Here is a 72,089-nt window from a genome sequence, read left to right as displayed (position 1 = left end):
TTTTTAGGGTCACCTTTCCCTTCATCTCTTCTCCATTTTTGTACTTTTACACAGGAACAATTCTGGGTCAGAAATTTTAACTTTGTTTTGGTAACCGCATTCCACTATCTGAAGCCCTGTCTATCTACACGTAAGGCTACTATGAACTAGTGGAGCACATGGCCCTGTGGAATGGTGGGGCATATTTTGGATATATGCCCAAATTAGTCGAACTGGTTCTTCAGGAAGAACTATTTCCAATTTTCTGAAGAATAGCCAGATTGTTTCCCATAGTGGTTGTACCAACCTGCAATCCCACCAGCAATAAGGGAGTGTTCCTCGGGTTCTACATTCTCACCAGCATGTGCTGTCACATGAGCTCTTGTTCTTTGGCATTCTGTTTGGTTTAGGGTGGAATCGCAGGGTTGTTTTGATTTGCAGTCCCATATAAATAAGAACTTTGAACATTTCTTTAAGTGCGACTTTGACCCCATTGAGAAATACATCAAGACTATCATCCATGATGATCAAGTAGGCTTCATCCCAGGGATGTGGGGATGGCTCAATATCTGAAAACCAATCAACATAATCCACCATATCAACAAATTGAAAGAAAATATTCACATGATCATCTCATAATATGATGAAAAGGCCTTCAACAAAATTCACCACCCCTTCATGTCAAAAGTTTGAGATCAGGGATATAAGGCACATACATAAACATAATCAAAGCAGTATATGGAATGCCAATGGACAACAGAAAATTAAATGTAGAGAAACTTAAAACATTTCCACTGAATTGGAGACAAGTGAATGCACCCCACTCTCTCACTATTTATTTAATATAGTATTAAACGTTCAACCCAGAGCAATAAGTTAACTGATGGAGTTCACAGAGATACAAAGTAGAAAGGAAGAGGTCAATGTATCACTATTTGCAGATAATATTATAGTAAACATAAGCAAGCTGATAAACACCTCCAGCAAAACAGCTGAATATAAAGTTATTTCGAAAATAATACATAGCCTGCCCTCCTTTGATAAATGATAAATGGGACAACAAATAAATTAGGACAATACAACTCTTTACAATAGACACGAACAATATAAAATATCTTTGTGTAACTCTAATCAAGCATGTATAAGGACTTAAATGAGAAGAACTTAAATTCTCTGAAGAAAGAAACTAATGAACATATCAGAAATGGAAAGATCTTCAATGCTCATGGGGCAGTAGGACTAACATATTGAAAATGATCATCTGACCAAGAGCAATTTATAGATTTAATGCAATCCCTATCAAAATTCTAACACAATTCTTTCCAGACATTGAAAGAACAATTCTAAGATTCATACAGATAAAAAAAAACCCAGGATAGCTAAAACAATCTTAACCAATAAAAGAACTTCTAGAGGTACCACCATACCGGTCCTTGATTTATAATACAGACAAATAATATTAAAAGCTCCATTCTATTATTATAGGAACAAACTGGTGGATCAATTAAATTGAATGGACGATCCTGACATGGCCCCACAAACCTATGGACATTTGATTTTTGACGAAGAAGATAAAACAATACATGGAAAAAGGAGGCATCTTCAACAAATATTGCTGGTCTAACTGGATGTTTGCATATAGAAGAATGCAAATAGATCCACATCTATCATGCACAAAACTGAAGTACAAATGGACCAAAGACCTCAACATTAATCAGATACACTAAATCTCATAGAAGAGATAGTAGGAAATAGGTTCAACACATTGGTACAGGAAACAAGTTCCTGAACAGAACACCAATACTTCAAGCTCTAAGATCAAGAACTGATAAATGGGACCTCATGAAACTGGAAAGCTTCTGTAAACCAAAGGACATAGCCCATAGTACAAATCAGCATCCTACACATTATGAAAATTTTTCACTTAACGGACATCCCATAGAGGACTAATGTCCAAAATTTACCAAAACCTCAAGAAGTTAACCTCCAAAAAACCAAATAACCTAGGTGAAAAATTAGGTACAGATAATTCTCAGCAGAAGAATCTTGAATGGCCAAGAAACACTTAAAGAAATGTTCAATGTGCTTTGTCATTAGGGAAATGCAAATCAAAACATCTCTGAGATTCTATCATACTATAGTCATATTGGCTAAAATCAAAAATTTAAGTGGTAATGCATGTTAGTTAGGATGTGGATCAAGGGGAACATACCTCAATTGCTGGTGGAACTGCAAACTTCTGCATCAACTTTGGAAATCTATTTGTTGTTTTTTAGAAAACTGTAAATATTCTATTTAAGTTCTATTCAAGAGCCAGCTATACCACTCCTTTGCATATACCCAAAAGATATCCCACTGTCCCGAAAAGGACACTTGCTCAACCATGTCCATAGCTTTATTCATAATAGCCAGAAACTGGAAACAGCCTAGATGTCCCTCAACTGAAAGATGGATAAAGAAAATGTGACACATCTACATAGTGGATTACTATAGAGCTATTAAAAACAAAGACATCATGGATTTTGTAGAAAAATAGATGGAATGGAGAATATCATCCTGAGCTAATTAACCCAGACCCCAAAGGACATGTATGGCATGTAGTCACTTATAAGTTGAAATTAGTCTTAAAATACAGGATAAAATTTCTGTACTCCACAGACTCAAGGAAGCTAAACTAGAAGAAAGGACAAAGTGAGGATGCTTGAATCTCACTTTAAAAAATCATGGGCAGCAGATGGGCAAAATTAAGTGAGTGAGAGAAAGAATGGGTAATGACATGGCAGTGTTCAGAATCCAGTGTGGGTAGGGGCAGGGTAGATGTCTAGAAGAGAATGAAGGGAAAACTGAAACTTGCAGGGGTATAGAGTGTAGGGGTGTGGCATGTTGAGGATGACCTGAGACCTGGGAAAGGGAAGGCACTCAAATATCAATGTGGATGATCTCAACTGCGACTTACAATATTGTGCTATGGAATCTGAATGGTCCACCTCTTGTGTCTATGTAGGAACTCCAGTGAAGCTATCGTCACACCAACACATCTTCAAACTTTGGACCTAAAATTTATTCTGTCTATGAGAAATACATTGACAAGGGATAGAAAAAACACTAATGCAATGGCAAAGCAATAACTGCCCAAACTAGTGACCTATCCCAATGGCAACAACCAATCATTGACAGCATTAATGATACAGTGATAGGACTGCAGACAGAAGCATGTTGACCTCTAGGAGGCTCTACTCAGCAGCTGACTCAGACAGACACAGACACCCACAGCCAAATATTGAATGGAGCTTGGGTCTCTTATGGTAGAGTTGGGCAGAAAATTGAGGGCCCCAAGGGGGATAAGAACTCCAAAGTAATACCAACCCAATCAAACAACTTGGATCACTGAAGCTCTCAGATACTGAACTAGCAACCAAGGAGCATACACAGGCTGAACCTGGGGCTCACACACATTTGTTGCAGAGTGCAGGTCCAACATCAGTATAGATTCCATGGTGTTTATTGCAAGTTAAATCAGTGATATCATCATAGACTCAGAGGGAAGAAGAGATCATTCAAATAAATTTCTTCTCCAGTGGCAGGATGGATCATTGACATCAATAGCGAATCTGGTGTCAAAAAGGGTATTTAATTAATATGATCTGCATTGAGGGCTGCATACATGCATCAAGGAATTCACTATAGTTACTTGTGTCAGGTAGTATCTCAATAATACCTATGTACACCATCTTTTTTGCTGGTAAAAGCAAGTATTATTGATATTAGTATAGCTTCCAGTTGTAAGTAGGATCACACATATCTCTGAGGTGGAACTCAGAACACTCCACATGAAGTAGGTAGCAGTACTGTCCATGAAATTCAAGATAGATTCTTCTGGCAGTAGGGCTCACAGACATCACCAAGCTCTTGAGAGCAAAAACTGACTAGGGATATCAACATGGTTACCACAGGCAGCAGGATTAAGTGACATCAAGATATTTTCCTATGCAACTGAGATCAATGATATAATCAATAGGGTCTAAACTGACAGCAAGAATCCCTAATGTTCTGGTGGCTAATGGCAGCCATCATCTGAGATGAACCATGTTGTTTGTTGCCAGGAGGTATCATTTGCATGTACACAGTTTTTGAGGACATTTAAGACCATAGACAGTAATGTCCACTCTAGTGGCAGGATAGACCTTTGACATCAAATTGGTTAGAGCTGGCAGTACACATCATATACCTAACATGGTGTCAGATGGCAGAAGTGTAGATTGATGATATCAGTATATATTTTGGTGGCATTTGGAGTAGCTTGTATTAATGTTCCAAGTGGCAGCAGAGAACATGGACATCCTGGATGATCCTGGATGATCCTGGTATCAAGGATTGTGGATATACAACAATGGTATCTTTTCCCACATTATATCAATGAAATCAATATAACATATCTTAGAACACTTCACAACATGACCTCAAGCAGCAGTATTGACCTTAAACTTCAGAATAGACACTGGTGGCCACAGGGCTCCTTGATATAAACAATTCCATCAGAAGCAACACAGACCATACATTTCAATATAGATGCTAGTTCCATCATTGGTTATGGATATCAAAATACTTTCTGACAGCACTTTGAATTATTGATTATAATATGGTACTCATTTGCAACAGGGGTCACTGAAATCAAGGTTGCCTGTGGTAGCATAGATCTTGGGGGAAATAAAAAATGGTTACTGTTTCCAGGTGTATCTTTGACATTAGCATAGATTCAGAACCTGGGAATAGTATTAACATAAGCATCTTCTCCATTGCCAAGATGGATCAATGATACTGTGATCAGTTCTTCTGGTTGCAGTAAAGTGCGTATAAATGATTAAAAAAAAAAACAGGAGGGGCTATATGCATAAATCATGGACATTTCATAGATTCCCGTGCCCCATAATATCTTGAGAGGAACAATAATCACTGTTGTGATTACTGATGTCAGAAGGCAGTCAGGTAACAGGCATGAAAATCATAACTGATTGTAACACAGTACACTTAAGTAAACATGACTTAGGCAACAGTATTTACCAAGAATTTCAAGACCGAGTCTTCTAGCAGTAGGGATAATAGATTTTAGCAAGATCTTCAGACGCAGCACTGTCTATAGATATGAACAGAGTTACATGCAGCAATATGGATGGCTATCATCATAATTTTACTATAGGTAGTTGGGAATCACTGATATCATCATGGTCCAAAGTGGCAGTACAAATCTCTAATATGATGTTTGCTATTGGGGGTAAGAATTGTAGATATAGTATGGTGTCTGCTGACAAGTGTATCACTGATATTGAAAAGATTCAATTATGGACATAAATCTTTTCTCTGGTGGCAGGAGGGATCAATTACATCAAATCTCTTCTTGCAGCAGCATGGATATTACCCACAACAAGGTCTACAAAAAGAAAATACATTCATGTATCAGATATATCAGCACAGTTTTCAGCAACAGGTAAGCTCTCAGACATCAAGCTTATCCCCAATGCCAGCTCAGAACATTCACCTCAACGTATAACTTTGTACATCAATATGAACCTTGGAATTCAGTCTGTTTTCATGCAGCAAAACAGATCATTGACATCAATAGGGTCTTCCAAGGCATAGAAACTATGGATACCATCATGTTTCCTGGGTTCAGCATATAGCAGTGACAGCAACATCAGTTCAGGTTGTAAGTCACATCAGAGGCTTGAAACAAGTTTCCAATAGGAAAACACACTACTAACCTCATTGGGATCTTAGGCAGAAGTTCTGACCATACATTTCATAATTGATGCTTTTGTCCACAGTGATCATAGACATTACCAAGATCTTCAGAGTCAGCACATGTGGATACAAATGGTACAATGGGAGAGTAAAATCAACATATTTATCTTAGCAAATAGGGCAATTGGTATCACAATCTGGTCCAAAGTGTCAGTAGGTATCATTAACATCCTGGTTGCCTCTGGCATCAAAGTTCTTGGATATACCATGGCGTCTATTGCCTGGAAAAATCAGAACATAGTGATTGTTTCAGAGAGCAGGGAGAACCATGAACAGAAATCACATCTATAGTGTCAGAATGGAGCATTGACTTCAAAATTATCACAGCTAAGAGTATATATATCTCATAAAGGACATTCCCACAGGTGAGAGAAGCATGCATCACTGACATCAGTATAGATTCCAATGACAGTTGGAATCACTCATATTAATGTGGCACTAAATGGGAGAAAGGATCAATGACAACATTGTTGCTTGTGGTATCAAAGAGTATAGACATAGAACAATTTGTCTTCCCATGATGTATATATTAGTGAACTCATGGTCCAGAGCAGGGGCTACATGCATACATCAGGGATATCAACAGAATTTCCTGTGGCCAATAGGATCTCAGATATCAATGTGATCTCCATTGCATCTCAGATCCTGTACCTCAATATGATATCCAGTGTCAGTATGGACCATAAAATATGGAATTACCTTAAACGGCAGCAGAGATCATCCTTATGATCAGGATCTCCATCACCTTCAGTAATAGAAACAATGGAATCCATCATGATTGCTGATCAAACCATTCATTACCCAAATCAACATAGTTTCAGGTTTCAAGTACCATCCCAGGTGTCAAAAGTATCTCCAGTAGCAGCACACAGCACTTACCTCATTATGACATTAGGCAGCAATATTGATCATGAACTTTACAATCGACTTTTTGACTAAAGGTTCATAGATAGGACAGAATTCAAAGTCAGTCTCTTCAAAGTCAAGACTATCTATGAATCTCAACATGCTTACCAGATGCTTTATGGATAAGTAATGTCAATACTTTTAACTTGGCAATTGGGAAGTTGGGATCTCTGATGTCATTACCTGTTCCAAAGAGGCAGTAAGAATCCCTCAGGTCCTGGTGGCCAGTGGCAGCTTAGAACTGGTATATAGCACCTCGTTTGTTGTCAGGAAGTATCAAGGCCATCAAAATATTTAAGAGGGCATGAATAACTATGTACAGAATCTTCTTCTCTGATGGCAGGATGGATCTTTGACATAAAAATTGTTGCAGCTGAAAGCATACTTCTCATAAATAACAGCAGAAAAATTTGGATAGCTGATATCAGTAGAGATTTTCTAGTCAGTTTGAGACGCTCATATTTATGTTGCCCCATAAGTTAGCAGAGATTACTGTGATCACAGCTGCTTGAGGCCTGAAATGTCATGAATATAAAAATGGTATCTTTTGTCACTATGTGTCCCCAGTGTAACAGAATATGAAACTGAACATGACATGGAGGAACAGTATGACCTAAATTTTCACCTTATGTTCAGATGTTCTCATAGATCCTGGACATTAACAATCTCATCTGAAGCATCATGGACTGTGGGTTTAAACAAGGCCACTGAAGGCAGCATAATGGATATCATCATATTTTCTGTAGGCCCTTTGAGTGAGTGACATTAATATAATTCTTAGTGGTAGCAGAGATCACTAATGACAAGGTGGCCAATGACAGCAAGTAACAAAGGCCATACCATGGAATCTATTGCCATTTATATGTCAATGGCATTAGCATAGATTAAAAGGGAAGAAAAATTATGATCATAAACCTCTTATCAGGTGGCACTATTTATCTTGACAATGCAATTCCAGGGGCAGTAACAACCATGTACATTACATGGTTGATAGCAGGCAGGAACATCAACAGAATTTCTTATGGAAGATGGAATCTCAGACATCAATCTGATCTACTGTGTCACGTCAGAACACTTACCTCCATATGACCTGTACCATCAACATGCACCGTGTAAGTCAGCAGGTTCTCAAACAACCAGAGAGATCATGGCCATCACCAGGTTTTTCATCAGCAATAGAAAAATAAATGGACTCCATCATTATTGCTGGTCACAGCATGCAACACTCACATCAAGGTATTTTCAGGTTCCAGTTAGGATTACAGGCATCAAACTAGTCTCCAGTAACAGCAAACAGCACTTAACTCATTATGAACTTAGGCAGCAATACTTACCATGGACTTTACAACAGATTCTTATGGTTGATTTATCATAGACATCATGTAGCTTTTCAATGACCACACAGATTATGGGTGTCAAAATAGTTACCAGTGACATCATGAATCAGTAATGTCAATATAATTTCCTTGGTAGTCAGGATCACAGATGTCATCAATACTGTCCAAAGTGGAAGTAGAAAACACGCCTAATCTGTTTATCTATGTCAGCAGGGATCTCTGATATAACATAGTGTCCATTGCCAGTAAGTACAAGGGACATAAAAATACTTTCAGAGGGTTTCATGTAAACAAATCTCTTTTCTGCTTGCCAGGTGCATTGTTACATCAAATTGCTTATGAATGGCAAGACACTTCTGAGATTTTATACAGAAGAATAGATAACAGTCATCAGTAGTAATTCCATTTTCAGTTAATGAAAGTCATAATTTGGGCAGAAGAGTCATCAGGGATCACTGACATATTTTCTGCTAGAGGCCTGAAGTATCATGGACATACAGTGGTATCTGATGCCACTACACACACACACACACACACACACACACACACACACACACATATATCTCATCATAACTTACCTCAGAACATGTAACTCCACATGACCTAAGATAGCATTATTGACTGAACTTCATTGAAGATTCTTACGGTCTCAGGGATTTTTCACATTTGCAATCCCTTCAGGAGCAACACAGACAATGGATTTCAACATGGCTACTAGAGGCAGGATGCATGATTCACATCATCCACATTTCTTTGGCACCTGTGCATTATTGAAGTCAACATGGTTCCAGTGTCAGCTAGGATCACTGACAATAATTTTGCCATTGCCAACAATATTCTCAGACAATACCATGGGGTCTGTTGCCAGGTATATATTAGTGACATCAGCATTGATTCAGAGGGCATAAAAAAATTAGGGTCATAAAACGCTTTTCCAGGAACAAGATAGATCACTGACATCACTACCTCTTTTGGTGGTAGTAAGAATATTGTACATTTCATGGATGATAGCAGGTGCTACATGAAAGTATCAGGGACATCAACAAAATTACCTGTGGCAGGTTGGATCTCAGGCGTCAATCTGATCTCCAGTGCTACATAAGAACACTTACCTCAACATGACATCAAGTGTCAGTATGAATTTTGGAATTCAGTGTGTTCTCTAGAAAAAGCACAGATCGTAGATATCACCAAGGTTTCCATAAACAATAAGAATTGTGTTCATCATGATTTCTGGTTGCAGAATACAACACTGACCTCAACATAGCTTCAGGTTGCAAATATGTTCAGTGGCATCAAAGATGTGTCCAGTAGCAGCACACAGCACTTATACCATTATGACCTTAGGCACCAGTACTGACAGTGAACTTCACAACACATTATTCTTGTTGAGTTATCACAGACATCAAATCATCTTCAAAGACACTGACTGAGGATCTCAACATGGTTACCAGTGGCAGCATGGATGAATGACATCAATTTCCCAATTCCCTTGGCCAGTTTCCCTAGCATTTGGGAGCACTGATATCAATTTGTTCCAAAGTGTTAGTAGTGATCACTCACTGCCTGGTTGCCTGTGTGAGTAGGAATCTGAAATATACCATGGTATCAGTTTCCAGGGATATCAGAGAGTTTCAAATGTAGATATGAACATGTAAAGAAACTCCCCTAGTGGCACTTTGAATCATGATATCAAAATGTTTACAGGTAGCAGTATACTTGACATAAATTTGACTGAAGCATTGATAACAGACATCAACAATGATTCCATTGGCAGTAGGAGACAGTGATATTAATGTGGGCCCATAAGGCAGAAGGTATCACTGCCATGGTGCTGGATGCCTGAAGTATATGTAACAAGCAACAGTGTCCATTGCCACACTATATGTGACCGCCACATAATATATCTCAGAACACATAATTCAACATGATGTGACACAGCAGAATTTATCTAAAATTTCACATAAGTCTGTGCTAGCCTCAGGGATCCTTGACATTAACAATAATCCAAGAAGCATCATGGACTTTGGGTTTAAACATGGCTACTTGAGGCAGAATGGATGATTGATATCACCACAGTTTCTACAGGAACTATGTAATAGTGATATTAACATGGTAACCAGGGACAGCAGGGATCACAGGCAACCAGGTTGTGAATGGTAGCATGGACCTAGGGCAATCCCATGGGGTGTGTAGACAGTTATATATCAATGACATCAACCTCAATTCACAGGGCAGAATAAATCATTGTCATAATTGCCTCATTTAGTTGCAGGATAAATCACTGATATCCACATTATTTCAGGTGGCAGTAAAGATCTTGCACATTACATAGTCAACATCATGCAATGTATTTATGTATCAGTGAAATCAACAGAATTTGTTGTTGCTGTTAGGATCTTAGATATCAATCTGATCTCCATTATTGAGAACACTTACCTCAATATAACCTATCATTTCACTATGGGCCTTTGAATTCATCAGGTTCTCAAGAAACAACACAGATCTTAGCCATCACCTGGGTCTCAATTAGCAACAGGAATAAAAGACCCCATCATGATTGCTGGTCATAGCTGCATCACTGACTTCAAAGTAGCTTCAGGTATCCAGCAGGATCACAAGTATCAATATTTATCACATGTTAGATGTTGTGAGCTACACACATTCATGAGAAATACCAACTGATGATCCTGTTGCAGGTAGGTTTCCAGATTTTAATCTGATCTCCAGAACCAGATAAGAATACTTCCCTCAAAATAAACTTGGGCATTATTGTGGACCTTGAGGTTCATTATACTTTCAAGCAGTAGCACAGATCATAGCCACCAGTAGGGTTTCCATTAGCAATAGGAATAAAATCAAACTTGGACTCCATCAAAATTGCTGATCACAGCATACATCACTGATATCAACATAGTTTTATTTTGTTTTGTTTTGTTTTGTTTTGTTTTTTGGTAACAGGTAGAATCTTAATAATGAAAATACCATACATGTTTCACATCAGGAGCTACATGAATGCATCAGGTACATCAACAGAACTTCCTGTGGTGGGTAGGATCTCAGACATCAATTTTCTATCCAGTGTCAGATAAAAACACTTACCTCAATATGGCATTGTGTATCAGCATTTACCTTGGAATTCAGCAGTTTCTCCAGAAGCAACACTTCTCATAACGATTACCAGGGTCTCCATTAGTAATAGGTACTTCATGTAATAGATTCCATTATGCTTGCTTATCACAGCAAACAGCAATGATATCAGCATAGCTTCAGCATTCAGATGTGATCACTGACATCAAAGGGAACTTCAATAACAGTACACAGATCTTTTGTCATTATAAACTTAGGCAGCAGTACTGACAATGATTTTCACAATAGACATTTATGATTGGGGCATCTCAGATGTCATGGACCTCTTCAAAGTTAACACTTGTTGCTACACCATTCCTGCTACAAACTCTGACTACAAATCTCAACATGGTTACCAGTGACATCATGGATGAATGACTATATGTCCTTTGGGATCTCTGATGTCATTAATTAGTCCAAAGTAAAAGCAAGCTTCACTTTGCTTTGAGGTCTCTGGTGTCATTAATTAATCTAAATTGGGAGCCAGATTCACTTTGCTTTGAGGTCTCTGGTGTCATTAATTAGTCTAAAGTGGGAGTAAGATTCACCCCTGACCTGGATGCCTATGACAACAGGCATCTGGCATACAAAGTGAAGTCTGTTGCCAAGAAGAATCAGAGACATCAAGGTAATTCAAGAGGCAGGATGCATAGTGATATCAAAATTATTATAGATGGTAAGAATCTTCGCACAAATTGAGCAGAAAAATGGATAACATACATCTGTAATAATTCCGTTGACTGTTGGACACCCTCATATCAATATTGTCCCAAATGGCATCAGGTATTACTGGCATGAATGCTGGAGGCCTGAAGTAACATGAACATATACTGGTGTCTGGTACCACAATAGATATGTTTTCAAAATAACATATGCCAGAATATTTAATTCAACATGAAAATAGGCAACACTATTGAACTTGAACTTCACATTATTCTGATGGTATCAGGGACCCTTAGCATTAACAATACCTCCAGAAGCAACGTAGGTTATATGTTTCAAGAAAGCTACTGGTGGCCTTGCTGGTCCACTCCAGCACCGGGGTTCCTTGCCCACAGAGTCTCCGAACACCTGCAAGGACCCCCACAGGATCCCCCACGGGATCTTAAGACCTGTGATGAGTGGAACAAACCATCTACTCCAATCCAATCACGAGGGACCTGAGACTGCCTTAATTAGGGAAGCAGAAAAAACAGCCTGATCAGGGTCACAATTCCCTTCCTGTCCATACCAGCACCGGGATACCTTGCTCACAGTGTCTCCGGACACCCGCAAGGACCCCCACATTGTCCCCCATGGTATCTAAAGACCTCTGGTGAGTGGAACACAGCGTCTGCTCCAATCCTATCTTGCGGGATCTGATACTGCCGTAATTAGAGAAGCAGAAAAGCCGGCAAATCAGGGTCACAAGTCCCTTCTGGTCCACACCAGCACCGGGGTTCCTTTTGCGCAGAGTATCTGGAGACCCCCAAGGTCTGCACAGGACCCTCCAAGGGATCTTAAGACCTCTGGTGAGTAGATAACAACTTCTGTCAGGAGGCAGGTTTGAACACCAGATATCTGGGCACCTTCCCTGCAAGAAGAGAGCTTGCCTGCAGAGAATACTCTAACCACTGAAACTAAGGAGAGAGCTAGCCTTCCAGGTCTGCTGATAGAGGCTAACAGAGTCACCTGAGGAACAAGCTCTAACCAGAGACAACTATAACAGCTAGCCTCAGAGGTTACCAGATGGTGAAAGGCAAACGTAAGAATCCTACTAACAGAAATCAAGACCACTCACCATCATCAGAACGTAGCACTCCCACACAACCTAGTCCTGGGCACCCCAACACAACCGAAAATCTAGACCCAGATTTAAAAGCATATGTCATGATGATGGTAGAGGACATCAAGAGGGACTTTAATAACTCACTTAAAGAAATACTGGAGAGCACTGCTAAAGAGTTACAAGTCCTTAAAGAAAAACAGGAAAACACAAACAAACAGGTACAAGTCCTTATAGAAAAACAGGAAAACACATCCAAAAAGGTGATAGAAATGAACAAAACCATACTAGACCTAAAAAGGGAAGTAGACACAATAAAGAAAACCCAAAGTGACTCAACGCTGGAGATAGAAACCCTAGGAAAGAAATCTGGAACCAAAGATGTGAGCATAAGCAAAAGAATACAAGAGATGGAAGAGAGAATCTCAGGTGCAGAAGATTCCATAGAGAACATCGGCACAACAATCAAAGAAAATACAAAAATGAAAGGAATCCTGACTCAAAACATCCAAGAAATCCAGGACACAATGAGAAGACTAAACCTATGGATAATAGGAGTTGATGAGAACAAAGATTTTCAACTTAAAGGGCCAGCAAATATCTTCAACAAAATAATAGAAGAAAACTTCCCAAACTTAAGGAAAGAGATGCCCATGATCATACAAGAAGCCTACAGAACACCAAATAGACTGGACCAGAAAAGAAATTCCTCCTGACACATAATAATCAGAACAACAAATGCACTAAATAAAGATAGAATATTAAAAGCAGTAAGCGATAAAGGTCAAATAACATATAAAGGCAGGCCTATCAGAATTACACCAGATTTTCACCAGAGTCTATGAAAGCCAGAAGAGCCTGGACAGATGTTATACAGACACTAAGAGAACACAAATGCCAGCCCAGGCTACTATACATAGCCAAACTCTCAATTACCATAGATGGAGAAACCAAACTATTCCACAACAAAACCAAATTCACATGTTATCTTTCCACGAATCCAGCCCTTCAAAGAATAATAACAGAAAAAAAACAACAACAACAACAACAAAAAAAATACAAGGACGGAAATCACACCCTAGAAAAAGCAGGAAATTAATCCCTCAACAAACCAAAAATAAGACTGCCACAGGAACAGAAGGTCAACTCTAACAACAAAAATAAAAGGAAGCAACAATTACTTTTCCTTAATATCTCTTAATATCAATGGACTCAATTCCCCAATAAAAAGACATAGACTAACAGACTGGCTACACAAACAGGACCCAACATTCTTCTGCTTACAGGAAACCCATCTCAGGGAAAAAGACAGATACTACGTCAGAGTGAAAGCCTGGAAAACAATTTTGCAAGCAAATGGCCTCAAGAAACAAGCTGGAGTAGCCATTCTGGTATCAAATAAAATCTACTTCCAACCAAAAGTTATCAAAAAAGACAAGGAGGGACACATCACATTCATCAAAGGTAAAATCCTCCAAGAAGAACTATCAATTCTGAATATCTATGCTCCAAATGCAAGGGCAGCCACATTCATTAAAGACACTTTAGTAAAGCTCAAAGCACACATTGCACCTCACACAGTAATAGTGGGAGACTTCAACACACCACTTTCATCAATGGACAGATCGTGGAAGCAGAAACTAAACAGGGACACAGTGAAACTAATAGAAGTTATGAAACAAATGGACTTAACAGATATCTACACAACATTTTATTCTAAAACAAAAGGATATATCCTCTTCTCAGCACCTCACGGGACCTTCTCCAAAGTTAACCAAATAATTGGTCACAAAACAGGCCTCAACAGATACAAACATATTGAAAATATGCCATGCATCCTATCAGAACACCATGGACTAAGGCTGATCTTCAATAACATCATAAATAATGGAAAGCCAACATTCACGTGGAAACTGAATAACACTCTTCTCAATGATACCTAGGTCAAGGGAGGAATAAAGAAAGAAATTAAAGACGTTTTAGAGTTTAATGAAAATGAATCCACAACATACCCAAAATTATGAGACACAATGAACGCATTTCTAAGAGGGAAACTCATAGCTCTGAGTGCCTCCAAAAATAAATTGGAGAGAGCACACACTAGCAGCTTGACAACACATCTAAAAGCTCTAGAAAAAAAGGAAGAAAATTCACCCAAGAGGAGTAGACATCAGGAAATATCAAACTCAGGGGCTAAATCAACCAAGTGGAAACAAGAAGAACTATTAAAAGAATTAACCAAATGAGGAGTTGGCTCTTTGAGAAAATCAACAAGATAGATAAACCCTTAGCTAGTCTCACTAGAGGGCACAGGGACATCATCCTAATTAAAAAATCAGAAATGAAAAGAAACACATAACTACAGATCCTGAAGAAATCCAAAACACCATCAGATCCTTCTACAAAAGGCTATACTCAACAAAACTGGAAAACCTGGACGAAATGGAAAAATTTCTAGACAGATACCAGGTACCAAAGTTATATCAGGATCAAGTTTACGATCTAAACAGTCCCAAATCCCCTAAAGAAATCGAAGCAGTCATTAATAGTCTCCCAAACCAAAAAAAAAAAAAAAAAAAAAAAAAAAAAAAAAAAAAAAAAAAAAAAAAAAAAAAAGCCCAAGACCAGATGGGTTTAGTGGAGAGTTCTACCAGACCTTCAAAGAAGATCTAATTCCAGTTCTGCACAAACTATTCCACAAAATAGAAGTAGAAGGAACTTTACCCAACTCATTCTATGAAGCCACGTTTATTCTGATACCTAAACCACGGAAAGATCCAACAAAGATAGAGAACTTCAGACCAATTTGCTTTATGAATATCAATGCAACAATACTCAATAAAATTCTTGCTAACCGAATCCAAGAACATATTAAAGCAATCATCCATCCTGACCAAGTAGGTTTTATTCCAGGGTTGCAGGGATGGTTTAATTTACAGAAACCCATCAATGTAATCCATTATATAAACAAACTCAAAGACAAAAAAGACATGATCATCTCCTTAGATTTGGAAAAACATTCGACAAGATTCAACACCCATTCATGGTAAAAGCCTTGGAAAGGTCAGGAATTCAAGGCCCACACCTAAACATGATAAAAGGAATCTAACAAACCAGTAGCCAACATCAAAGTAAATGGTGAGAAGCTTGAAGCAATCCCACTAAAATCAGGAACTAGACAAGGCTGTCCACTCTCCCCATACCTATTCAACATTGTACTTTTAGTCCTAGCCAGAGCAATTCGACAGCAAAAGGAGATCAAGGGGATACAAATTGGAAAAGATGAAGTCAAAATATCACTTTTTGCAGATGAAAGGATAATATATATAAGTGACCCTAAAAATTCCACCAGAGAACTCCTAAACCTGAAAAACGGCTTTGGTGAAGTAGCTGGATATAAAATTAGCACAAACAAGTCAATGGCCTTTCTCTACACAAAGAATAAACAGGCTGAGGAAGAAATTAGGGAAACAACACACTTCTGAATAGTGACAAATAATATAAAATATCTCGGCGTGACTCTAACTAAGGAAGTGAAAGATCTGTATGATAAGAACTTCAAGTCTCTGAAGAAAGAAATTAAAGAAGATCTCAGAAGATGGAAAGATCTCCCATGCTCTTGGACTGGCAGGATCAACATTGTAAAAGTGGCTATCTTGCCAAAAGCAATCTACAGATTCAATGCAACCCCCATCAAAATTCCAACTCAATTCTTCTACGAATTAGAAAGCGCAATCTGCAAATTCATCTGGAATAACAAAAAACCTAGGATAGCAAAAACTCTTCTCAAGGATAAAAGAACCTCTGGTAGAATCACCATGCCTGACTTAAAGCTGTACTACAGAGCAATTGTGATAAAAACTGCATGGTACTGGTATAGTGACAGTCAAGTAGACCAATGGAATAGAATTGAAGACCCAGAAATGAACCCACAAACCTATTGTCACTTGATCTTCGACAAGGGAGCTAAAACCATCCATTGGATAAAAGACAGCATTTTCAACAAATGGTGCTGGCACAACTGGTGGTTATCATGTAGAAGAATGTGAATCGATCCATTCCTATCTCCTTGTACTAAGGTCAAATCTAAGTGGATCAAGGAACTCCACATAAAACCAGAGACACTGAAACTTATAGAGGAGAAAGTGTTGAAAAGCCTCGAAGATATGGGCACCGGGGAAAAATTCCTGAGAAGAACAGCAATGGATCGTGCTGTAAGATCGAGAATTGACAAATGGGACCTCATGAAACTGCAAAGGTTCTGCAAGGAAAAAGACACCTTCAATAAGACAAAAAGGCCACCAACAGATTAGGAAAGGATCTTTATCTATCCTAAATCAGATATGGGACTAATATCCAATATATATAAAGAACTCAAGAAGGTGGACTCTAGAAAATCAAATAACCCCATTAAAAAATGGGGCTCAGAGCTAAAAAAAGAATTCTCACCTGAGGAATACCGAATGGCCGAGAAGCACCTGAAAAAGTGTTCAGCATCCTTAATCATCAGAGAAATGCAAATCAAAACAACCCTGAGATTCCATCTCACACCAGTCAGAATGGCTAAGATCATAAATTCAGGTGACAGCAGATGCTGGCAAGGATGTGGAGAAAGAGGAACACTCATCCATTGTTGGTGGGATTGCAAGCTTTTACAACCACTCTGGAAATCAGTCTGGTGGTTCCACATAAAATTGCACATAATACTACCGGAGAATCCTGCAATACCTCTTCTGGGCATATATCCAGAAAATGTTCCAACTGGTGAGAAGGACACATGCTCCCCTATGTTCATAGCAGGATTATTTATAATAGCCAGAAGCTGGAAAGAACCCAGATGTCCCTTAACAGAGGAATGGATACAAAAAATTTGGTACATTTACTTAATGGTGTACTACTAAGCTATTAAAAGGAATGAATTTATGAAATTGCTAGGCAAATGTTTGGACCTGGAGGGCATTATCCTGAGTGAGGTAACACAATCACAAAAGAACTCACATGATATGTACTCACTGATAAGTGGATATTAGCCCAGAAACTTAGTATAGCCTAGATGTGAGATACAATTTGCAAAACACATGAAACTGTAGAAGAATGAAGACCAAAGTGTGGACACTTTGCCCCTTCTTAGCATTGAGAATAAACGCCCATGAAAGGAGTTACAGAGACAAAGTTTGGAGCAGAGACGAAAGGATGGACCATCTAGAGACTGCCATATCCAGGGATTCACCCCATAATCAGCCTCCAAACGATGACACCAATGCATACACTAGCAAGCGTTTGCTGAAAGGAACTTGATATAGCTGTCTCTTGTGAGACTAGGCTGCGGCCTAGAAAACACAGAAGTGGATGCTGACAGTCAGCTATTGGATGGATCACAGGGCCCCCAATGGAGGAGCTAGAGAAAGTATTCAAGGTGCTATAGAGATCTGCAACTCTGTAGATGCAACAACATTATGAACTAAGTAGTTCCCTGTAGCTCTTGACTCTAGCTGCATATGTATCAAAAGATGGCCTAGTCGGCCATCACTGGAAAGAAAGTCCCATTGGATATGCAAACTTTATATTCCCTAGTACAGGGGAACGCCAGGGCCAAAAACTGGGAATGGGTGAGTAGGGGAGTGGGGGGAGGGTATGGAGAACTTTTGGGATAGCATTGGAAATGTAATTGAGGAAAATACTTAATAAAAAAATGAAAAAAAAAAAGAAAGATACTGGTGAAAAAGGATGATAAACCTTATCCACGTTTCTTCAGACACTTTGGTTTACTGATCTTAACATGGGTCCCAGTGGCAGCAGGGATCACTGACAACAATGTTGCCAAAAGAAGTATGGACTATGGGCAATATATACCATGGTGTCTATTGACAGGTATATACATGTGACATCAGCATAAATTTGGTGAAAACAAATTTATGGGCATAAACTTCTTCTCCAGTGGCAGGATTGGTAGTAGACATCACTACTAATTCTAGGGGCAGTGGCGATTTTATATACTACATGATCAACAGGAGGAAGTACATGCATGCATCAGGAACATCAATTGAATTTCCTGTTAAAGATAGGATGTGACATCAATCTGATCTCCATTGCCAGCTAAGAACACTTACCTCAGTATGCCTTCAGCATTAATTAGTAGGGACCTTGGAATTTTTCAGATTCTCAAGTAGCAACACAGATCATAGTCATCACCAGGATCTCCCTCACCAATAGGAATAATGGACTTCTGCACAGTTGTTGTCCAGAGAATGCACCACTGACATCAGCAAGGCTTCTTGTTACACGTATAATCATAGGCATCAAAATAAATTATATGTTTGACTTTGGTGACTATATGCATGGATAAGGAACATCAACAGAATTCCCTTTGACACTTTGGATCTCCAGTGCCAATTCTTAATACTTACCTCAATATGACCTCTTGTGTCAGTACAGACCTTGGAATTCAGCATGTTATCCAAAATCAAGATAAATCATAGCCTTTACCAGGGTCTCCATCACTAATAAGAACAGTGACTCCATCATGATTGCTGATCACAGCTCCAGCACTTACATAAGAATAGCTTCATGTTTTAGGTAGGGTCACAGGCATCAAATTCCTCTCCAGTAGCAGCACATAGCACTTACATCATTGTGATTTAGGCAGCACTACTGATCATGAATTACAGAAAAGACTCCTCTGGTTCAAAGATCTCACATATCAAGGAGCTCTTCCAGGACAACACTGACTTTGGTTCTTTACATGGGGACCAGTGGCCTCACTGATGAGTGACACCAATATATTTCCCTTAGCAGTTGGGATGTGGTCCAAAGTGGCAGTAAGGTCCAAAGTGGCAGTAAGGGTAACTCATGACCTTGGTGCCTATGGCAGCATTTATCTGGGTATACCATCTTATCTTTGCCAGGAAATATCATGCACATTCAGACATTTTCAGATACCTAGTAGGACCTTGTAGAGAAACCTCTTCTCTAGTGGTAGGATGCATCATGACATCAAAATGGTTAGGCTGGGTGTACTCTTCATCTAAAATTGACAGGAACATGGATAACTGATGTAAGTAAATTTCCATTGATATTCAGAGACACTCATATTATTATGGTTCCACATGGGAGCAGGGATAACTGACATCATACCTGCTGGAAACCCTAAGTCTAATGGATATACAATGGTGATAGTTGCCACTATATATGTTACTCAAAATAACATCTCAGACCCCAAAAATAAAAATATTCTGAGAAAACTGTATTGTTAAATTCTCTGTGGACGTTGCTGGCCTCAGGGATCCTTGACATTAACAATCTCCCCAGAATCATCATGTACTATGGGTTTAAACGGGGTTTCTGGATGATGATTGACATCAACATAGTTTCTGTAGGCACTTTGGATTACTGTTATTAAAATGGCTCTCAGTAGCACAGTGATCACTGACAAAGTGGTTGCCAATGACATCGTGTCATGGTATCTGTTGCCAGGTATACAACACTATGTTTAATATCGATTAAGAGTGCAGAAGATATTATGGCCATGCACATCCAGTGGCAGGATAGTTTTTTTTTTTGTTTGTTTTTTGTTTTTTGTTTTGTTTTGTTTTGTTTTGTTTTGTTTTTGTTTTTATTTTGTTTTGTTTTATTTCTTTTTTGACATCTCTGTCTCTTTTGGTAGTAGTATAGATCTTATAAATTACATGGTTAACTATGGGCCAACATGAATGTAGTAGAGTCTTCAACAGAATTTCCTGTGGAATGCTTGATCTCAAACATCAATTGGATTGCAAGTGCTAGCTCAGAGTTACTTACCTCAATATCAACTTGAGAATCAGGATGGACTGTCAAATTCACCAGATCGCACCAACACAGATCACCACCATAAATTAGGTCTCCATCATCAATAGGAATAGATTCCATCATTATTGCCATTCCTATCATGCCACTCTGACATTAATATAGCTTCATGTTTCAGGTAGTAACATAGACATCACAGTACATTTCATTTTTAACATCTGGGGCTATATCCATTCATCAGTAAACATAAAGAGAATTTCCTGTATCAGGTATTATCTCAGACATCAGTCTGATCTTCAGTGCCATCTAGGAAAATTTACCTCAATATGAATTCAAGCATCAGTAAGGACTTTGGAATTTATCAGATTCTCAAGCAGCAACACAGATCATAGCCATCATCAGCATCTCCATCAGCAATAGATATAATGGACTCCTGCCCAATTTCTGTTCACAAAATGCATCACTGACATCAGTATAGCTGCTTCTCACAGGTAGGACCACAACATCAAAATACATTGTTTGCTTGAAATTTAGGGTGAAATTGATAAATCAAGAACATCAACAGGATTCCTTATGATATGTAGAATCTCAGCCACTGATCTGTTATCCAGTGCCAGCTCAGAATACTTACCTCATAATGATCTTGTGTATCAGTATGGACCATGGAATTCAGCAGTTTCTCCAGAAGCAGTACAGATCATAGTCATCACCATGATCTCCATCAGAAATATTAAAAAATAGACTCTATCTTGTTACTGGTGACAGCATCCAGCTGGTATGACCATGACTGAAACCTCTTATCTAGTGACAGAATGAAAATGGACATAAAAAAGTTTATAAATGGCAGAACACTTATCATGAATGTGGCAGAATTATACATAATTGACATCAGTAATTATTCTAATTCAGTACAAGACTGTCATATTAATTTGGTCCAATAATGCTGCAGGGATCACTGACATGATTGCTGCTAAAGGCCTAAAGTATCATGGCCATACATTGTCTCTTGCCAGTATATATGTGACCTCAACAAAACATATCTCAGAACATTTAACTCAACATGACCTGAGGGAACAGTACTGACTGTGAAGTTCACTGTAAATTCTGATGGTTTCTGGGATCCTTGACATTAACAATATCTTCAGAAGCAACATGAAATGTGGGTTTCAATATGCTACTGATGGCAGCATGGATAATTGTGATTGTCATAATTTCTGGAGACACTTTGGAGAGTCAGGTTCTAATGAGAAAGATTAATGTAGAAGGAATAGGGAAGAAGGTAAGATAAACTAAGAATATCTGCAAAAGTCATAAAAATCTCACTACTAACTTCATAAAATCCTATACCTCACATAAGCTATAAGTAAATGAGCATGCACAGTTTAATTAGAACTTTACAGTTTCAATTTACTTATTAAACCAATGTATGCAATTGTTTATGTATCTTTTATTTCAAATTATATAACATTTTCTATTTATATATGTTTTGCTTCAAATAATAAAATTAGGTTCATATTACTGCTAAATATTACCCAAATATGCACGATGCTTTTGATGTGGGGATTTATTGATACTGTATACATATAGCTAAAAATAATAACAGTAGGTTCTCCCCTATGTCCTATCACACCCTGAGCTATTGCTTTTTGGTCAATTTTGCATTAATGAGCATGGTTCCTCTCCTGTGTAGTGAGTCTTGAATCTAATAAGAAGCTTAATATCTATTGACTAAAGTTACTTAATTTTCTTATTCTGAGGTCAAGGGTGTTTAGGTTCCACTCCCTGTTTTATCCTTACTATTCCTTCCATATCCCTGTAGGAGTAAATGTCTCCTTCATATTTCATGTGTTCTTTCTGTTAAACCCAATATTAGTTCCTTTCCAGCTGCTATGATAAAATAACATGACCAAGGCACCTTACAGAAGGAATAGTTTTTGACCATAAACTTTCAGATAGAAAAGACTTCATGATGGTAGGATTGTATGTCAGCAAGTGTCAGGAATAGAATGAGGAGGAAACACTGAGCCCTCTTCTTTAACAAGCACAAAGAAGGGTACTAAATTGGAAATCCAGCAGTGTTAAGTATTCTCAATGCCTGCCTCCAGTTACACACTTCTTCAGCTTCTTCAGGCATCACCATAAATAACTGCACATCCGCAAATACCAGAAACAAAGTAGGATGAAGTATTCAAATGCCTAAGCCTATAGGAGACATTTCTCATTTAACCCACCATATTGAGGTTCTGCTGTCATTAGGTGCATGCTTCATATCCTGAAAAAAAAAAAAAAGCTAACTTCCATCTCCCAATAGTGACCAGAAAAATAAAAAGTGGTTAAAATTCCTTAGCTAGCAGTGGGATGTTCTAAAGATCTCACCCCTAAATGCTGGGCTTTGTCTGGCTTGATATTGAATTTGTCTTCTACATATAATTATAGTCACTATCATTTCACATGTACAAATGCCTTATTGTTTCTGGAAAACAGACTTTCTTTGTAGTCATTCACTACCTTTGGTTCTTGCAATCTTTCAACTATCTTCTCCATGGTGACCTCTGAACCTTGAGAGGAGAAGGTAGTGTTGTGATTTAAGTAAGAAATATTTCCCATAATCTTTAGAATTTATACAATTGGTCCCAAATGGTTAATGTTGCTTGCAGGTTTAGAATAGGGGTTTGGAAGGAGTATATTATTGCAGGCTGAATATCAGGGCAATTATCATCTCACTACCACGAATTAATTCTCTCTGCTTTCTGCTTTCAGTTCATGATGTGAGCTCTCACTATCCTGATATAACGTGTATAAGCAAATGAACCTAAGAAGCAACTTGGTTTATCCATTCTAATATCAAAGAGAGAGAGAGAGAGAGAGAGAGAGAGAGAGAGAGAGAGAGAGAGAGAGAGAGAGAGAGAGATTTCAAACCAAAATAAAATAATGCAAACACAAAAAGATACTTCATATTCATCAAAAAAAAGTTTCACCAAGGTAATCTTTTAATTTTTAGCATCTGTGCCATAAATTCAAGGGTACTGGCATTTGTAAACAAAATGAACAGCATTAAAGCTTAAATTATACAAATTCTTATCAGACTGCTAAAGGACTGATAATGCCAATACTACTGGAATCCATTCACAAAATATAAACAGACAGAATATTTCCAAGTTCATTTTATGAGGCAACATTTATCCTGACACCTAAACCACACAAATATTTAACAAAGAAAGTATATCACAGAACAATTTCCCTCCTGAACATTAATGCAAAAATACTCATAATAAAATACTCACAAAACAAAAAGACATTATGTCACGCATCATGATAAGGTACATCTCCTCCCAAAGATGCAGAGGTGATTCAACATACAACAATCAGAAATGTAATCCATCATATAAAATACTGAAACTGTCATGGTTCCCTGTGAAGCAGAAAAGATTCTGTAAGGCAGAGAAAAACACCGAGTGGCAAAACAGTAACCCACAGAATGGGAAAATATTTTCATCAAGCCCAAATCTGACTGAGAGCTAATGTATAAGAAACTCAAGGAACCAGATATTAAGAAACCTATTAATACAATTAAAAATGGGTTACCTTACCTAAAATGAGAATTCTCAAGAGGATATCAAGTGGCCAAGAAACACTTAAAAATTCTCAATGTCTATAGCCGTCAGGAAAATGCAATTTAGAACTACTTTGTGATTCCATCTTACACCTATCAGAATGCCTAAGTTCAAACCACAAGGAATAGCAGATGGTGGCAATCAGTTGGAACAAGGGGAATATGTCTCTATTGCTGATGGAAGAGCAAACTAGCACAGTCACTATGAAAATCAACATAATGGTTCTTCAGACTGTTGGAAATTGTTTTGTCTCAAGATCCAGATATACCTATCTTGAGCATACACCCATAATACTCTCCATATTACCACAAGGACACTTCCTTAATCATCTTCATTGCAGCTATACTCATAGTGGCCAGAAATTGTAAACAACCTAGATGTCCCTCAACTGAATAGTAAATAAAGAAAAAGTGGTGAATATACACAATGGAACACTATTCTGTGAGGAAAAAAAAAAAAGATACCATCCTTAAATTTGAAAACAAATGGATGGAACTAGAAAAAAATTATACTGAATGAGGTAACCCAGACACAGGAAAACACACATGGAATGTACTCATTTATATTTGAACATTCGTTTTTCTTTAAAGGAAAATAATACTACAATCCTCAGATACAGCGAGCCTAAGCAAAACATTAAGAGCTCAAGGAGGGAGAACTTATTGATCTCCTTAGGAAGGGAAACAAATTTTGTAGGTAGATTTGAGTCAGGTGCGGATGAAAACAGGAGGAATGAGTGAGTGCATGAGAAAGATGGAGGAACAGAGTACCAGGAGAGAAACTGATAAAAATACAAGAAAAATGAACACCATTGAAATCATTTGACAGTAATGAAAAATGAAATGTCATTAAGGTACTTTGAAAACCAAAGGATACTTAATACTACTCTTACACTAATAAGCACTGATGGGAAAACAATTGAAGTAATATTTATCTAAATTTAATTTTTAATAAAGATTTGTATCTTAAGGTAGCAGGTTCCACGAATAAATAATAAAGCTTATATTGATAAAACCAAACCAACATTGCATATATTATTATATTCAACATGTACATTAAAACCACGAAAAGAACTTCATTGGTAAATAAAATATAAAAGTTTATATAATAAAGGAGTGGGGGTAGGGGAAGAATTGGCACAGTTACACAAAAATGGGCAATTTAAACATCAGAGAGTAACTATAAAGGGAGGGTGTTTATCTTGGTGGGCAGGACATCTGGCTAAGCTCAAACCATATCAGCAGGTGGTCCACTACTCATCTTGAGCTTGTCTGGGGGATTATCCTTGCATGCCTTTCTTACCTCAAAGGCTTGTTGGTTCCTGGGATGACTTTACATCCTTTGTTCTTTGCTCTAAGCCCAAAAAGCCCTCCTAACTAGCAAGCTGCATGAGACATGGACCTTGAATAAACTTTCTGGGTAGGGCTTTAAAGTCTTGAATTTAGTTTTCTTTGTTTCAATAGGAACCAAATTTGAGATATTAACATAGTCTTTCCTTTTATGGTTACATTATAATTGGCTATAAAGGAGTCTCCATTCTTCTGCACAAACTTGATAAAACATTTTACCATGAACAAATGTAACAATTTTTTTTTTAAATTACAATTATAAAAGAAGCAAGAAATATATATATATATATATATGTTTGTTTGGGGTGACCACAACATAAGGAACAGTATTAAAGGATTGCCAGCATTTGGAAGGTTGAGGACAACTGCTATAAATGGTACAAATAAGCTACCAGATGCAAGGTAATAACAAGTGAGTTTATAGTAATAGTCCTCTGAAAATACTACAGGCCTTTATACAATGGTCAAAATATGATTACATATTTCCTAATAAACAGACTAGTTTTATCTAGTTGAAGTAAGACTACACACACTAACATTTTCTGTACCTTGCTTTTTGTCTTGTTGACAGTGTCCTTTGCCTTACAGAAGTTTTGCAGTTCCATGAGGTCCCATTTATGGATTGTTGGTCTTAGAGTCTCAGCTATTGGTGTGTTATATTCAGGAAATGTCTCACTATGCCATTATATTCGAGTTTATTTTCCACTTTCTCTTCTATTAAATTCAGTGTATCTGGTTTCATGTTGAGGTCCTTGATCCACTTGAATGTAAGCTTTGTGCATGGTGATAAATATGAATCAGTTTACATTCTTCTACAGGCAGACTGCCAGTTAGACAAGCACCATTTGTTGATGCCTTATTTTTTTCCACTGTATGGTTTTAGCTTTTTTATCAAAGATCAAGTGTCCATAGGTGTATGTGTTTATTCCAGGGTTTTAGTTTTTTATCTCATTGATCAACCTGTCTGTCTCTGTACCAACTCCATGTGGGTTATTATTATTATTATTATTATTACTTTTTCTTAAGTGATTCTTCTAGATATTCTTTTATTGTTCAGAATTGTTTTGGCTATCCTGGTTTTTTGTTTTCCCATATGAAGTTCAAAATTGTTCTTTCCAAGTCTGTGAGGAATTATATTGGAATAGTGATGGAAATTGTATTGAGTCTATACATTTTCAACCTAACATTGTTCTTATGTAAAAGAAATGCAGGGGGAAATGGAGTAATAACTAAAGGAATGGCAGACCAGTGACCAGCCCAACTTGGGATCTATCCCATGGGCAGGTACCAAACCCTGACAGTATTACTGATGCTCTGTTGTACTTTCAGAGAGGAACCTAGCAAGGATGTCCTCTGAGATGCTATACCAACAACTGAATGAGACAGATGTAGATGCATATATCCAACTACGAGACTGAGGTCAGAGACATGTATGGAAGATTTAGGGGGAGGAATGAAGGAACTGAAGGGGTTGGCAACATGGAAGACCAACAGTGTCAACTAATGTGTACCACTGGGAGCTCCCAAAGACTAGTTCACCAATCAAAGAGCAAATAAGTCTGGTCTGAGGCCACCAATATATATGTAGCATTGGACTGCCTTGACTGGCCTTAGTGGGAGAGGTTCTGCCTAATCCTGTAAAGAGTTGCTGACCCAGGGAAGGGGGATGCCCATGGTGATACCCATCTCAGAGGCAAAGTGAGAGGGAATAAGGTTAAGAACTGTGCAAGGGGGTGCAGGAGCAGGACAATATTTGAGATGTAAATAAAACAATGATAATGGTAATAATAATAATAATATGCTCTTTAAATAAAGATGAAAAATAACATTTTTCTGACTTCACTGGATCTCAGAACAAAGGAAAAAAAGGACCAATGAAAAAAGAATAAGAAAATATTATGGAAACATAGAAAGACAGACTATGTGTGAAAGAGAACTTGGTTGGCACAGCTGGAGACATTGAAGTCTCAGTATATTTCTACTGTGTCATATTTGATCGTTTCTGGGGGAATCTAATCTTCACCTTTATCCAACAGAGTCCTTTGAAAATATAAAAATTATGCCTTTTTTAATAATAATAATCACATAACATATATGCACAGTATGTGAATAAATAGAACCAATTGATATGAAATAATGATTATTAATTTTTAGGCGGATAAGGTAACAAAAGACCAAACAGTTAAAATAGTGTGTTCCTGGAGACATTAAAGCCTGAGTACCCTTGGCCTTAGGAGGATTGCATCATAATACATTGTGACTGGTGCAAAAGCTAGAAGGGAAATTGGGGTTGGTATAAAATAAAAATAGATGATAAAAAGATAGTAGGGGATAAAGAGGGAGTATCCAAATACCACTCATGCATTTTGCTTACTGAGAGATTAGACCATGATTGATAGAGATTACACAGGGATTGTCAATCTTCTCCAATTGTTAAAAAGCACCACAGAAAGACATAGGAATCATTGATAACTTGTGAGTTTGGAGATTTGATGGAATTCACTTTGGGAGTTGAAAGTGTAGTGTGTACATGCTAAGTGTATAGTTCCATGAGAGAGATAAACAAATAATGCAAGAATAAAGCCAAAGCTCCTGAACAACAAACTATATTAACTATTCTGCTTCTAAGTAACTAACAAAATACACAGGCTTGATCTAGGCCTCTCAGCTTAAAGGTAGTAGATGTACAGCTTGGTCGTCATGCGGGTCCTGAAGAACTAGAGTGGGGGTTATCTCAAAAGAAACAACAATTTGAAAATTCATTGGGAATAACAAAAAACCTAGCATAGTGAAAACTATTCTCAACAATAAAAGAACTTCTGGTGGAACCACATTCCCTAACCTCAAGTTGTATTACAGAGCAATTGTAATTAAAAAAAAAAAAAAACTGCATGGTATTGGTACAGAGACAGGCATGTAGACCAGTGGAATGGGATTGAAGAACTAGAAATGAATCAACACACATATGGTCACATATTCTTTGACAAGGGAGCTAAAAATAATCCAGTAGAAAAAAGACAGCATTTTCAACAGATGGTGCTGTTTCAAGTAGAAGTTAGCTTGTAGAAAAATGCAAATTGATCCATTTTTGCCTCCTCATACAAAGCTCAATTCCAAACGGATCAAGGACCTCCTCATAAAACCAGATACATTGAAACTAATAGAAAAGTAAGTGGGGAAGAGTCTTGGGCACATGGGCACAGGGGAAAATTTCCTGAACAACAAGAGTTAACAAATGGGACCTCATAAAATTGCAAAGCTTCTGTAAGGCAAAGGACACTGTCAATAGGACAAAATGGAAACCAACAGAATGGGAAAAAAATTTTAACAATCCTACATCAAATAGAAACCTAAAATCCAGTATATACAAAGAACTCAAGAAGTTAGATGCCAGAGAAAAAATGACCCTATTAAAAATGGGGTACAGAGCTAAACAAAGAATTCTCACCTAGGGAATATCTAGTGGCTGAGAAGCACCTAAAGAAATGTTCAACATCCTTAGTCATCAAGGAAATGGAAATCAAAACAACCCTGATATTCCACCTCACACCATTCAGAATGGCTAAGATCAAAAACTCAGGTGACAGCAGATGCTGGCAAGGATGTGGAGAAAGAGGAATACTCCTCCATTGCTGGTGGGGCTGCAAGCTGGTACAACCACTCTGGGAATCATTTTGGTGGTTCCTCAGAAAATTGGACACAGTACTACCTAAGGACCCAGCTATACCACTCCTAGGCATGAACCCAGAAGATGTTCCAATTTGTAATAAGGTCACATGCTCCACTATGTTCATAGCTGTCTTATTTATAATAGCCAGAAACTGGAAAGAACCCAGATGTCCTTCAACAGAGGAGTGGATAAAGAAAATGTGGTATATTTATACAATAGAGTACTACTCAACTATTAAAAATTAATTTATTAAATTCTTAAGCAAATGGATGTCTCTGGAGGATAACATCTTGTGGGAAGTAACCCAATCACAAAACACATGATATGCACTCACTGATGAGTAGACATTAGCCCAGAAGTTCTGAATACCCATGAAAAAATTCACAGACCACATAGGTGTAGATGAGAATGAAGAATTTCAACTTAAAGATCCAGGAAATATCATCAAAAAATATATAAGAAAAATTCCCATACCTTAAGAAAGAGATGGCCATGACCATACAAGAAGCATACAAAACTCCACATAGACTACACCAGAAAAGAAATTCCTCCTGACACATAATAATCAGAACAACAAATGCACTAAATGAAGAAAAAATATCAAAAGCAGTAAGGGGAAATGCTCAAGTAACATATACAGGCAGAACTATTAGAATTACTCCAGACTTCTCACCAGAGACTGTGAGAGCCAGAAGATCATGGACAGATGCTATACAGACACTAAGAGAACACCAATGTTAGCGTAGGCTACTGTACCCAGCAAAACTATCAATTACCATAGATGGATAAACCAAAGTATTACACGACAAAAACAAATTCACACAATATCTTTCCACGAATCTAGTCCTTCACAGGATAATAATGGGAAAACACCAACACAAAGATGGAAACTACACCCTAGACAAAGCAAGAAAGTAATCCTTCAACAAACCTAAAAGAAGACAGCCACAAGAACAAAATCGCAACTTTAACAACAATAATAACAGGAAGCAACAATTACTTTTCTTTAATTTCTCTTAGCATCAATGGACTCACTTCCCCAATAAAAGACATAGACTAATAGACTGGCTACAAAAACAGGACCCAACATTTTGCTGCTTGCAGTAAACCCACCTCAGGGACAAAGACAGACAGTAATTCAGAGTAAAAGGCTGGAAAACAATTTTCTAAGCAAATGGTCCCAAAAACAAGATGGAGTAGCCATTCTAATATGGAATAAAACTGACTTCCAACTCAAAGTTATCAAAAAAGACAAGGGGGTGGGAATCATACTCATAAAAGATAGAATCTACCAAGATGAAATCTCAATTCTAAACATCTATGCTCCAAATGCAAAGGCATCCACATTCATAAAAGATATTTTAGTAAAGCTCAAAACACACATTGCACTGCACACTATAATAGACTCCAACAACCCTCTCTCATCAATGGGCAGATTCTGGAAACAAAACCTAAACAGACACACAATAAAAGTAACAGAAATTATGAAACAAATGGATTTAGTTGATGTCTATAGAACATTGTATCCTAAACCAAAAGGATATCCCTTCTTCTCAGCACCTCATGATGCCTTCTCCAAAATTGACCATATTATCAATCACAAAACATACATCAACAGATATAAAAATATTGAAATAATCCCATGTATCTTATCAGATCACCACAGACTAAGGCTGATCTTCAATAAAAATACAAATAATAGAAAACTCACATACACGTGGAAGGTGAACAACAATCTACTCTATGATAACTCTGTCAAGTAAGAAATAAAGAAAGAAATTAAAGACATTTTAGAGTTTAATGAAAATGAAGCTACAACATACCCAAACTTATGGGAAACAATGAAAGCAGTCCTAAGAGGAGAACTCATAGCTTTGAATGCCTCTAAAAAGAAACTGGAGAGAGGATACAGGAGCAGCTTGACAGCACAACTAAAAGTTCTAGAACAAAAGGAAGCAAATTCTCCCAAGAGGAATAGAAGGCAGGAAACAATCAAACTCAGGACTGAAATCAACCAAGTGGAAACAAAAAGAACTATACAAAGAATCAACCAAACCAGGAGCTGGTTGTTTGAGAAAATCAACATGATAGACAAACCCTTAGCTAGACTAACTACAGGGCACAGGGACAGTATCCAAATTATCAAAACCAGAAATGAAAAGGGAGACATACCAAAAGAAACTTAGGAAATCCAAAAAAATCATCAGATACTACTACAAAAGCCTATACTCAACAAAACTGGAAAATCTGGATGAACTGTACAATTATCTAGACAGAAATCAGGTACCAAATTAAAACCAGGATCAGATAAACCATGGAAATACTCCCATAACCCCTAAAGAGATAGAAGCAGTCATCAATAGTCTCCCAAACAACAACAGCAAAAAAAGCCCAGGATCTGATGGGTTTAGTATAAAATTCTATGAGATCTTCAAGAAGACCTAATACCAATACTATTCAAAATATTATGCAAAATCAAAAGAGAAGGAACATTATTCAATTTGTTCTATGAAGCCAGAATTACATTTATACTCTAAGCATGCAAAGACCCAATGAAGAAAGGAAACTTCAGACCAATTTCCCTTATGAATATCAATGCAAAAATACTCAATAAAATTCTTGCAAACTGAATCCAAGAATACATCATGATCAAGTAGTAGTCTTCATCCCTGCGATGCGGGGATAGTTAAGTATACAGAAATCCACCACCTTAATCTACTAGAGAAACAAACTGAAAGACAAAAACCACATGATCATCTCATTAGATGCTGAGAAAGCATTTGACAAAATACTACACCATTTATAGTAAAAGTTGAGGAAAGATCTGGAATTCAAGGCCCATACCTAAACATAATAAGAGCAAGAGACAGCAAACCAGTAGCCAACATCAAACTAAATGGTGAGAAACTTGAAGCAATCCTACTAAAATCAGGGACTAGACAAGGTTGCCCACTTTCTCCCTACTTATTCAACATAGTACTTGAAGTCCTAGCCAGAACAAATCAACAACAAAAGGAAAACAAATGAATACAAATTGGGAAGATGGCAAAATATCACTATTTCCATAAGATATGATAGCATGTATCAGTGACCCCAAAAATTACACTAGATAAATCCTAAACCTGATACACAACTTCAGTGCAGTAGCTGAATATAAAATTAACTCAAACATGTCAGTGGCCTTTCCCTACACAAAGAATAAAGAGGATGAGAAAGAAATTAGGGATACAACACAATTCACAACAGTCAAAAAATATAAAATACGTTGGTGTGACTGTAATTAAGGAAGTGAAAAGTCTGTATGACAAGAACTTCAAGTCTCTGAAGAAAGAAATTGAAGAACTCAGAAGGTAAAATGATCTCCCATACTCATGGATTGGCAGGGTTAATATAGTAAAAATGTCTATTTGCCGAACAAAATCTACATATTCAATGCAATATTCATCAAAATTATAACTCAATTCTTCACTGAGTTAGAAAAGGCAATTTGCAAATTCATCTGGAATAACAAAAACAAAAACAAAAAACAGACAAAAAAAACAAAAACAAAAAACTAGGATAGCAAAAACTATTTTCAATAATAAAAGAACTTCTGGGGGAAACACCATGGCTGACCTCAAGCTGTACCACAGAACAATTGTGATAAAAACTGCATGGTACTGGTACCGCAACAGACAGGTAGATCAATGGAATAGAATTGAAGACACAGAAATGAATCCACCCTGAGATTCTACCTCCCACCAGTCAGAATGGCTAAGATCAAAAATTCAGGTAACAGCAGATGCTGGCCAGGATGTGGAGAAAGAGGAACACTCCACCATTGTTGGGTTTGCAAGCTTGTACAACTCTGGAAATCAGTCTGGCAGTTCCTCAGAAAATTCGACATAGTACTACCAGAGGATCATGCAATTCCTCTCCTGGGCATATATCCAGAAGATGTTCCAACCAATAAGAAGGATACATGCTCCACTATGTTCATAGAAGCTTTATTTATAATAACCAGAAGCTGGAATGAACCCAGATGACCTTCAACAGAGGAATGGATACAGAAAATGTGGCACATTTACAAAATGGAGTACTAATCAGCTATTAAAAAGAATGAATTTATGAAATTCCTAGGCAAATGGATAGACCTGGAGGGCATCACCATGAGTGAGGTAACCTAATCACAAAAGAACTCACACAATATGTACTCACTGATAAGTGGATATTAGCCCAGAAACTTAGAATACCCAAAATATAAGATACAATTTGGGAAACACATGAAACTCAAGAAGAATGAAGACCGAAGTGTGGACACTTTGCCCCTTCTTAGAATTGGGAACAAAACACCCATGGAAGGAGTTACAGACACAAAGTTTGGAGCTGAGATGAAAGGATGGACCATCTAGAGACTGACATACCCGGGTATCCATCCCATAATCAGCCTCCAAACACTGACACCATTGCCTATACCAGCAAGATTTTGCTGAAAGGACCCTGATATAGCTGTCTCTTCAGAGACTATCCCGGGGCCTAGCAAACACATAAGTGGATGCTCACAGTCAACTATTGGATGGATCACAGGGCCCCCAATGGAGGAGCTAGAGAAAGTACCCAAGGATCTGGGGGTATCTGCAACCCTATAAGTGGAACAACAATATGAACTAACCAGTAACCCCCGGAGTTCATGTCTGTAGCTACATATGTATCAGAAGATGGCCTATTCAGCCATCAGTGGAAAGAGAGCCCATTGGTCGTGCAAACTTTATATGCCCCAGTACAGGGTAACATCAGGGCCAAGAAGTGGGAGTGGGGGAGGGGAGTGGGGGGGGGAGTGGGTTGGGGAGCGTTGTGGGCGACTGTTGGGATAGCATTGGAAATGTAAATGAAATAAATACCTAATAAAACTTAAAAAAAAAAGAAATGAACCTACACAACTATGGTCACTTGATCTTTGACAAGGGAGCTAAAACCATCCAGTGGAAAAAAGACAGCATTTTCAACAAATGGTGCTGGCACAGCAGGTGGTTATCATATAGAAGAATGAGAACTGATCCATTCTTATCTCATTGTACAAAGCTTAAGTCAAGTGGATCAAAGGCCTCCACATAAAATCAGAGACACTGAATTTTATAGAGGAGAAAGTGGGGAAAAGCCTCGAAGATATGAGCATAGTGGAAAAATTCCTGAACAGAACGGCAATGGCTTGTGCTGTATGATCAAGTATCAACAAATGGGACTTGATAAAATTGCAAAGATTCTGTAAGGTAAAAGACACTGTCAATAGGACAAAAAGGCCACCAACAGATTGGGAAAAGGATTTTTACCAATCCTAAATCTGATAGGGGATTAATATCCAATATATACAAATATCTCAAGAAGCTGGACTCCAGAAATTCAAATAACACAAAAAAATTGGGTACAGAGCTAAAAAAAAAAATTCTCAACTGAGGAATACCGAAGGTTTGAGATGCACTTGAAAAAATGTTCAGCATCTTTAACCATCAGGGAAATGGAAATAAAAACAACCCTGAGATTCTACCTCACACCAGTCAGAATGGCTAAGATCAAAAATTCGGGTGACCGTAGATGCTGGCGAGGATGTGGAGAAAGAGGAGCACTCCTCCTTTGCTCGTGGGATTGCAAGCTTTTACAACCACTCTGTAAATCAGTCTGGCAGTTTCTCAAAAAATTTAACATAGTAATATCTGAAGATTCAGTAATTCCTTTCCTGGGCATATACCCAGAAAATGACACCTGCAGTAGTATGTTCATGGCAGCCTTTTTTATAATGGCCAGAAGCTGGAAAGAATCCAGATGTCCCTGTACAGAGGAATGGATACAGAAAATGTGGTACATTTACACAATGGAGTACTACTCAGCTATTAAAACAGTGGATTTATGAAATTCCTAAGCAAATGGATGGACCTGGAGGACATCATCCTGAGTGAGGTAACCCAATCACAAAGAAGTCACTTGAAATGCACTCACTGATAAGTGGATATTAGCTCAGAAACTTACAATACCCAATATACAATTTGCAAAAAAAAAAAAAAAAAAAAAAAAAAAACACAAGAAAATCAAGGAGGAAAACAACGCATGGACACTTCATACTTCCTTAGAATAGGAAACAAAATACCCATGGAAGGAGTTACAGAGACAAAGTTTGGAGCTAAGTCAAAAGGATGGACCATCCAGAGACTACCCCACCCGGGCTTCCATTCCATAATTAGCCACCAAATGCAGACACTATTGCGCATGCCAGTAAGATGTTGCTGAACAGACTCTGATATAGCTGTCTTGTGTGAGGATATGCCAGTGCCTGGCAAATACAGAAGTGGATTTTCACTGTCATCTATTGGATGGAACACAGGGTCCTAATGGAGGAGCTAGAGAAAGTATTCAAGGAGCAGAAGGGGTCTGCAACCCTATAGGTGGAACAACAATATGAACTAACCAGTATCCCCAGAGCTTGTTTCTCTAGTTTCATATGTAGCAGAAGATGGCCTAGTCAGTCATCACTGGGAAGAGAGGCCCGTTGGTCTTGCCAACTTTATATGCTGCAGTATAGGGGAGTGCCAGAGCCAAGAAATATGAGTGGATGGGTAAGGGAGCAGGACAGGGAGGGGAAGGGTATAGCGGACTTTCAGGATAGCATTTGAAATGTAAATGAAAAAAAATATCTAGTAAAAAAATTGAAAACAAACAAAAAACAAAGAAAAGGAATACACCTCACAAGGAAGTTGTACAAGTCGTGAAATAGGACAAAAGGAGTTATAGAGAAATATGCAAATTAAAAAATATCAGTGGGTTTTGTGTGTGTGTGTGTGTGTGTGTGTGTGTGTGTGTGTGTGTGTTAGGTCAACATAAATTTAAACACACCAGATGCATGCCTGGTACCTGAAGAGGCCATAGGAGTGCAAATAAGTGCACAAAACAGTGGTTGTGAAAGACCCCCGAAGGGAGACCCTCACTCAAGCCTCGGGACAGTGCTCTTCTTTCCACTCAAAAGGAAGCCCTTCTTTAGTCAAAGGATATAGAGGTGCCGCTAGGGTTGCAAAGCCTGGAATCCAGAGTCTACAAAAGCCAGCAGTCCCCAGAAACTCATGTACTTGCCGTGGGGTGGTTGGCGATGGGATCATCATAACAGTCTTCTTCCGGGCTTCTGTGAGCCATCTTTTACCCCCTCGGAGGGTATACCCCAGGTAGGTTACCTCAGTTTGACAAATTTGTGCCTTTTTAGCCGAAACTCGATACCCCAAGTCACTCAGTTCTGTGAGGAGCCTCTCAGTTCCCTGGTGACACAGCTCCTTCGAGGCCGCTGCGACCAAGAGATCATCCACATACTGTAGTAGGGTAAGCTGAGGGTTTCGAGCGCGAAAAGGCGCGAGATCCCGATGGAGGGCCTCGTCAAACAGGGTGGGGGAATTTTTGAACCCCTGTGGTAGCCTAGTCCAGGTTAGTTGACCAGTCTGTCTGCCCTCTGGGTCCCTCCATTCAAAGGCAAACAGGAGCTGACTCTTAGGGTGCAAGCGCAGGCAAAAGAAGGCATCTTTTAAGTCCAGGACTGTATACCATGTTCTCTCGGGTGGGAGAGAGCTTAATAAATTGTACGGGTTCGGGACTGTGGGGTGAATGTCCAGGACCCTTTTGTTAACTTCCCGGAGGTCTTGCACCGGGCGATAGTCATTGGTCCCTGGTTTTCGAACTGGCAGAAGTGGTGTATTCCAGGGGGACTGACAGGCCACTAAAACTCCTTGGTCTAGCAACCTCTGGATATGAGGCCGGATGCCCTCCCTAGCTTCCTTGCTCATGGGGTATTGTCTTACCGAGATGGGGGTGGCATCAGCTTTAAGTTCTACCACAACCGGAGGCACTTGTTTAGCCAACCCCATTCCTGCTTGTTCTGCCCAGACATTGGGGAACGCAGTTAGCCAGCCTGAAGAGACTGCATTTTTGGGTTGCTCTTCATGCAACCGGTACTCTTCCTCTGTGTTGAGGACAAGGCAGGCAACGGGGGCTTTTCCCCAGCTTACTTGTGGGCCTTCTGAAGTAAATTGGACTTGAGCCTTTAGTTTGGTTAGCAAATCGCGCCCCAAGAGGGGAGCAAGACACTCAGGTATCACCAGGAAGGAGTGGGTCACTATGTTCTTGTTTATCTGTAGGGCTCATTCGGTCGTCCAGGGGTAAAATTTACTACCAGTGGCTCCAATCACCATGGTCTTTTTAGAGCCTAGCTTGCCTCGGGGGCTAGTGAGTACTGAATGCTCTGCTCCGGTGTCTATCAGGAAGTTGACGGGGGTCCCCTCCACGGACAAAGTTACCCTAGGCTCAGGGAGGGGGTCTGAGCCCCGACTTCCCTAATCATCTTCTAGGGTCAGGACCTTGGATTGCTCCCGGTTTTTAGGGCAGTCTCTAGCCCAGTGTCCTTTCTCTTTGCAATAGGCGCATTGGTCTTTTTCCAGTGGTATCTTTCTGCCACCTGGCGGTTTCACTGCCCTGTTGCCCAGGAGCCCTGTTTTACCTTTTCCTGACTGTCTATCATTTACAACTGCGGCCAAAATTTTACTCAAATTTCTCTCCTGACGGCGATCCCGTCTATTTTCCCTCTCCTCCATTTCTTTCTTCTCTCTCTCCTGCCTCTCTTCTTCTGTTTCCCTCTTATGATAGACTTTCTCTGCTTCTTTTACTAAATCTTGGAGCGTATGATCTTGGAGCCCCTCCAGCCTTTGCAGCTTTTTCTTAATGTCGGGAGCGGACTGACCAATGAAGGCCATGGCTACAGCGGCTTTCTGCCCCTCTGACGAGGGGTCAAAAGGGGTGTACCTCCTATATGCCTCCATGAGACGCTCAAGGAAGACTGAGGGTGGTTCAGTCTGCCCCTGCAAGACCTCTCTTACCTTAGCCAAATTGGTGGGCCGTCTAGCGGCCCCTCTGAGACCTGCCACTAGAGTCCGGCGATAGACAAGGAGGCGTCCCCTACCTTCCGCGGTGTTGTAGTCCCAGTTGGGGCGGTTCAAGGGGAAAGCCTCGTCCACGAGATTAGGGAGGGCAGTGGGTGTGCCGTCCTCTCCTAGAACATTTTTTCTCGCCTCCATCAGGATTCTTTCTCTTTCTTCTGTGGTGAAAAGAACCTGCAAAAGCTGCTGACAATCATCCCAAGTGGGTTGATGGGAGAGCATAAGTGACTCAAGGAGCCCAGTAAGCCCAGAGGGGTTCTCAGATAAGGGAGGGTGGTTAGTTTTCCAATTATATAAATCAGAAGAGGAAAAAGGCCAGTATTGTAAAGGAATGAGATCATTAGGTCCTGACGCTGGCCCTCCCACATGTGCTCTAAGTGGCAAGGCAACTGTTGAATCCGGCCCCCCTTCCTCCCCGGGGCTTCGGCCTCGGCGGCTCCGAGTGCCCCCCGCCGGTCCCTGAGCCCCTCTCGCTATTGGTCCCTGTGGTGGGGCGGCTGCAGGTGGCTGCTGGGGCAGGGGGTAAGGGTGAGGTTGGGAGTCCATCCAGAGGAGGTCGTCAATCTCTGGATAAATCTTGGGGGGTGCTGACGGGCCGGACTTTCCAGCTGCATCAGACTGGGCAACCACGACCGTCAGTTTCAAAGAATTTGGGGTCCAAGGCTTGACCCACGGAGGTGGGAATTGGACGAGATTCTGCCAGGTCACAATGTAGGGGATCTGATCAGGGTGACACCCTTCCTCCTGAAAAACAATTCGCCTGACGGCGGCGATTAGTGACAAGTCAAAAGCACCTTCTGGTGGCCAGCCCACTCCAAACGTCGGCCACTCGGAGGCGCTAAAGTTCTGCCACGGACCCTTTCTGACCTCCACCGACTGGTTGAGGGCTCTGACCTGCACCTCCTTCCAATGCTCCAGAGTTAGAGAAAGGGGAGTGGACACAGATTGTCCCATTTCTAGAATAATAGTAGACACAACAAGAGCGAACACAAGACTAAGACAAAAAAGAAACCAAAAACGGCAGCGACTTCGCGTCAACCACAAGCAACTCAAAGAATCAGATGGCCTTTCTAAGGCCGGCCGATTGAGACCCTCTGCGCGAGGTGGGACTCGAACCCACGATCTCGCAACAAAACACGAGGTGGGACTCGAACCCACGGTCTCGCAACAAGGCGCGAGGTGGGACTCGAACCCACGATCTCGCAACCCCAGATGGTCTCTTGGCCTCCAAAGGGGTCCACCAGGCGTCACTGGTCCTACCCTGTTCCTCCTGGGACGTCTCCCAGGGCAAACGGACGGTGGACACCTGGACACGTCTATCCTTATCCACCCCGCATTCCCTCTCGGAGCGCGGTCTCACTGAGCGTCCGCAAAACCGAAACTGCGATCGCACCAAACTTAGAAACAGAACACAGACACCAGACCAAGGCAGGTCAAAGAATCTTACCTTAAAGTGGGTCTATGACCTCTGGGTGGTCGCGCTAATCCCGGACGAGCCCCCAAATAAAAGACCCCCGAAGGGAGACCCTCACTCAAGCCTCGGGACAGCCGCGGACCCAAGAAGACACTGAGACCGAACTCAAATTGTAGTGGGCAAGATTTAATAAAGTAACAGCAAGAAAGCACATAGACCAGAGCTCTGGGGTCGAAACTCATACACCTAGTATGGTATAGAGGAGAATCGACCTCGAGCCAAATTTTTCACAGGCTTATATAGGAAAAACTCAAGGGGGGAGAGCGGGGCAGGGAAAGTACAAGTTTGCATAACTAAGGGGTTCTGCCAAGGGACAAGGGGTTCTGCCAAGGGAATTCTACGTAACTAAGGGGTCATGTCCTATTATTTGGCAATGTACCCGGTTCATTCTGAGGTTGTTCCAGGAGGCCCTTATCTCAAAAATGTTCTTGGAACAGTCCTTAGTTGGGAGGGTTCGAACTCTAGGGTGAGGAGTTCAGGAATGCATTCTGGGGTGAAGAGTTCAGGAGTGTTCTGGGAACAATCTCTAGATGGGAGGGGTCGGGCTCTGGGGTGAGGAAGAGTTCAGTAATTTTTTTATCTTTATTCTTCAGTTGGAAAAATGACTCATCTGTTAAAAGCACCTGTTCTATGCAGATGACCGGGCACAAAACACCCACATCGTGGCTCACAATTTATGCACAGCTAAAGTTTCAGAGAATCAGTGCACACTTCCAGCCTCTGTAGGCAACAGAGGCATAAGTGCGAGAGAAGGCCAGAAGGGTCTAGCACGTTCTTGTAATCAAGGTCAGTACTAGGAAGGTGGAGACAGGAGGGTACCAGGGGATATAGGGGATCTGGATGCTCCCTTCTGATCTCTTAGGACAGAATAAACTCTTGTGGTGTGCGTATGTACATTCAGAAAGAGTCCACACACATTCAATGTTACGCACATGAATAAATACAAACCAAAATGGCATGCAAGAGACTCTACAGTTGAAATAAAGTACTGCCGTTTGCAGTGTTTCATGTTTCACGTTTGTTCAAGTTTTTCAAGTATGTAAGGGCTTATGAACCTAGAATTTGTCTTAAAGCCAGTAGTAGCTCATTCCCACCTCCTGAAAACTCCCTTTGAAGCGATGGTGCCTGGTACTCCATGTACGCATGAGCAGGATATATTCAGCCAATCAGCACAGACCTGATTTCTCCAGCTTGCATCACAAAGGGTCCTAAGAATCCTCAGTCCAGGCATCTCTGCTGACAAAGGTTTTTATACCATTGAGGAGTTGAGCACGGAAGGGTGCAGTTGTGAAGGTGTTCACCTTTGAGATAACCAGTAAGTGATAATCGGCTCTGCTCAGGGTTGTTGGACAGTTAATCAAGGTATGACAGGGTGGGGCATATCAGGCCCAGGTTGCCACTAGGTGAGAAAATGCCTCATGATCGCCATTTCCTATGGCTTCTGATTGTTAAGTGAAGGTGGAGGACCATATTCATGGCAGAGGATTGAACAGGTCAGGGCCTTAGAAGATTGTGAACCCTTGGAGGACACAATCATGGGGCCTTGGAATAGGATCAGAGAGCTGGCTGCAGGATTGAGGGTCGGGGGAGCATGGGGCTGTGAGTGAGGATCCTTGGCGCTTGTCCTGTGTGCTGTAAGGAGCCTTAGGGTCCAACTTGGCGCTTGTCCTGTGTGCTGTCCGGGACCCATTAGAAACACACTGAGGATTCCTCCCTCTTCATTGTCTTCTCTATGGTGTGTTCCTTTGGTATAGACTGTATGGACATTGCAGAGAGGGGAGTGGCGTAGGAAGAATGAATGAAAAGAAGAAGAGGAGACATTACAAGAGATTAATAAGTAATCTGGGAAGGATTCTGAACAGGGATCCTCCTGTCTAATCGCCCATGTATTGGGATTAAAGACTTGGACCACCAAGTTCAGCTTTTTCTCTCAGTTTTAGTTCTGTAGGATGGGATCTTCCTTTGTAGCTCAGGCTGTTCTGGCTTGGGCTGGCCTTTAACTTACAATCTTCAGATGTTTGAAATCCTCGGCTTCCCCCAATCCCAAATTTCTCCAATATAAGGATTTTCTGTGTGGGTAATGGTGGTGAGTGTTTGTTGTAGACTGAGCATTGGGTATTCTTGACATGAATATATAGTTACCATGTTCATCATCTTTCTGGATAGTACCATGAATTTACTTTAAAACAGAGATATACTGAAAATCGGAATTGCTGATGTTTTGTTTAAAAAGAATCTTTGGGAGATAGTACCAAAATTCAGATGCCTCAAAGTTTAAATGCAAACACATTTTGCTCATCATTTTTGGTGAGAAAAGGAGGACTCACGTATTAAAGGCTGACCTGTTTTTGCCTTTTTTAAACTGAGAAATGACAGATTGTTAACTTGGGTTCTAAAGAAGGATTTAAAATAAGTAAGTTAAAGAAGATTTTAAAACAAAGTTGGGAGGGAGAGGGACATGATAAATGGGATACATGAAGGAAATTGTAAGGGGAAGCATATATATATATATGTGTGTGTGTGTGTGTATGTATATATATACATATACATATACATATACACATACACATACACATACATATACACATACACACACATACACATATACACGTGTAACCATATTGAATATGTATGCAAAACTCTCTGATAAAGACAAATTATTAAAAATATAAGTGTTAAAAAACAAAAGAAACAATCTTTCAATGAGCTAAAATAATTATTTGACTTTTTGACATTTTTAACTATTTAAATGATACCTTTGGATTTAGATAACTACTTTTTTTTCTTTTTTTCCTTTTTATTTATATTTTTTAACTAAGAAGACAACTGAGCGCTTAAGAGAAAAATGTCTATTAAGAAACTGCGGGTGATACCAAAGGAAGGTTACTTATTACTTGTTGACTTTGATTCAGATGAAGAAGAAGAGCAGGCTCATTCTGAAGGTATCCAGTCTTCAGTATTGATTGTGTCCTGCAGTTCATTAGACTTTTCCCAACTCACCTGCAATGGAAGAAGTCTTTTCTAAGTTTTCATGTACTTCATTTCTAATTTTACCTATATCTATATATTCCTATACCCGAGTTTTAGCAGTGCATATACCTACTCTTGGCACTTTAGACATAATATGTTGAGAAACAATAACTTGCTATGATTTTACCCCAGAAAAAGATCTGAACGGTGTTCCTATATGTTAGCAAAACATGAATTTATCTCATAAAACCTGCAAATAAATTATTTCATTCCTTTTTTCTATTATATATTTTCTTTATTTACATTTCAAATATTATCACCTTTTCTATTTCCCCTCTGCAAATCCCCTCTCCTCTCACCTCTCCCCCTGCCCCCAACACACCCACCCCCAATTCCTGGCCCAGGCATTCCTTAATACTGGGGCATAGGACCTTTACAGTACCAAGGGTCTCTCCTCCCGTTGATGACATACTAGGCCATCCTCTCCTACATATGCAGCTGGAGCCATAAGTCCCACCATCTGTTTTATTTGATTGGTGCTTTAGTCCCAGGGAACTCTGGGGGTACTGGTTAGTTCATATTGTTTATCCTCCTATGGGGCTGCAAACCCCTTATGCTCCTTGGGTACTTTCTCTAGCTCCATCATTGGGGACCCTGTGCTCAGTACAATGGATGTCTGTGAGCATTCACTTCTGTATTTGTCAGGCACTGACAGATCCTCTCAGGAGACAGCTATATCAGTCTCCTGTCCCCAAGCTCTTGTTGGCATCTGCCATAGTGTCTGGGTTTGTTGGTTATTTATTGGATTGATCCCTGAGTGAGGCAGTCTCTGGATTCATTCAGTCTCAGCTGCAAACTTTGTCTCTTTAACTCCTTCCATGGGCATTTTGTTTCCCATTCTAAGAAGGAATGACGTATCCACACTTTGGTCTTCCTTCTTCTTGAGTTTCATGGGTTTTGCAGGTTGTGTCTTGGTTATTGTGAGCTTCTGGCATAATATCCACTTATCAGTGAATGCATATCCTGTGTGTTCTTTTGTGATTGGGTTATCTCCCTTAGGAAGATATCATCAAGATCCATCCATTTGTCTAAGAATTTCAAGAATTCATTGTTTTTAATAGCTGTGTAGTATTTCATTATGTAAATGTACCACATTTTCTGTATCCATTCCACTGGGGAGGGACATCTGGGTTGTTTTCAGCTTCTTGCTATTATAAATAAAGATGCTATGAACATAGTGAAGCATGTCAGTATTACAAGTTAGAATATCTTCTGAGAATATGCCCAGGAGGAGTATTGCTGGATCTTCCAGTAAAACTATGTCCAATTTTCTGAGGAAACACCAGACTGACTTCCAGAGTGGTTTTACCAGCTTGCAATCTCACCAGCAATGGAGGAGTGTTCCTATTTCACCACATTCTCGCCAGCATCTGCTGTCATCTGAGTTTTAGATCTGAGCCATTCTGACTGGTATGAGGTGGAATCTCAGGTTTATTTTGACATGCACTTCCCTGATAATTAAGGATGATGAACATTTTTTAGGTGCTTCTCTGCCATTCGGTTTTCCTTAGTTGTGAATTCTTTGTTTATCTCTGTCCCCATTTTTTAATGGGGTTATTTGATTTTCTGGAGTCCAGATTCTTGAGCTCTTTATATATATTGGATATTAGTCCCCATCTGATTTAGGATTGGTAAAGATTTTTTCCCATCTATTGGTTGCTGTTTTGTCCTATTGACAGTGTCCTTTGACTTATAGAAGCTTTGCAATTTTATAAGGTCACATTTGTCTATTCTTAATCTTACAGCACAAGCCATTGCTGTTCTGTTCAGGAATTTTTCCCTTGTGCCCATGTCTTCGAAGCTCTTCCCCACTTCCTCCTCTATAAGTTTCAGTGTCTCTGGTTTTATGTGGAGTTCCTTGATCTACCTAGACTTGAGCATTGTGCAATGAGATGAAAATAGATCAATTTGCATTCTTCTACATGCTAACTGCCAATTGAGCCAGCACCATTTGTTGAAAATGTTGTCTTTTTTTCCACTGGATGGTTTTTGCTACTTTGTCAATGATCAAGTGACAATAGGTGTGTGGGTTCATTTCTGTGTCTTCAGTTCTATTCCATTTATCTACCTGTCTATCAGTATACCTGTACCATGCAGTTTTTATCACAATTGCTCTATAGTACAGCTTGAGGTCAGGCACGGTGATTCCAGGAGAGATTCTTTTATTTTTGAGAAGAGTTTTTGTATCCTAGGTTTTGTTCTTATTCCAGATGAATTTGCAAATAGCTCTTTCTAACTCAGTTAAGAATTGTGTTGGAATTTTCATGGGGATTGCATTAAATCTGTAGACTGCTTTCGGCAAGATAGCCATTTTTACTACATTAATCCTGCCAATCCATGAGCATGGGAGATCTTTCCATCTTCTGAGATTTTCTTTGATTTTTTCTTCAGAGACTTGACATTTTTATCATACAGATCCTTCTTTCACTTACTCAGTTAGAGTCACACCAACGTATTTTATATTATTTGTGACTATTCTGAAGGGTGTTGTTTCCCTAATTTCTTTTTCATCCTGTTTATTCTTTTTGTAGAGAAATGCCATTGATATGTTTGAGTTAATTTTGTATTCAGCTACTGCACTGAAGCTGTGTATCAGATTTAGGATTTCTCTGGTGTAATTTTTGGGGTCACTTATATATACTATCATATCTTCTGGAAATAGTGAGATTTTGTCTTCTTCCTTTCCAATTTGTATTCATTTGTTCTCTTTTTGTTGTCTAATTGCTCTGACTAGGACTTCAAGTACTATGTTGAATAGGTAGGGAGAAAGTGGGCAGCATTGTTTAGTCCCAGATTTTAGCGGGATTGCCTCCAGTTTCTCACCATTTAGTTTGATGTTGGCTACTGGTTTGCTATCTATTGCTTTTATTATGTTTAGGTATAGGCTTTGAATTCCTGATCTATCCTGGACTTTTACTATGAATGGGTGCTGTATTTTGTCAAATGTTTTCTCAGCATCTAATGAAATGATCATGTGATTTTTGTCTTTGAGTTTGTTTCTATAGTGGATTAAGTTGATGGATTTCTGTATATTAAACCATCCCTCATCACAGGGATCAAGTGTACTTGATCATGATGGATGATCATTTTTATGTATTCTTGGATTCAGTTTGCAAGGCTTTTATTGAATATTTTTGCATCAATTTTCATAAGGGAAATTGGTCTGAAGTTTCCTTTCTTCATTGGGTCTTTGTATGGTTTGAGTATAATTGTAATTCTGGCTTCATAGAACAAATTGAATAATGTTCCTTCTCTTTAGATTTTGCATAATGGTTTGAAGAGTATTGGTATTAGGTCTTCATGAAGATCTGATAGAATTCTGTACTAAACCCATCAGATCCTGGTCTTTTTTGTTTGGGAGACTATTAATGACTGCTTCTATTTCTTTAGGGGTTATGGGAGTATTTCTAGGGTTTATCTGATCCTGAATTATATTTGGTACCTGATATCTGGCTAGAAAAGTGTCCATTTCATCCAGATTTTCCAGTTTTGTTGAGTATAGGTTTTTGTAGTAGGATCTTATGATTTTTTGGATTTCCTAAGTTTCTGTTGTTATGTCTCCCTTTTCATTTCTGGTTTTGTTAATTAGGATGATGTCCCTGTGCCCTTTAGTGAGTCTGGCTAAGGGTTTACCTATCATGTTGATTTTCTCAAACAACCAGCTCCTGGTTTGGTTGATTCTTTGTATAGTTCCTTTGTTTCCACTTGGTTGATTTCAGTCCTGAGTTTGATTGTTTCCTGCCTTCTATTCCTCTTGGGAGAATTTGCTTCCTTTTGTTCTAGAGCTTTTAGTTGTGCTGTCAAGCTGCTCCTGTATCCTCTATCCAGTTTCTTTTTAGAGGCATTCAGGGCTGTGAAGTTTTCTCTTATTACTGTTTTCATTGTGTACCATATGTTTGGTTATGTTGTAGCTTCATTTTCATTAAACTCTAAAAAGTCTTTAATTTCCTTCTTTATTCCTTCCTTGACCAAGTTATCATTGAGTAGGTTGTTGTTCACATTCCACATATATGTGGATTTTCTATTACTTATATTATTATTGAAGATCAGCATTAGTCTGTGGTGATCTGATAGGATGCATGGGATTATTTCAATATTTTTATATCTGTTGAGGCATGTTTTGTGACTGATTATATGGTCAATTTTGGAGAAGGCCTCATGAGGTACAGAGAAGAAGGGATATCCTTTCGATTTAGGATAAAGTTTTCTATAGATATCAACTAAATCCATTTGTTTCATAACTCCTGTTGGTTTCACTGTGTCTGTTTTTAGTTTTTGTTTCCAGGATGTGCCCATTGATGAGAGAGGGGTGTTGAAGTCTTCCACTATTATAGTGTGCAGTGCAATGTGTATTTTGAGGTTTACTAAAGTTTCTTTTATGAATGTGGCTGCCCTTGCATTTGGAGCATAGATGTTCAGAATTGGGAGTTCCTCTTGGTAAATTTAATTTTGATGAATATGAAGTGTTCCTCCTTGTCTTTTTTGATAACTTTGGGTTGAAAGTCAATTTTTTTTGATATTCTAATGCCTACTCCAGCCTGTTTCTTGTGACCATCTGCTTGGAAAATTGTTTTCTAGCCTTTTACTATGAGGTAATATTTGTCTTTGTCTGTGAGATTTGTTTCTTGTATGAAACAAAATGCTGGGTCATGCTTACACATTAAGTCTATTAGTCTATGTCTTTTTATTGTGGATTTGAGTCCACTGATATTAAGAGATATTAAGAAATAGTCGTTGTTGGTTCCTGTTATATTTGTTTTTAGAGATGGAATTTTGTTCATGTGGCCATCTTCTTTTAGGTTTGCTGCAAGATTACTTTCTTGCTTTTTCTAGAATGTAATTTCCCTCCTTGTTTTGGTGTTTTCCCTTCATTATACTTTGAAGGGCATGATTTTTTGGAAGATATTGTGTAATTTTGCTTTTGTCATAGAATACCTTGGTTTCGCCATCTATGGTAAAAGAGTTTTACTGTGTATAGTAGCCTTGGTTGGCATTTGTGCTCTCTTAGGGTCTGTATGTCAACTGTCCTGGATCGTCTGGCTTTCATAGTCTCTGGGGAGAAGTTAGGTGAAATTCTGATAGGTCTGCCTTTATATGTTACTTGAACTTTTTTCCCTTACTGCTTTTAATATTCTCTTTGTTGTGTGCATTTGGTGTTTTGATTATTATGTGATGGCAGGAATGTCTTTTCTGGTCTAAAGTATTTGGGGATCTGTAGGCTTCTTTTATGTTCATGGGCATCTCTTTCTTTAGGTTAGGGAAGTTTTCTTCTATAATTTTGTTGAAGATATTCACTGGCCCTTTAAGTTGGAAATCTTACTTCTCATCTATACCTATTATCCTTAAGTTTTGTTTTCTCCTTGTATCCTCAATTTCCTTGATGTAATTATTTCATTTATAAAAGCTGTTTCAAAAACTCACGTGGGCAGTTTTTCCAGAGAAATGCAAATTGAAAATACTTTATTAACTATTACTTATATAGCATACTTTCAAATGTTTCCATTTTCTATTGTCAATATAGTAAAAAGGCCAGCATTTGGCAAACATGAGAATATGCCGCCTCACGTAGAAGCAGATGAAGATATAAGGTAATATTTTCAATTTTTCCCAGTTCAATAGAGTACTTCAAAAGTAGTGTTTGTGATCCCTTCACTGGAGGAGTAGATTCAGGAAAATCAACAATTCATGGTCAGATGCAACTATATATTGAGTTCAAGCCCTGCTTGGGGTCCTTAAGTCCTTGTCATCACAAACACATAGCAACTTGGACAATATAGCCACCTGCATGGGATCTTCCCAGATATAAACACAAACAAAAGGAGAAACATCATAAAAATAAGAGGGGGACCATCTGGGAAGAAGAAGGGTCTCAGCAAGTGTGGGAGAGTTATGAATAAACTACTGTGGGGTATAAATGTATGAATTGTTAAAAGTAAATAATTCAGGTTCACTTTGGTTGTCTACCATGTATTTTATATGCATATGACATTTGTTCCAAACCACACATTATATATCTATTCTAAATAATTAAAAGAAGTTCCTGTGTAAAGTTTTTTTTTGTGTGTGTGCTAGGCAAATGCTCTACCAGTCCACTATATTTCTAGCTTTAAAATTTTATTGTCCTTTCTTCACAGAGATGAACAAGACAGTATGTTGGATAAATCTGGAGGTAGGTGTTTTTGGAGATATTTGCCTGTTGTTTGAAGAGGACAGAAGATGGCATCAGATCTCTATAAACCCTATAGCATAGGAGGATAATTTTAGGTTTCACAATAATTGTAGTTTTCTTTAAAACACATACAGATGACTACTCACCCAACATTCAGAAACAAAGATTAGCTGAAGGTGTACCTCAGTGGTACAGCACCATGTAAAAGCTATGAGTTTCATCTTCAGTGGTGAAAAAAAAAACCCAACCAACACACGAAATTAACAAAACACCTACCAAACAAACAAAAAACAACAATAAGCCTCGCAAATGAAATGTTAGTTTTTCCAGTTTGCCCAATTAACTGTAAAGTGAGCAAGAAATGCAATTGGCTATTGTAAGGAAACAAACAAAACCAGCATTAAGCATTTTAGGAACTTAAATTTAGGCATGATTAGAGAAATATGCACCCCCCCCAAAAAAAAAAAAAGACAGTGGCTACAGCAACATAACAAACCCTGCAGAGGGGCTAGAATTATGGCTCATTTGGTAAAGTGCTTTCCTTGAAAATATATGGACTTAAGGTGGGGGCCTAGAATCCACTTTAAAAATGCAGGCTGCAGTCCAGTGCTGAGTAGGTAGAGATAGCTAGCTGGCTAGCCAGGCTAGTGACGTTGGTGAGCTGCAGATTCAGAGAGACCCTGTCTCTGAAGATTTAAGTTGGATCAGGCAGTGGTGGCGCATGCCTTTAATCCCAGCATTTGGGAGGCAGAAGCAGGGGGATTTCTGTGTTTGAGGCAACCCTGGTCTACAGGGTGAGTTCCAGGACAACCAGGGCTATACAGAGAAACCCTGTCTGGAAAAACAAACAAACAAAAAATGTAAGTTGGAATATGATTGAGAATACAGTCTTCTTCTGCACACATATACTGAAATGTATACACATCATTTTTGCTGAATCTCTTTTTATGATTTACAGAATCCTTTAAAATTATGTTTTTTTTTCTTTTTCTGGAAATAGACAATATGAGGAAAGTGTCATATTTCTATAATCTCCACTGTATATTAAAAATAAACATCTATCGAGAGAAATGATCCAGCATACCTTAAAACACACACAGGGCAGGGATGGAAAGATAGCTTTCAAATTAAGACCACTTGTTGCTCTTGGGGAAAACCAAGGTTTAGTTCCTAGGACCCATATAATGGCTCACAACCATTTGTAATTCTAGATCCCGGGGATTTGGCATCCTATTCTAGTTTCTATGAGCACCAGACATGCATGTTGAACAAATACAAACATGCAAAAGCACGTTAGTTAAATAAATAAAACAAATCCGAAATACACATAACAGCCCCTTCAACTGAAACAAAGTAGGAGAGTCTTCTTTGGGGTTCATTTTATTTTAACTTTCAAGTTAGTATTGCAAACTTGGAAAATGGAAAACTTCTGGGTAGTAGTGGCAGCTAAAATACTATCTCTTATTTGCTGCTTGGATGACAGATGACTGATAGAGCCTCTCTCACTTTAGTAAGCATGTGCAAACACGGCCAATCAGCAAGGGGCTTGGCTGAGATTGTTTTCCAGCTGCCCAATCCCTGTTACCCAGTATGCTTTGTGGTGGCCACGAAGCTGAGTTCTTGAGGAAGGGAAGTTTCTTGAGGAAGCATGGTAGGGGGAAGTCTCTGTGGAGGTAGTCAGTGACCTGTTAAAAGATGGTTAATAATGGTTCAGGTGGGGGTCCGGATGGGGTGAAGGTGGAGGGGCGGAGGTGTTACTTCCAGAGTAAGGAGAGGAGATGACCCTCCCTGGACTCCGGATAGCACTGCTGCTGGGTTCACAATCGACTTTACCCACTTAGACCTCTGCGGTGAAAAACGGAGAACTTCACTAAGGGCAGGAGTTTGAACAGTCTAGTATCTAGCAGAAAGCAGGAAGGCCATGGAATTGGAGACCCTGAAAGTCTTCCTTGGGCCTGGGGATGTGAAGTGTGAGTAAACTGGAGGTCAGTTAGTGGCAGAAACAGACTAGAACCTTTTCTGTGCTGCTGCTACCCGACAGAAATTTATTAAAAACAAACTGAAGACGAGTCTTCATTTTCTTCTACCTGGTGTTGAAAGGCCAGATTGCCGAAACTTGTATATATAGGATCCAAACGGCCTCAAAATCCCGAGGCTCCTCTCAGCCTCTGAAGTGCTGGAACTTCAGACATACTTCAGGCCAGGCTGTGTTTATTTATGTGTTGTTTTGGTTTAGGGAAGTAAGCTCTAACTCTGTATCTCAGGAGTGTCTGAAACCTCATGTGCAGCTTGAACTGGCCTTGAAACTGAAGTCCTCAGCCTTACAAATGTACTGGGACCTGAGGAAACATGCTTGTTTTATTTTTACTTTTAAAATTTGTGGGGGTTTTTCATAGTTGAAGATTGAACCCAGAGCTTCTTGCTGTAGCAGTGAAATATATGTCCAGCCAGACAGAACTTTATAATTTAGATTTGTATTTCGATGAAAAAGATTGAGGAGCTTGGTTGTGATAATAGCAACTATGATTTTATTTGGAGATTGAGATGCAGACACATTTGCTCTAACTTATCAAAAACCTTGCAGGAATGGGACCAACATGCAGATCCTCCTATGTTTAGATATAAACCCACATGAAGTCACAGTTAAAGCCATCATAGTGTGTGTGTGTGTGTGTGTGTGTGTGTGTGTGTGTGTGTCTGTGTGTGTGTGTGTGTAAGAGAGAAAGAGAGAGAGAGAGAGAGAGAGAGAGAGAGAGAGAGAGAGAGAGAGAGAGTTTTAAAGTAAAAAATAACACACCTCTATTCTTTTATAGTAAGGAAGACCAAGATACTTTATTCAACTTAAATAATTCTTTTTAAAAATGTGTACATATTAAAGTTAAGGTTATTAATGGCTATCTTTGAAGCCAACTATTGTGTTCCATGTTTAAATACTAAAGTCTTTAGTATTAAATCAGAGGGTAATAGAAATATGGTTTTATCTTTAAACCCTTTTTGCAATTATGAAGTGCTGTTTTTGTAAAAATCATTCCTTAATGTTATTTTATATTTCAATTTTATTAGTTTAAGTGATTTTTTTTAATTCAAATGGCTTGAGAAAATTTCTTTTTATTTTAAATCAGAAAACGTAAGTTTCTCAGAGGAATGGCAGCGTTTTGCACGTTCTGTAGAGACACCAATGGAAAACTGGAATTTGTTAAGTGGTGAACAGCAAGTTAGGAATGCTTCAGAATTGGACCTTATGGAAGGTACCAAATATTTAATGATGGGCATTGATGTTACACTTCCTTTTTTCTCAGTTGTTCTTCTTAGGCTTGTAAAGGAGATCAAAAATCTCATATTGTATCTCTTGTCTTTAATCACAACATATAAATAAACAGCTTAAAACATATTTTTAGATGACAATTAGACATTACTTGATTTTGTTTAACTTCTAGGCAAATAATAGATCTGCTTTAAAACCTAATGTTGGCACTATGCCTGAATGATCACAAAGTATTTCATTAAAATTTGCAAAATAACATAATTGTTTTAATATCTTGTTTTATTACGAACCCAGTACAGAATCCAGTAACTCATGATGATGGGAATGCAAATCCTGAAGAAGTAGTTGGAGATACATGGTAATGTGTTCAAACTTATTATTTCCTTCTTAGTGTAAGTACTTCCAGAAAAATTTAATTGATTGTATAGCAAGTAATGTATATTAATAATTGGAATATGATATATACTATAAACAATATTTCTATAAGATTAATCCTTAATTTGAATGGTTTTCTTGAAGGGTGTAATGTTGTGGGTCAAACTCTCATCGTCCTGCTTGTAGGACAAAAGCTGAGCAATCAAACAGTATCCCCAGCATCCTTACTTTGTAAAGCTTTAATTACTTCACAGATCTCCAGTACAAAATATACTGGGAAATTTTGAAGGTACATTTTTGGATATATAATTTGTTTAAACTATATAGTATTAACATAATTTATATATTAGGAAGTATTGATTAATATACTATATGACATCTTAATGACTTATTTATATGTAGTATTTTGTGAATATTTTTTTTAATTTAATTTATTTATTATGTGATATTATCTTTATTTACATTTCAAATAATAGCCCTTTCCTGGTTTCACCCCAGAAACTCCCTATTCCATTACCCCTCCCTGTGCTTCTATGAGGGTGTTTGCCCACCCACCCACTCCCACTTCCCCACCCTCGCATGTGGGTACACTGGGGCATTGAACCTTCACAGGACCAAGGACCTCTCCTCCCACTGATGTCTGACAAGGCCATCTTCTGCTATATATGCACTGGAGCCATGGGACCCCCTCTTTTGTTGATGGCTTAGTCCCTGGGTGCTCTGGGAGGTCTGGTTCGTTCATATTGTTGTTCTTCCTATAAGGTTGCAAACCCCTTCAAATCCTTCAGTCCTTCCTCTAACTCCTCCACTGGGAATCCTATGATCAATCTGATGGTTGGCTGTGAGCATCAGCCTCTGTTCTTGCCAAGCTCTGTCAGAGCCTCTCAGGAGAAAGTCATATAAGGCTCCTGTCAGCAAGCACTTGTTGGCATCCACAATCGTGACTGGGTTTGGTGTCTGTATATGGGATGGATACACAGTTTGGGCAGACTCTAGATGGTCATTCCTTCAGTCTCCGCTCTGTACTTTGTCTCCATGTTTCCTCCCAGGAGTATTTTGTTCCCCATTCTAAGAAGGACTGAAACACCCACACTTTTGTCTTCCTTCTTCTTGAGCTTCTTGTGGTCTGTGAATTACATTTTGGGTATTCTGAGCTTTTAGACTAATATCCACTTATCAGTGAGTGCATACCATGTTTGTACTTTTGGGATTGGGTTACCTCACACAGGATTATATATTTTAGATCCATCCATTTGCCTGTGAATTTCATGAAGTAATTGTATCTGTACCATTACCATACATTTTTATCATTATTTCTCTATAATACAGCTTGAGGTCGGGAATGATTCCCCCTGAAGTTCTTTTATTGTTGAGAATAGTTTTTTGATATACTGGATTTCTGTTATTCCAAATGATTTTTCAAATTGCTCTTTCTATCTCTATGAAGAATTGAGTTTGAATTTTGATGGAGATTGCATTGAATCTGTTGATTGCTTTTGGCAAGATGGCCATTTTTACTAAATTAATTGTGCCAATCTATGAGCATGGGAGATCTTTCCATCTTTTGAGATTTTCAATTTCTTTCTTCAGAGACTTGAAGTTCTTATCATACAGATCTTTCGCTTGCTTGGTTCGAGTCACACCAAGGTATTATAATTTGTGACTATTGTGAAGGGTGTTGTATCCATAATTTCTTTTTCAGCCTGTTTATCCTTTGAGTAGAGGAAAGCTACTGATTTGCTTGAGTTAATTTTATATCCAACCACTTTGCTGAATTTGTTTATCAGGTTTAGGGGTTCTCTGTTGGAATTTTGGGGGTCACTTACATATACTATCATATCATCTGCAAATAGTGATATTTTGAATTCTTCCTTTCCAATTTTTATCCCTTTGACCTCTTTTTGTTATATAGTTGCTATGGATATAACTTCTAGTACTATAAAATACTACTATATTATATACTACTGTGAATAGGTAGGAAGAGAGTGATCTTGTCTTGTCTGATATTAGTGGGATTGCATCAAGTTTCTCTCCATTTATTTTGATGTTGGATACTGGTTTGCTCTATATTGCTTTTACTATGTTTAGGTATGGGCCTTGGCTTCTTGATCTTTCCAAGAATTTTATCATGAAGAGTTGTTGAATTTTTGCAAATGATTTCTCAGCATCTAATGAGATAATACTGTGTTTTTTTTCCTCAAGATTGTTTACATAGTGGATTACGCTGATGGATTTCCATATATTGAACCATCCCTGTATCCCTGGGATGAAGAACATTTGATCATGAAGGATGATCATTTTAACGTGTTCTTTGTTTGGGTTTACCAGAATTTTATTGAGTATTTTTGCATCAATATTCATAAGTGAAACTGGTCTCAAGTTTCCTTTCTTCATTTGGGTCTTTGTATGTTTTGGGTATAAGTGTAATTGTGGCTTCATAGAAAATTGAATAGTGTTCCTTCTCTTTTGATTTTGCATAAAAGTTTGAAGAGTATTGGTATTAGGTCTTCTTTGAAGGTCTGATAGAATTCTGTACTAAACCCATCCGATCCTGGGGTTTTATTTTTGGTGAGGGGGTGGGAGCCTATTAAAGACTGCTTCTATTTCTTTAGGTGTTATACGAGTGTTTACAGGGTCTATTTGATCCTGATTTAAATTGGTACCTGATATCTGTCTAGACAGTTGTCCATTTCATCCAAATTTTCCAGTTTTGTTAAGTATAGGCTCTTATAGTAGGATCTGATAATTTTTTTTGGGGGGGGTTCCTAAGTTTCTGTTTTTGTGTCTCTCTTTTCATTTCTGGTTTTGTTAATTTGGACTCTGTGCCCTCTCTTTAGTCTACCTAAGGGTTTATCTATTTTGTTGATTTTCTCAAAGAACCAGCTCCTGGTTTGGTTGATTCTTTGTATAGTTCTTTTTGTTTCCACTTGTTTCATTTCAGCCCTGAGTTTGATTATTTCCTGCCTTCTACTCCTCTTGGGTGAATTTGCTTCCTTTTGTTCTAGAGCTTTTAACTGTGCTGCCAGGCTGCTAGTGTATGTTCTCTCCAGTTTCTTTTTTGGAGGCACTCAGAGCTATTAGTTTTTCTCTTAGAATGCTTTCATTGTGTCCCATAAGTTTGGATATGTTGTAGCTTCATTTTCATTAAACTCTAAAAGTCTTTAATTTCTTCCATGACCGAGTTATCGTTGATTAGACTGTTGTTCAACTACCACGTGTATATATATATATATATATATATATATATATATATATATATATATATATATATATTTATATATATATATATATATATGGGTTTTGTATAATTTATATCATTATTATTGTTGTTGTTGTTGTTGTTGTTATTATTATTATTATTATTATTATTTGGGGGGTTAAGACAGGGTTTTTCTGTGTATCCCTGGCTGTCCTGGAACTCACTTTGTAGACCAGGCTGGCCTTGAACTCAGTAATCCACATGCCTCAGTGTCCCAAGTGCTGGGATTAAAGGCATGTGCCCCCATGCCTGGCTTATTTATATTATTATTGAAGATAAGCCTTAGTCCGTGGTGACTTGATAGGATGCATGGGATTATTTAAATATTTTATATCTGTTGAAGCCTGTTTTGTGACCCATTATATGGACAGTATTGGAGAAGGCATCATGAGGTGTTGAGAAGAAGGCACATTCTTTTGTTTTATGATAAAATGTTGTATGTTATCTATAGATATAGATATCTGTTAAAACAATTTGTTTCATAACTTCTGTTAGTTTCACAGTGTCTCTCTTTTGTTACTGTTTCCAGGATCTGTTCATTGCTGAGAGTGGGGTGTTGAAGTTTCCCACTATTATTATGTAGGGTACAATATATACTTTGAGCTTTAGTAAAGTTTCATTTATGAATTTGGTTGCCCTTGCATTTGGAGCATGGATGTTCAGAATTGTGAGTTCATCTTTGTTGATTCACCCTTTGACAAGTATAGTGACAGTCCTTATCTTTAAAAAACAAAAACAAAAACAAAAGAAAAACAATAAAAAAAACAAAAAAAAAAAACAATAACAAAAACCTTTTGGTTGTAAGTTGATTTTATTCCATAGTAGAATGGCTATTCCATCTTGTTTCCTGGAAATATTTGCTTGGAAATTTTTTTCCAGACTTTTCCTCTGAGGTAGTGTCTGTCTTTGTCACTAAGGAGGGTTTCCTGTATGCAGCAAAATCCTGGGTTCTGTTTATGTATCCAGTCTATTACTCTATGTCTTTTATTGGGGAATTGAATCCATTTCTATGAAGAAATATTAAAGACCAGTGACTGTTGGTTGTTTCCTGTTACTTTTGTTGTTTGAGGTGGAATTATGTTTATATTGCTATCTTCTTTGGGGTTTGTTGAAAGAAGATTTCTTTCTTGATTTTTGTATGGTGTAGTGTTTCCCTCCTTGTGTTGTAGTTTTCCATCTATTTTTTTGAAGGTTTCGATTCGTGGAAAGATATTGTGTGAATTTGGTTTTATCATGGAATACTTTGGTTTCTCCATCTACGGTAATTGATAGTTTTGCTGGGTATAGTAGCCTGGGCTGGCATTTGTGTTCTCTCAGGGTCTATATAACATCTGTCCAGAATCTTCTGGCTTTTATAGTCTCTGGTGAGAAGTCTGGTGTATTTCTAACAGGTCTGCCTTTTTATGATATTTGACTTTTTTCCCTTACTGCTTTTAATATTTTATCTTTAGTGCATTTGTTGTTCTGATTATTATGTGTCGGCAGGAATTTCTTTTCTGGTCCAGTTTATTTGGAGTTCTGTAGGCTTCTTGCATGTTCATGTGCATCTTTCTTTAGGTTTGGGAAGTTTTCTTCTATAATTTTGTTGAAGATATTTGCTGGCCCTTTGACTTGGGAATCTTCTCTCTCTTCTATACCTATTTTCCTTAGGTTTTGTCTTCTCATTGTGTCCTGGATTTCCTGGATGTTTAGGGTTAGGAGATTTTTGCATTTTGCATTTTCTTTCACTGTTGTGTCAATGTTTTCTATGGTATCTTCTGTACCTGAGATTCTCTATTCTATCTCTTGTATTCTGTTGGAGATGCTTGCATCTATGTCTCCTAGGTTTTCTTTCTCCAGGTTCATCTCTCTTTGTGAGTTTTTATTCTGTATTTCCATTTTTAGATCTAGATGGTATTTGTTCAATTCCATCACCTGTTTGATTGTGTTTTCTTTAACTTTTTAAGGGATTTTTGTGTTTCCTCTTTAAGGGCTTCTAGCTGTTTTCCTGTATTTCTTTAATGGAACTATTTTTGTTCTTAAAGACCTCTATCATCATCATGAGATGTGATTTTGAATCTGAATCTTTCTTTTCCAATGTGTTGGGGTATTCAAGACTTGCTCTGTTGGCCAAACTGGTTTCTGATGACACCGACTAGTCTTGGTTGCTATTGCTTATATTCTTGCACTTACCTCGTGCCATCTCATTTTCTTTGGTGCTACCTTCCCTTGCTGTCTCTGTCTGGAGCCTGTCCCTCCTGTAATCCTAGTTGTGTCAGAACTCATAGGAGTCCAGCTATCTCTGAGATCTTGGGATCCTGGGATCCTGATATTTTGGGTGTGTCTGAGCTCCTGGAAGTCATGCTGCCTCTTGGATCTTGAAATCCTGGTGTGACCAATCTCCTGAGATCCTGCTGTGTCAGAGCTCCTGGGGGTTAAGCTTTTTCTTGGTGTTGCAAGATTTGGTGAGGTGCCAGAGCCCTAGGTTTTCTCTAGACACAGTTGCATACTGCAAGGAACCTGTGCCTCTGGCCGGGAGGATGATTTTGTTTCCCTGGTTCTTGTGGGGGTCCCAGATACACAGGGTGTTGGGAAAGATATTGTGCCCTCAGCTCTGCTCTTCTGTCAGAACTCCAGTGTTCCTGGGTGTGTCTGATCTCCTGGGAGTCGAGCTTCCTCTGTGATCCTGTGATCTTTAGCATTTCAGAATACCTGAGAGTCGTGCTCCCTCTGGGTGTTTTAAGAGTGGGTGCAAAGCCAGTACCCCAGGTCTGATCCAGGTGCAGTTTCAGAACAGATGGAATCCATGCCACTGGAAAGGCAGGAGTTCCTGTGTCCCTGGATCCTTAGGGACTCAGTTACTCCTGATGTTGGGGCCATTCCTGTGATCCTGGGAGTGTTAGAGCACCTGGGATTTGAGCTTACTCTGGGTATTGTGGGACTAGGTCAGCACCCAAGAACTACTCATGACATGGACTCTTGCAAATATTTTTGATTTAGCATCATGGACTTATTTTTGCCTGTGGTACAGAAGTGAAAATGGTACTTTTTCAACAGGTGTGACATTAATTAAACTTAATTTTATTTTTTTCATATATTTCTGTCTGTGGTGCATATATACACATGTGGAGGGCAGAGGAGGATGTTGGGTTTTGCTCTATTTCTTTCCACCTTATTCCCGTAAGACCTGCTCTTTCACTGAACATGTAGCTAGATAAGCAGCCAGCAAGTCCTAGCAATTCTCACTCTGCCTACCACAGTGCTGCTATTGTAGAAGCAACCATCCATGGTTAGTTTTCTAAATGGGTACTAGAATCAAACTTGCGAACGTCCTCCTTTCACAGTAAACCCTATTTATTACTGAGGCATTTTCATAACTGCATTGAAGGGATTTTTAGAGGAAAAAAATGATGTAAACTTTTCTACATTCCATGTATTCAAAGCTAAGTGATATGTATACAAAATTCTGTACATGCAACACTATTTCGTTGACCCAGTATTAATTTTATATTAAGTCAGTTTCTTTTCTAAAACTCCTCTGTGCTTTTCTTTATATGACACAATGGAAAAATGAATTCTTTAATATAACCCTTATTACTTATTTTTTTAAATTTTATTTTATGGGTATGTTTGTTTTGCTTGATTGTGTGTATGTACACAGCTTGTATGTCTTGTACCTGAGGAGGCCAGATGAAGGCATTGAATTCCCTGGAACTGGAGTTATAGGTTGTGAGCAACCTTGTGGATGCTGGGAATCCATTCTCAGATCTCTGGAAGGGAACCAGTGCTCTTAACTGATGAATCATCTCACCAATCCCCTCACTGATTTTTATAAAATGAATTATGTAACTGAAAGTGAAAGACAAATTTACTAACCAGTGAGGGAATGAAACTCAGATCCCAAAGAATCTATTTTAAATTATATGTAATTGAATGTTGCATGAGCTTTCTTAGAGGATAATAATTTGTCTTTGATATATAGTCTCACTATGTATGTCAGGCTGGCTGGAATTTTCCTAAGTAATCTATGTTGTCCTTTACACTGGAAATCTCCTGCTAAGCTTCCTAGACTAGGATCATAGACCCAAAACGTCTTACATGGCTTAAGAAACAATGCTCTTAATACCTATTTTTCAGACATATTTGTGTATTAGTGTTTTGCTTACAGGTATATATGTGCACCACATATGTGCCTGTTGCCCATACATATAAGATGATTATTTCAGACACCTTGGACCTGGAGTCACATAAAGAGAAAACACATGGAAACTTATATCAAAGATTCTTTCAAAAAAATGCAACCAGAAATTAGAATGACTTTGGCAAACGAACAAATGGGAGAGGTAGAGTTGTTAGTTTTGTAGTGTCACATTTGTATCATTTTAAAAATTATATGTGGCTGAAGTTGAAAAAAAAACATTACTGAGCTTTTAGTAAAAATGTGTGTCTTTGATTTTGTCTAAGCAGTTAACCATATAACTTCATGCCTTCAAGTAAACTAAATCTAATTCTTAGAAATCTGTGAAAATTTTTATTTTCTACTTTAAGTACCTGTTAATGAGATTTTAAAATTTGATTTACATTAATTGTGGAAACACAGAAGTCTTACACAAAATCTTAGAAATGTAATTTGTTGTTTATTATGTTTAACAATATGGAAAAAAATCAATTACATATGCAGACAATTTGTATATTTTAATTGACTTATGTTTTGCACTAAGTCTTAACTGAATCAATATAGGAAAATAAATTAGACATTATATTTGATAGAAAATAATGAAAAAATACTTTGAAATACAATTAATATTCTAAAATAAGATATATATGTATTAAAACTTCTTTAATTTTTGAAAAGCTAAAACATAAAAGAAGACTTCTCTGATAATCTTTCAGGGAAAAAAACTATAATGATTTCCCATTAGATAATTTTTTACTGCTGTTTTTCTTTTTATAGTATGAAATGGTCAATTTAATTTGTTTTGAGTGGTCTTTTTCATATCGGTATGAAATGTGACTGCTTTTATTACTGTGCTTTACAGAAAGAAGATCAACAACAAATTGTGTGAGCAGAAGTTTGATATGGATATACAGAAATTCAATGAAGAACAAGATAAATCAGTGGTTGGTATCATAACTAACTTCATAATTAACCTAGAATAACTAAGTATCAAGTAGGAATGGAGAAACTAGCCTTGTGTTGGGCACATGAAACGAAGTTAAGTTTCATTATCTATCTATCCTTGGTTCTGTTCTAGTCCTACTGAATTGTAAAGCAGAGAAGTATGATCACATACTATATCAATGAAAACCACTAGGTATTTTCTTGTAGACCAGATTATAAATTTTCAAGAGGCAGACTTTTGCTGAAAGATGAAGAGAGGATTACCAGTTTCTACAAAAGTAAGCACACTATGTCAGCCTCAGGTACAGTTGAAAGGAGAGAGAAAGCTTACTTACTGGTGTCATCTGGACTCTGTTGTTAATATTCGAAAGCCATCTCAAACTGGCAAATCAGTTCTTACAATCCTAAACTTAGTACAAATTTAGTAACAGTGGATAGAAACAACCTTTCTCAACAGCCCTGGCAGAATATTCCTGTGGAAGAATATCACCAAACTATTTTAGATCATCTCTCCATTACTGTACCAATGACTGTAGTCATCACATAGTTTCCAAGTAAGATCTGAGATGATGACCATATTAACTATTTTTTATTTGATTGGTTAATAGTTTGAGAAGTATTCAATTTGAAATGAACAGGAGATCCATTCCTGCCTGAGAAGGCATTGAGGAAGCCGCCATTATGAGTCAGTTCTGGAAAGAGATAGGGACTAAAGATAAAAAGTAAATAAATACTCCAATTGAAGGCAATTTTTAAACCTTGAACCCTGGATGAAATTTCAAGGGGGAGTAATCATCCATGTATATGAGGAGTCTAAAGACAGACTCCCAGAGTACTTCAATATTTGTAATTCTGCATGAGGTGGGGGTGAGGGGGTGAGAGTGAACCAGAAAGGGAAGAGAACAATTGGTACAAATAAAACTACCATGAGTGAAGGAAAACATTTAAGGAAGAAAAGTTCACTAACTTTGTCATATGCTGCTAATGGGTCAAATAAAATAGATTTGCAGGGCTTGAAGATGGTTTATTTGGTAATCTTTCTCACTGTAGGCATGGAGACTCGAGTTTATATTCCCTGAGTAAGCATGCACGCACACACCTCCACCACCATCACTACCACCAACACCACCAACAACAAAACAAACAAGCAAAACTAAAAACAAACCACCACAACAATAAAAGTTGGTGTGGTGGTGAGTATTTTAGAACCAATAACTCAGATTTAGTTCAGAGATAAGAAGATTCCCAGAGCTTCCTAGCCACCAGTTGTAGCCTAATGGATGAATTCTAGGTTCATTGAGACCCTGTCTCCCAAACAGTGGGATGCAACCAAAGAAGACACCCAATATTAATCCTTTGTCTCCATATGTATGCACGTGTACATTTTTTAAAGAGAAACTTCACAAAGTGGAGGTCATTGTACTTAATCAGGATGATTTGAGTGGAAATGTGAGGTACAAAACTGATCACTGTGAATAAAGGACAAAATAGGAATGTAGTAGCAGAAGGAGAAAAGGTGTAAACAGCCTGTCTTAATTTTTTAAATGCAAATTACCATGGTTGTCTGCCAACATAAAGAATACAAAGAGAAATTTATATTACTACTTCCATTGTTACTTGAGATTGGAACCTAGATAAAACAAATCTACCACTAAACTTTGTCCCCAGACATCTTTTTACACTTTATTTTGAGGCAGGGTATCTTTAAGTGATCAAAACTATTCATGATCTTGTGATCATTCTAACTCAAACTTTATAAAAGTTAGTTTTATAGGCATTACACTGACGACCAGCTAAAGTCATAAATTTAAAATAACAGTTACAGTTGGTGAAACTCTTGACAATAGTTGAGAAAAGTGAAGATGTTTGACTTAGTAAAGAATAAGTATAAGGCATCCTTAAGAAAGGAAAAGAAAGTAGAAGACATGGCACATACACCTTAGGTGGGGGCTAGATACAGAGATGAGGTAGTGAACCACCTCCTGGGATTACTTCTGCTGGTTAGAAAAAGGAGGCCACCATATGGTAAAAGCATTAACACTAGCTAGAGTTAAGCTTACAGGGCTAGGATTTTACCAAGTTCATGTTTACATGGTGCATGCCTATAAACTTAAGTACTTGAGAGGCTAAGGCCAGTCTCTGCAGCATGGCAAACACTTTCTCATAAAAAAAAGTTTTATTAACCCACAATTGGTAGTATAATTGTATTTCATGTTACTTAAAAATATAAGTATATTTAGTCATAATAGTTGTTAAAATGTTAAATCACTTGGAAAACTATTCCTTTTACATTTCATATGGAATTATTTTTGCTCACGTAAATATTTTAGTATTGGAAATACATTAAGTGGTTGGTTGTTAGCCTAGCATTCATGCTGCATGGCAGTAAAAACAAAAATGAACAGAATTGTTACAGTAATGTTTTCCTTTTACATTTGTAGAACAATTATCAAAAAGAACAACAAGCATTAAAACTGTCCGAATGTAGTCAGAATCTGACCCTGGAAGCAATTGAAGACATGCATGAGAAGTCCATGGAGGTATGTTGCACATGGTCCATAAAATGTCCTTAGGAAACGAAATATGTTTTAGGAATCAAAAAGTTTAACTACTTGATATTTTGAATTATTTCTTACTGAAGTGACTGATATTATCTGTAAAATCCTAATGACTTTGTAGGAATTATTCAAGACATGAAATGATAAATTGGGAATTTGACCTCAGATGTACCTCATAGTTTATTAACACTATAATTATCCTGCTTAACTAAACATAGCACATCTATACATCATTTGCAGAGAATCTTTCATATTTGTATCCTTTGGAGTTTCTTTAGTAAGAAGTGCTTTTCTGTTTTAGGGTTTGATGAACATGGAGACCAACAACTACGATATGCTTTTTGATGTAGATGGTGAAGAGACATTATGAAGCATACTCTGAAGTACTCTTCTCCTTTCCCATCTTCAGACTAATGAAGCATACATATTTCTCACTTGCTGGTACATTTGTAACCAAATAAAAAATTCACTAACATTTTTGTCTCCTATGAAACAGAGTTTGAAAGGCTCTTTAATCCTTGTAATTCTGATGATTCTAAGAAGGAAGTTAACCCCCGTGAAGTGATTACAAAGTTAACTAGGAGGTATACCTTTAGAGTCAAAATAGAACTCCTTTATTTTTAAACATCTTTAATCATTTTCTTGTTTAAGTGTAAGAGCCTCTTTATATTAACTTCCAAACAAAATCTAAATGAATAAGTGAGTGGCAAATAGTCCTTTGTACCGAACTTCCACACACTAATGTAGTGAATTATTTAAAATTTATTCCTTAATCTTTTTTTAAAGTCTAGACTTTATCCCCCTCCTTGTCCACCCTCTGATTGTTCCACATCCCATACCTCCTTGCCTCATGCTCCCACACCCCAACTCCCCATCTCTAAGAGGATGTCCCCACCATCCTACCCCCACCCCACCAGACCTCCCTACTCCCTGTGGCCTCAAGTCTGTATATGTGTTGGGTCTTCATATCAGCTGGTGTATGCTGCCTGGTTGGTGGCTCAGTGTCTGAGAGATCCTGGGAGGTCCAGGTTATTTGAGACTGTTGGTCCTCCTCCTTCAACTCCTCTTCCTCAGCTTCTTCTAGCTTTTCCCTAATTCAACCACAGGGGTTCCCAGCTTCTGTCCATTGGTTGCATGTAAATTTCTGCATCTGACTCTTTCACCTGATGGTTGGGTCTTTAAGAGGGCAGTCATGATAGGCCCATTTTTGTGAGCACACCATAGCATCAGTAATAGTGTCAGGCCTTGATGCCTCTCCTTGAGCTGGATCCCAATTTGGGCCTGTCATTGGATCTCCTTTTCCTTAGGCTTTTCTCCATTTTTTTTCCAGTAGTTCTTTCAGACAGAAACAATTCTGGGTTAGAGCTTTTGACTGTGGGATGGCAACCCCATCTTTCCACTTGATGTCCTGTCTCTCCACTGGAGGAAGACTCTACAAGTTCCCTCTCCCCACTGCAGGGCATTTCATCTAAGGTCCCTCCCTTTGAGTCCTGAGAATCTCTCACCTCCCAGGTCTGTGGTATATTCTAGAGGGTTTTCTAACCTCCTACATATCAAAGATGCCTGTTTCCATTCTTTTTGCTAGTCCTCAGCGCTTCAGTCCTTTTTCCCACCCCCACAATACCTGATCATGTTCCTCTCCTCTTCTCCTTGTCTGCTTTCCCACCCAGGACCCCTCCCCCTCCCTGTAGTGATTTTTTTAACCTTCTTAACATTTCTAATTATTTTTATTCATAAGGATAATTGAAATTTATTTTTGATTCATTATCTTATTAGTTCCCGAAGGTACAAGTTACAAATATAGAAGGCACATTGGTTTGGTTTTATTTCATTTATTTTATTTTTGAGACAGGCACTTAGTATTTTTTTGTATGTCTAGTAAGGTCTAGAATGTTTTGGTTCAGCATTCCATGTAGGTGCTATACAGGAATGTGACAACATACCTGGCTTACACTGTTCTTAAGAAAATAGTCCCAAAAAATCTCCTATAAACACTATAAAATTAACACTGTCAGCTCTGAGAGATGAAAATATTTCCTGTTCACTTACAGAATTCATTGACAGAAAGTATATTTGTTTCTTGAAACAAACTAGACTGCTAACTGTGAGGCAGGATAAAAGAACTGATTAGCCCCATCTCACTGTTCCAGGCCCAGCCCCTTCTCTCTGTTCCCATTGTTCTTGTTTCTGAGCTCTCTGTCTCTGTCTTTGTTCTCAGCTTCCCCTCTATCTGTTCTCTGCCCTACTTTTTCTGACCGAATGACTTTGCTTCTTCTGTCTGTCTGCCTCTATCCCTTCCCCAGTTCCTCACTCTTCTCCCCTCCCCCAATAAATCCATTTTATACCAGGTCTGTTGCATGGTATAATTTCTCAGGGGCACACCTTGCATGAGCCCACCAAAGGTACTCCCTTGCCATGTTATATTTCATAACACTAACACATTAAATGCAACTGACAAAATCTATAAATATTAGTTTGAGACATGGATTTTTTTATTCTCATAAAGGCATCAAAACATCATTTCATTGTGCTTGGCCTTCAGATAAATGACACATAACCTTACCTAATGCTTAAGAATGCTTCACATGCCCTTCCGCTCGACTCGAGACTCGAGCCCCGGGCTACCTTGCCAGCAGAGTCTTGCCCAACACCCGCAAGGGCCCACACGGGACTCCCCACGGGACCCTAAGACCTCTGGTGAGTGGACCACAGTGCCTGCCCCAATCCAATCGCGCGGAACTTGAGACTGCGGTACATAGGGAAGCAGGCTACCCGGGCCTGATCTGGGGCACAAGTCCCTTCCGCTCGACTCGAGACTCGAGCCCCGGGCTACCTTGCCAGCAGAGTCTTGCCCAACACCCGCAAGGGTCCACACGGGACTCCCCACGGGACCCTAAGACCTCTGGTGAGTGGATCACAGTGCCTGCCCCAATCCAATCGCGCGGAACTTGAGACTTCGGTACATAGGGAAGCAGGCTACCCGGGCCTGATCTGGGGCACAAGTCCCTTCCGCTCGACTCGAGACTCGAGCCCCGGGCTACCTTGCCAGCAGAGTCTTGCCCAACACCCGCAAGGGTCCACACGGGACTCCCCACAGGACCCTAAGACCTCTGGTGAGTGGATCACAGTGCCTGCCCCAATCCAATCGCGTGGAACTTGAGACTGCGGTACATAGGGAAGCAGGCTACCCGGGCCTGATCTGGGGCACAAGTCCCTTCCGCTCGACTCGAGACTCGAGCCCCGGGCTACCTTGACAGCAGAGTCTTGCCCAACACCCGCAAGGGCCCACACGGGACTCCCCACGGGACCCTAAGACCTATGGTGAGTGGAACACAGCACCTACCCCAATCCAATCGCGTGGAACTTGAGACTGCGGTACATAGGGAAGCAGGCTACCCGGGCTTGATCTGGGGCACAAACCCCTTCCACTCCACTCGAGCCCCGGCTACCTTGCCAGCTGAGTCGCCTGACACCCGCAAGGGCCCACACAGGATTCCACACGTGATCCTAAGACCTCTAGTGAGTGGAACAGAACTTCTGCCAGGAGTCTGGTTCGAACACCAGATATCTGGGTACCTGCCTTGCAAGAAGAGAGCTTGCCTGCAGAGAATACTCTGCCCACTGAAACTAAGGAGAGTGCTACCCTCCAGGTCTGCTCATAGAGGCTAACAGAGTCACCTGAAGAACAAGCTCTTAACAGTGACAACTAAAACAGCTAGCTTCAGAGATTACCAGATGGCGAAAGGCAAACGTAAGAATCCTACTAACAGAAATCAAGACCACTCACCATCATCAGAACGCAGCACTCCCACCCCACCTAGTCCTGGGCACCCCAACAAAACCGAAAATCTAGACCCAGATTTAAAAACATTTCTCATGATGATGATAGAGGACATCAAGAAGGACTTTCATAAGTCACTTAAAGATTTACAGGAGAGCACTGCTAAAGAGTTACAGGCTCTTAAAGAAAAGCAGGAAAACACAGCCAAACAGGTGATGGAAATGAACAAAACCATACTAGAACTAAAAGGGGAAGTAGACACAATAAAGAAAACCCAAAGCGAGGCAACGCTGGAGATAGAAACCCTAGGAAAGAGATCTGGAACCATAGATGCGAGCATCAGCAACAGAATACAAGAAATGGAAGAGAGAATCTCAGGTGCAGAAGATTCCATAGAGAACATCGACACAACAGTCAAAGAAAATACAAAATGCAAAAGGATCCTAACTCAAAACATCCAGGTAATCCAGGACACAATGAGAAGACCAAACCTACGGATAATAGGAATTGATGAGAATGAAGATTTTCAACTTAAAGGGCCAGCTAATATCTTCAACAAAATAATAGAAGAAAACTTCCCAAACATAAAAAAAGAGATGCCCATGATCATACAAGAAGCATACAGAACTCCAAATAGACTGGACCAGAAAAGAAATTCCTCCCGACACATAATAATCAGAACAACAAATGCACTAAATAAAGATAGAATATTAAAAGCAGTAAGGGAGAAAGGTCAAGTAACATATAAAGGAAGGCCTATCAGAATTACACCAGACTTTTCACCAGAGACTATGAAAGCCAGAAGAGCCTGGACAGATGTTATACAGACACTAAGAGAACACAAATGCCAGCCAAGGCTACTATACGTGGCCAAACTCTCAATTACCATAGATGGAGAAAACAAAGTATTCCACGACAAAACCAAGTTCACACAATATCTTTCCACGAATCCAGCCCTTCAAAGGATAATAACAGAAAAGCAGCAATACAAGGACGGAAATCACGCCCTAGAACAACCAAGAAAGTAATCATTCAACAAACCAAAAAGAAGACAGCCACAAGAACAGAATGCCAACTCTAACAACAAAAATAAAAGGGAGCAACAATTACTTTTCCTTAATATCTCTTAATATCAATGGACTCAATTCCCCAATAAAAAGACATAGACTAACAGACTGGCTACACAAACAGGACCCAACATTCTGCTGCTTACAGGAAACCCATCTCAGGGAAAAAGACAGACACTACCTCAGAGTGAAAGGCTGGAAAACAATTTTCCAAGCAAATGGACTGAAGAAACAAGCTGGAGTAGCCATTTTAATATCGGATAAAATCGACTTCCAACCCAAAGTTATCAAAAAAGACAAGGAGGGACACTTCATACTCATCAAAGGTAAAATCCTCCAAGAGGAACTCTCAATTCTGAATATCTACGCACCAAATGCAAGGGCAGCCACATTCATTAGAGACACTTTAGTAAAGCTCAAAGCATACATTGCACCTCACACAATAATAGTGGGAGACTTCAACACACCACTTTCTTCAATGGACAGATCGTGGAAACAGAAACTAAACAGGGACACAGTGAAACTAACAGAAGTTATGAAACAAATGGACCTGACAGATATCTACAGAACATTTTATCCTAAAACAAAAGGATATACCTTCTTCTCAGCACCTCACGGGACCTTCTCCAAAATTGACCATATAATTGGTCACAAAACAGGCCTCAATAGATACAAAAATATTGAAATTGTCCCATGTATCCTATCAGACCACCATGGCCTAAGACTGATCTTCAATAACAACATAAATAATGGAAAGCCAACATTCACGTGGAAACTGAATAACACTCTTCTCAATGATACCTTGGTCAAGGAAGGAATAAAGAAAGAAATTAAAGACTTTTTAGAGTTTAATGAAAATGAAGCCACAACGTACCCAAACCTATGGGACACAATGAAAGCATTTCTAAGAGGGAAACTCATAGCGCTGAGTGCCTCCAAGAAGAAACGGGAGACAGCACATACTAGCAGCTTGACAACACATCTAAAAGCCCTAGAAAAAAAGGAAGCAAATTCACCCAAGAGGAGTAGACGGCAGGAAATAATCAAACTCAGGGGTGAAATCAACCAAGTGGAAACAAGAAGAACTATTCAAAGAATTAACCAAACGAGGAGTTGGTTCTTTGAGAAAATCAACAAGATAGATAAACCCTTAGCTAGACTAACTAGAGGGCACAGGGACAGCATCATAATTAACAAAATCAGAAATGAAAAGGGAGACATAACAACAGATCCTGAAGAAATCCAAAACACCATCAGATCCTTCTACAAAAGGCTATACTCAACAAAACTGGAAAACCTGGACGAAATGGACAAATTTCTGGACAGATACCAGGTACCAAAGTTGAATCAGGATCAAGTTGACCATCTAAACAGTCCCATATCACCTAAAGAAATTGAAGCAGTTATTAATAGTCTCCCAACCAAAAAAAGCCCAGGACCAGATGGGTTTAGTGCAGAGTTCTATCAGACCTTCAAAGAAGATCTAATTCCAATTCTGCACAAACTATTTCACAAAATAGAAGTAGAAGGTACTCTACCCAACTCATTTTATGAAGCCACTATTACTCTGATACCTAAACCACAGAAAGATCCAACAAAGATAGAGAACTTCAGACCAATTTCTCTTATGAATATCGATGCAAAAATCCTCAATAAAATTCTCCCTAACCGAATCCAAGAACACATTAAAGCAATCATCCATCCTGACCAAGTAGGTTTTATTCCAGGGATGCAGGGATGGTTTAATATACGAAAATCCATCAATGTAATCCATTATATAAACAAACTCAAAGACAAAAACCACATGATCATCTCGTTAGATGCAGAAAAAGCATTTGACAAGATCCAACACCCATTCATGATAAAAGTTTTGGAAAGATCAGGAATTCAAGGCCCATACCTAAACATGATAAAAGCAATCTACAGGAAACCAGTAGCCAACATCAAAGTAAATGGAGAGAAGCTGGAAGCAATCCCACTAAAATCAGGGACTAGACAAGGCTGCCCACTTTCTCCCTACCTTTTCAACATAGTACTTGAAGTATTAGCCAGAGCAATTCGACAACAAAAGGAGATCAAGGGGATACAAATTGGAAAAGAGGAAGTCAAAATATCACTTTTTGCAGATGATATGATAGTATATATAAGTGACCCTAAAAGTTCTACCAGAGAACTCCTAGACCTGATAAACAGCTTCGGTGAAGTAGCTGGATATAAAATAAACTCAAACAAGTCAATGGCCTTTCTCTATACAAAGAATAAACACGCTGAGAAAGAAATTAGGGAAACAACACCCTTCTCAATAGTCACAAATAATATAAAATATCTTGGCGTGACTCTAACTAAGGAGGTGAAAGATCTGTATGATAAAAACTTCAAATCTCTGAAGAAAGAAATTAAAGAAGATCTCAGAAGATGGAAAGATCTCCCATGCTCATGGATTGGCAGGATCAACATTGTAAAAATGGCTATCTTGCCAAAAGCAATCTACAGATTCAATGCAATCCCCATCAAAATTCCAACTCAATTCTTCAACGAATTGGAAGGAGCAATTTGCAAATTTGTCTGGAATAACAAAAAACCTAGGATAGCAAAAAGTCTTCTCAAGGATAAAAGAACTTCTGGCGGAATCACCATGCCAGACCTAAAGCTTTACTACAGAACAATTGTGATAAAAACTTGATGGTACTGGTATAGAGACAGACAAGTAGACCAATGGAATAGAATTGAAGATCCAGAAATGAACCCACTCACCTATGGTCACTTGATCTTCGACAAGGGAGCTAAAACCATCCAGTGGAAGAAAGACAGCATTTTCAACAATTGGTGCTGGCACAACTGGTTGTTATCGTGTAGAAGAATGCGAATCGATCCATACTTATCTCCTTGTACTAAGGTCAAATCTAAGTGGATCAAGGAACTTCACATAAAACCAGAGACACTGAAACTTATAGAGGAGAAAGTGGGGAAAAGCCTTGAAGATATGGGCACAGGGGAAAAATTCCTGAACAGAACAGCAATGGCTTGTGCTGTAAGATCGAGAATCGACAAATGGGACCTAATGAAACTCCAAAGTTTCTGCAAGGCAAAAGACACGGTCAATAAGACAAAAAGACCACCAACAGATTGGGAAAGGATCTTTACCTATCCTAAATCAGATAGGAGACTAATATCCAACATATATAAAGAACTCAAGAAGGTGGACTTCAGAAAATCAAATAACCCCATTAAAAAATGGGGCTCAGAACTGAACAAAGAATTCTCACCTGAGGAATACCGAATGGCAGAGAAGCACTTGAAAAAATGTTCAACATCCTTAATCATCAGGGAAATGCAAATCAAAACAACCCTGAGATTCCACCTCACACCAGTCAGAATGGCTAAGATCAAAAATTCAGGTGACAGCAGATGCTGGCGAGGATGTGGAGAAAGAGAAACACTCCTCCATTGTTGGTGGGAGTGCAGGCTTGTACAACCACTCTGGAAATCAGTCTGGCGGTTCCTCAGAAAACTGGACATAGTACTACCGGAGGATCCAGCAATACCTCTCCTGGGCATATATCCAGAAGATGCCCCAACAGGTAAGAAGGACACATGCTCCACTATGTTCATAGCAGCCTTATTTATAATAGCCAGAAGCTGGAAAGAACCTAGATGCCCCTCAACAGAGGAATGGATACAGAAAATGTGGTACATCTACACAATGGAGTACTACTCAGCTATTAAAAAGAATGAATT

At 38.8% G+C, this 72,089-nt stretch overlaps 1 pseudogene; it reads left to right on the top strand.

Annotated features, from left to right (window-relative positions):
- The first annotated feature begins 42,591 nt into the window (after positions 1-42,591).
- Positions 42,592-63,974, top strand: Gm3681 (annotated as a pseudogene).
- Positions 63,975-72,089: the final 8,115 nt, after the last annotated feature.

This window comes from Mus musculus, chromosome X (genome assembly GCF_000001635.26).
Source record: "Mus musculus strain C57BL/6J chromosome X, GRCm38.p6 C57BL/6J".
Lineage (NCBI taxonomy): Eukaryota > Metazoa > Chordata > Mammalia > Rodentia > Muridae > Mus > Mus musculus.
This window is presented reverse-complemented; position numbering and strand designations above follow the sequence as displayed.